Source organism: Hyperolius riggenbachi, chromosome 4 (assembly GCF_040937935.1).
Source record: "Hyperolius riggenbachi isolate aHypRig1 chromosome 4, aHypRig1.pri, whole genome shotgun sequence".
Classification (NCBI taxonomy): Eukaryota; Metazoa; Chordata; class Amphibia; order Anura; family Hyperoliidae; genus Hyperolius; species Hyperolius riggenbachi.
The window spans coordinates 317,207,444-317,279,532 of NC_090649.1; the positions used below are offsets into that span (position 1 = coordinate 317,207,444).

Consider the following 72,089-nt stretch of genomic DNA (forward strand, 5'->3'; position numbering starts at 1 on the left):
TACAAAACCTCATCGCTCCAGTGTGCATAGACACATAGGATAACCTTAGCAGGAGGTTTCAAAAGCTCAAAATGCTCAGAAAAACTCCTCTGGTGTTCACCAGGCCTGAATGCTCAGTCAGGGATTTTATCAGGGCTGATTAGAAGCAGGCTGTGCAGTGTAGAATGAAACAGAAAGCATGTTAGGTGTTTTCTCTAATGTTCCCATTGATATATATGGTAAAATACATGAGGGTGCTTTGTCTCTGGTCCCCTTTAAATATTTTTCTATAAATCTATAAATGTTTTTGGATTGTGGAACAAATCACCTAGGTTTCCATTAATCCTAATGGGGAAATTCACTTTGATATGAGTGCTTTGGATTAATCTTGTTTCCGGAACAAAATTCAGAAGAATCTCATTATATGGATATAGTAAACTCAGTCCCAACAAATGTGTCTGTATAAATATACCATGTATGGCCAATTCTGATATAGTAAACTTCTGAAATAGATGAGTACTCTTCCTGGTCCCTTGGAGTGTACTGTAAAGGGATTCTACTGTATGCTCATAAACCAAGGTTACAAAAAAAAAAATATATATATAACAATCCTACCTTCCTACGGCGAGTCCCACGGCATCTCCTGCAGCGTCTCCACCGGTACTCGCTCGCGTAGTGGGACTCCCGCTCTGCCGTCCTCCAGTGGCATCCCCAGCGGCGGTGAATGAACGTGCGCGCGTGCGCAGTATGTCCAGACGGACGCAGAGCAGCCTTTATAGGCTGAGGAGGTGTGTCTGATGAGGTGTCAGCTGAGATGTCATCAGCTGACACCTTTTTGGTGTCAGCTGATGTGTTCGGGCTCACGATCCGATTCTAGTAACTTTCTGAACCGTTGTCTGTCTTATTTTGAAATTAGGCCTAGATCTTCTGGAACTGAATCACAGAAGAGCACACTGATTAAGACCTTACTACAGGGTGACTCCCAAACTTGGGCCTACGGTTTGAGCCCCGATCATGAAGCTCTCACCTCCGTAGAAAGTCTCTTTGAAGCCATGGCAACTATTTATGCTGATCCTGATATCTCAACCACTGCTGCTCGCAAATTAAGAGACCTCCGTCAGGGTCGACATACTGCCGAGGAGTATGCTGCTGAGTTCAGGTCTGTTTCTGTTAAGTGAGGTGGGGCAGTACTCCTGGATCAGTTTTTGTTTGGGTTAGCTGATTCCGTGAATGATGCCCTAGTCAGTCATCCTGAGCCCAAGAATTTAGAGGATGCTATCTCTTTGGCAATATGGGTAGATAGACGGATTAGGCACCGACGTCAGGTTAAAGCATATTCTGCTTTAGGGAATGCTAATAGACCTAATAGCACTTCCTCCACTTCTTGTGGAGAGCCCATGCAGCTGGGGTTTTCTAAACTCTCCCCCGCTGAGAAACTCAGGAGAAGACAGGAAGGACTTTGCATGTATTGTGGTGTGAAAGGTCATTTTGCACAGTCATGTTCAGCAAAGAAGGCTCCGGAAAACTAAAGCGCCTAGGGGAAGTAGAGGAACTTCCCTTGGGCGAGCAGCCTTTTCCCCGTAAAGTTAAATTTTTTTTATTACCAGTAACTATTCATTGGGACAATAAATCTTTTCATTCCCAGGCTTTTATTGATTCCGGGGCAGCTGGTAACTTCATTGATACTGTCCTTGCCGCTGATTTGGGTATTCCTGCCGTGTCTTTGCAGAACAAACTCTATGTCACCGCCATTGACGACACTCCTCTGCAGACTAAACAACCCATCTCCATTACTCCTGAAGTCTCTCTGCAGGTTGGGGCTATGCATTTTGAAAAGATTCAGTTTTATATACTCAGGATGCCCTCTAGTCCTTTGGTTCTAGGCCTGCCGTAGTTGCAGGTTCACAACCCTTGTGTAGATTGGTGCTCAGAACAACTTACCAGTTGGTCACATCATTGTCAGGGGATATGTTTGAGGAGCGTTCCACTCCTACGTTTAGGGGTAGAATCTGTCAACATACCACAACCTTACCAAGGTTTTTCTCATTCAGCTGATAGACTACCTCCAGATAGACCATACGACTGTCCTATTGACTTACTGCCTGGCACCATGTCCCCGCGAGGTCATCTTTACAACCTTACTGGTCCTGAAAAGCTGGCCATGAAGGAATACATCAGGGAGAATCTCGAGAAAGGGTTTATTCGACCTTCCACATCTCCAGCAGGAGCAGGGTTTTTCTTTGTAGAGAAAAAGATGGGGGATTACGTCCCTGTATTGATTACAGGGGGCTTAATAAAATTACCGGTAAAAATCGGTACCCTTTACCTCTGAGTGATGATCTTTTTTCTCAGGTTTCAGGAGCCAGAATTTTCTCTAAATTAGATTTGCGAGGTGCATATAACCTGATTAAAATATGCCAGGGGGATGAATGGAAGACAGCTTTTAACACCTAGGACGGACATTATGAGTACCTAGTGATGCCTTTTGGCCTTTGCAATGCCCCCACTGTCTTGCAGGACTTCGTTAATGATCTTTTTAGGGATGTGTTGGTTAAATTTGTGGTAATTTACCTAGATTACATTTTAATTTATTCTAACACCTTGTTAGAAAATCACAACCATGTAAAATTTGTTTTACAAAAGTTGTGAGAAAATTCTTTGTTTGCTAAATTGGAAAAATGTCTTTTTGAGGTCACAAAAGTACCCTTTTTAGGGTACATAATTTCTGACACAGGACTCTCAATGGACCAGAAGAAACTTTAAGCAGTTCTAGACTGGCCACAACCCAAGGGTCTCAAGGATATTCAGCAGTTTTTGGGTTTCGCCAATTACTTCCGTGAATCTATCAGAAACTTCTCCACCTTGGTTGACAGGATCTGCATCTTTTTTGTCAAGTCAGTTATAGGAGCTATAACTGACTTGACAAAAAAGATGCAGATTGTAACGATTGTGGAATTCTCTCCGTGATCAGCGCACAAGACATGCACTGACACTGCGGAAATCCTCCACAAGCGTGTAATTTGCGGGAACCCAGCAAAAGGTGCAATGCACCTGTAGAGGGAAATTCCTGTCGGCAGATGGAGCTGTGGAGTGCAGAGGAACAGCTCCTCTGCCCTACCACACACGCCAGACAGGAATTGCGCGAAGGGAAGAAACGCAGGGCAAGATAGTTCTGAATGAGATTGAGCAAAGGGACAGATTGTATGTGTGTGTACCAAACTAGTCGCCAACCCGCGATGGTGCATACACAACAGCAGATAGGAAGCAGGAACGCAATCGCGAGAGAGGCGATTGCCAGAGGTGACACAAGGCTACAGGAAGGCAGAGCACGAGAGTAGCAAAGGCACAGCAAATCATGCAATGAGAAGATAAGGAAAAATAACAAACGCTTACTAAACGCGAACACCGCACTCATTCGCAACAGTGCACGCGTTTATGCGCGGTCTCCGCGTGTTAAGCACAACAGAGACACGCACGCCTAACTAACCACGGACAGACAAACATGAAACAGAGGACGTGAGCGCTTGCTTAACGGTTACCTCACCGAGCCTCCAGCAAGCGTTCGTAGCAGACAAGACAGATACACGAAAACAGGAATAAGCGAGAGATAGGATCCACAGCACTAGCGCAAGAGGCTAGTGCGATCCAGGAAGACAGAGCAGAAGGATCCACAGCACTAGCGCAAGAGGCTAGTGCGATCCAAGTATAGAAAGAGAGATGGAGATCAGACGGATCCACAGCACTAGCGCAAGGCGAGTGCGATCCTGGCAAGACAGAACAGATGAGATAGCTGGTAGCAACCGCTGCTCCAGCTATACTCCAAAAACAAAGATCAGAACGACTTCCTGTCGACCACCGCTGGGACAGGACAATCGCAACAGACAAACAAAACTGATATGCAATACTAACTGCACTAGGGAATCTGCCTAGTGCAGTTCCAGGAATTACTCTAGGCTAATCTTCAAACAAAGAGCAAGGCTGACACTCCAGGCGAGTGTTACACAGGAACTAACCCTTATGACCAGCAAAGGACTCTGGGAAACATAGCTCTTTATACTGCCAGTCATCAAAGGAGGCAGGTAGGAGATTTGCATAACGAGTGTATGCAAATTCCTCAGCAGCAGAACAGACCAGAAACTTGTAATGGAAAGACAGGTCTCTCTTCCAGAGACCTGTAGCAGGTCTCTCTTCCAGAGACCTGTAGCCCACAGATTAGAAGTATGATCAAACAGCTGTCTGCCAGTGCATCCAGCTGAGCGGATCATTACACAGATCCTGTCAACTGGTCCTCACAGGCCTGCAAGGCTTTTCCGATCTTAAGTCAGCGTTTTGTTCCGCTGCAATCCTTACCCATCCAGACGTTGGTTTGCCCTTCTTTGTCGAGGTTGATGCCTCTGAGGTCGGGGTAGGAGCAGTTCTCTCTCAATTCTCTGGCCGTCCCGAGCGCTTACACCCCTGTGCGTTCTTCTCTAAGAAATTTTCTTCAGCAGAACGCAATTATGATACAAACAACAGGGAACTTCTGGCTGTAAAAATAGCCTTAGAGGAGTGAAGGCATTGGTTGGAGGGGGCGGTTCACCCTGTTACAGTTTATACCGACCACAAAAATTTAGAATATATCGAGGGGGCTAAAAGGCTTAATCTTAGGCAGGCATACTGGGCAATGTTTTTCTCCCGTTTCAATTGTGTTATCACATACAAGCCAGTTTCCAAGAATGTGAAGGCTGATGCCTTGTCCAGAAGTTTCGAACCTGAAATCTCTCAACTTGTTACTCCTGAAATGATTCTACCCTTGCATTGTGTTCTTGCAGCTGTCCACACTCAAGAATTTCCTGATTTATACAATTCTCTGCAGTCTTTTCAACAAGAGTCCCCCTGGAAATCCTTCTAATGTAGACTATGTTCCCTTACATCTCTGTCTTCAAATGCTCCAACAGTTTCATGAGTCTAAGCTGGCAGGGCATCCTGGTGAAACCAAGATGTTGGAACTCTTGTCTCGTCATGTGTAGTGGCCCTCACTAAAAAAAGACTGTAAGACTTTTGTGGCAGCCTGCGCCACCTGTGCCAGAAACAAGGTTTTCTGGGTCGTTCCCTGAGGTCACCTTATGCCCCTACCTATTCCATCTAGACCATGGTCTCATTTGTAAATGGATTTTGTGGTTGATTTGCCTTCCTCTGGGGGTAAAAGGGTAATCTGGGTTACTGTTGACCGCTTCAGTAAAATAGCACATTTTGTACCTCTCCCTAGTCTGCCCTCTGCTAAAGAATTGGCCAAATTATTTGTGGTCCATGTATTCCGTTTACATGGAATTCCTGACAACATAGTGTCAGATCGAGGCGTTCAGTTTGTTTCTCGCGCCTTCAGACAACATAGTATCAGATCGAGGGGTTCAGTTTGTTTCTTGCGCCTTCAGTACCCTTTTGGAGATCACCTTGTCCTTCTCTTTTGGTTTCCACCTGGAGACCAATGGACAAATTGAAAGAACCAATCAATCATTGGAACAGTACCTCCGTTGCTTTGTCTCAGATTGTCAGGAATCATGGCTTGACTTTTTGCCCTTTGCCAAATTCGCCTTCAACAATCTCTCCATGTAACATATGCGGCCGCGGGCACGCAGGGTGTCTCCGCAGCCGCTTCGGTTCCCTATTCAGAGTCCTTTTCCGTTCCCTCGGCGTCTATGACGCCGGAATTGTCATTTGCACATGAGGTTTCTGTATCGCGCGGCTGCGCGCGTAGACAGGACCTTTATGCTGGGAGGAGGCGCGTCAGCTGACCCGCTGGGAGGCTGACGTCAGAGCGAACGTTCGCCGCTCAGGATTGGCTGATTGGAGTGGGCGTGGCTTGGAGGTGTCCTCTGCTTCTTAACCACTTCACCACTGAGGGGTTTTACCCCATGAGCACCAGAGCAATTTTCACCTTTCAGCGCTCCTTCCATTCATTCGTCTATAACTTTATTATTACTTATCACAATGAAATGAACTATATTTTGTTTTTTCCGCCACCAATTAGGCTTTCTTTAGGTGGGACATTATGCCAAAAATTATTTTATTGTAAATGTGTTTTAATAGGAAAATTGGAAAAATGTGGGAAAAAATTAATTATTTTTCAGTTTTCGGCCATTATAGTTTTTAAATAATGCATGCTACTGTAATTAAAACCCATGAAATTTATTTGCCCTTTTGTCCCGGTTATAAAACCATTTAAATTATGTCCCTATCACAATGTTTGGCGCCAATATTTTATTTGGAAATAAAGGTGCATTTTTTTCAGTTTTGCATCCATCCTTAATTACAAGCCCATAGTTTATAAAGTAACAGTGTTGTACCCTCCTGACATAAATATTTAAAAAGTTCAGTCCGTAAGGTAACTATTTATGTATTTTTTTTAATTGAAAATTTTTTAATTTTTTTTTCATTACAAAAAAAAAAAAAAAAAAAAATGGGGAGTGTGGGAGGTAATGAGTTAATTTTTTGTGTATAACTAATTCATTTGTGTTTGAAAATTTTTTAGGGTGTAGTTTTACTATTTGGCCACAAGATGGCAACAGTAACTTTTTGTCTAATGCAACCTCCAAGCGTCCTTCCGGACGCTCGGAGGCAGTATAAGGAGGCTGGACACGTGAGTTTTTTTTCACAATGATCGCGCTGCCCATCGGAGAGCAGAGGATCATTGCGGGGCTTAGATCAACGAACGGGAATGGATGTTCCCGTTCATTGATCTCCGGGCGAGCGGGCGGCGGCGTTTTTACTAGCGGCGGGCGGCGTGTTTACGAGCGGGAGCGCGGGCAGCGGCGGGAGTGCGCAAAGTACGGATTTCTCCGTCCCTGGGGGTTAAAGGATGGAAAAAGGGACGGAGAAATTCGTACGGGCGGGGGTAGAGTGGTTAAGCTGTCGCTGCTCACTCGCAACTTGTCTGCGGTTGCGATTATTTATGTGCTAGCGCTCAGACCTTAGACTAGTATCCGGTGTGCTTTGATCTGGGAGGAAACCAGGGATTTCACACAAGACTAGGAGATTGTTTACTGTATATTATTGATATTCTGTGCATGATTCTGGCTAACCTCTGACTCTGCTATTGCTACTCGTCTTTGTACTTCTGCCCATCTGATCTAGTTGCCGAATCCCTGCCTGATTACCTACTACTCTTTTGCCTTCTGACTCTGTACTGTATCCGCCTCTTAGTCGCCGAACCTAGCCTGTCTGACGCTCCGACTCACCAGTGGGCCCTCGCCACTGGTGAGGCATTCTCAATAGTGCCCACCAGCTCCTCTGGTGAGGTTCAGCTAAACTAAACAGTTTCTGTACTCTAATAGTGCCCACCAGCTCCTCAGGTGGGGCTCAGCTAAACTATCAGTTACTGTATTCTATGGATGCCCACCAGCTCCTCTGGTGGGGCTCAGCTAAACTAATCAGTTACTGTATTCTATGGGTGCCCACCAGCTCCTCTGGTGGGGCTCAGCTAAACTAATCAGTTACTGTATTCTATGGGTGCCCACCAGCTCCTCTGGTGGGGCTCAGCTAAACTAATCAGTTACTGTATTCTATTAGTGCCCACCAGCTCATCTGGTGAGGCTCAGCTAAACTAATCAGTTACTGTATTCTATAAGTACCCACCAGCTCCTCTGGTGAGGTCTTGCTAAACTTATTGTTACTGTGTTCTATAAGTACCCACCAGCTCCTCTGGTAAGGTCTTGCTAAACGTATTGTTACGGTGTTCTATAAGTACCCACCAGCTCCTCTGGTGAGGTTTTGCTAAACTTATTGTTACTGTGTTCTATAAGTACCCACAAGCTCCTCTGGTGAGGTTTTGCTAAACTTATCCTTATCGTGTTCTAATAAGTCCCCACCAGCTCATCTGGTGAGGGCTTGCTAACCTCATTGTTGCTGAGTTCTTATAGTGCCTACCAGCTCCTCTGGTAAGGCCCAGTCTATTGTTGCATCAAGCACTACACATACCTTGTATCTTGCCAGCTATACGTTTATTATTGGTGATACTGCAGATCATCACATAATCAGGTATAGCGTCTGTATTATTGGTGATTCTGCAGATCACACATAATCAGACATCTGTGTTGCTTCACCGATCGTTACACCCCAATTCTTCAACAAAGCTGTCTCCTTTCTTGATTGTTACTGGCCAGAATCCCTGATTCACTATTTTCCCATCCTCACCTTCTCTTTTTCCGGCCCTGGATGAATGGAGTTCTCACATACCACGAATCTGGCCTCAAGTTCTGCAGAATTTACAGAATGCTGTCTCTCGTCAAAAATTCTACGCTGATGCTCGGCGTTTACCTGAGTTCAAATTTACTCCTGGAGATCGTTTGGGTTTCTACCCGTAACATTCCTTTGCGCCAACCTTCTGCTAAGTTGGGGCCAAGGTTTATTGGTCCTTTTCCTATTCAGGAAAAAAATAATGACGTTGTATATCGGGTGACCCTGCCCCAGGCCATCAAAGGAGTCGATTCAAAGGAGGTTAATGTCTCTCTCTTGAAACCTGCTGTTAACATTATTTCGTCCTCAGTTACTCCACCTCCTGTCGAGGTGGATGGAGAGCCTGAGTATGAAGTAGAGAGAATTCTTGACTCTCGAAAGATCCGCAATTCCTTACCGTACTTAGTGGATTGGAAAGGATGTGGCCCCAAGGAGAGATGCTGGGTCCCCGTACATCAGGTTCATGCTGACCAGTTGGTGCACAAATTTCATCTTGAATACCCTGATAGACCTGGTGGAGAGTGTTTGGAGACCACTCCTCAGGGTGGTTGGGGGGGGGTAATGTAACAATCATACCTTCCTGTCGCAAGTCCCGCAGCGTCTTCCCCGATACTCGCTCGCGTAGTGGGACTCCCGCTCTGCCGTCCTTCAGTGGCATCCCCAGCACCCCTGCGGCGGTGGATCAACGTGCGCGCGTGTGCATTACGTCCAGACGGACGCGCGCGGTGCACAGCAGCCTTTATAGCTGAGGAGGCATGTCTGATGGGGTGTAAGCTGAGATGTCATCAGCTGACAACTTTTTTGGTAGGAGGTGCTGTCAATTCTGGGGGCAGGCTTTTGCTCTGTCTCTTGGGTATTTAAGGCCAGGGAATTGACTTGCTCATCAGCCTTGATACTAATCAGTTTGCTGGTTCTTGGTCCTTATCTTAGTGAGATAGTTGTTGAGAGCTACATTTCATATATTGCTTACACCGCAATATATATGTACTCTAGTCAGTCTAGTATTGAGTAAAATATATATTGTGATTATTCTGATTGTTTCTGTGTATGACCCTGCGTGCCTTCCACATTGATTAAAGTCTCATCTCTTTGTACTACAGTCATCTGATACCAGTTATAGACCTCGGATAGCTTAACCACTGTCTCATCCTTAATTGTACCTCAGCCATCTGATCTTATGTGTATGACTTCGGCCTGTTTATCGACTTAGCACTTGTCTCAGCCCTTTGTACTTTAGCCATCTGAATACCTGTGTATGATCCAAGCCTGTTTTTAGACCTAGCTCTGCATTAGTCCTTTTGTACCGCATATTTCTGACTTCCTGTGTATGACCTTAGTTCACGATCTGACCTCGATTATTGTATATTCTGTGTGCACCTCAAACCCAGCGTCACAATATATATATTGTCACACATACATATCTAGGGCATTTAATCACAGAGAACAGTAGGAAGCATTAAGTAAAAAGAGGAAAAGAGGGACTGAAATTGCAAAATCTACAGTTAATATTAAAAACCTATTCACCAGACTGTGAATAGCTTATAGCTGATGTGTTGAGCTGTATGGAGTGAAAACTCGGACTCTGTGTGCACAAAGTGTGAACAGACTAGAAGCTTTTAAGATGTAGGAGATATGGAGAAAATTCTAGCCAAAAAAATCTAAATATGCTGCACTGGAGATAGCAGGAGAAGGCAGAGGTTTGATGAAGGAAATTTAAAGGATCAAATCTGCATGTTAAGAACATATTCCTCAATATGAGTGCTCACATTCTTGGTGGGATAATTGAGGGCAACAAAGGAGTTTAACAAGTAAGTATGCTGCAGGATAGGATGTGTTGAACGTGCCCTGGAAGGAGAGGACACATAAAGAGGATGCAATTATTAAAATTTCAGATGTGTATCACTGTAGGATTTTAACAAAAATATATGTTTGCTTATTATTGAACCTAAAACCTGATGGATATCTAATAAGAAATCTATCTGCATTGCAAATAACATTATCTGCTATCCCAAAACTTTGATCCATAATTTTGCTTTTGTGTGCTAGCAGCAAGGATCCAGCACAATTTGGCAACCTTATGGTCATTGCAATCTGGATGTGCTAAGTAGCAGCCAGTATAAATGGGCACCGCAATGTAAAATACATCACTCACAGTTGCTAAGAAACCAGAACATTGTGTCTGAGCCTACAAGTGTGCCATCTCATTTATTTAGAGATGAACCTGAATCAGAAATTGAAGCTGTATAACAACCAAAATATATGCTTAGTATGTTTTATTTTCTATAATAAATGACAGATTTTCTTTGTGTGTGTGGGGGGGGAGGGGGGGGGGAGGACTTTGATATATTTTAAAACACACAATAGAGAAAATAAGTTGTTCATGTCCTCAGGATTCTTTTTCTTAGTGTGACGCTGAACAATAAACAACAGATGGATGTGGATGCAAGGCTGGATTTATACTTTTTCCGCCCCTAGCCCAAGTATGTTGCGACTCCCCTTTCTTGTGCAGTAGCTCCCCTCCCATTCCATGTGCAACATTTCATGTGTATTATCCATGCACAGCAGCCCCTCTCTTCATGAACAGCTCACTTGAGCATCGGTTTCCCTTTTCCATATGTTGCTCCCCATTTTCAGCCTCCTCTTTCATATGTAGCAGCCCCTCTTTCATGCCCAGGTGCCTCCCTGACCTGCAGCCTCCCAAGGCCCAGACCATTATAGCCTTTCCAGAAATCCTGTATGGATGACTTTTCTTCTACATTTAGAGTTGCAGATTGCCCAGCAAACTCATGCGGAACCAGAACTCCTAGGAGTATGTAAGGGGCTATACCCTCTGTTTTAACAAGGCAAATTTCTGTTTTGCATGAGCTTGCTGGGCAATCTGTAACTCTGGGTGTTCCAAGCCCTATCTCATAGAGCCACATTAAAGGGAAGGTCTGAGCACTTAAAAAAAAAATCCACTTACCTGGGGCTTCCTCCAGCCCCTTCATCCGTCTTGTGCCCTTGCCGCAGCTCTGATGGCTCCCGGTCCCCTCCGGTGGAGATGCCAACCTTGCCAGGTCGGCTACTCCGGTGCTCCAGCATGCGGCTCACTGGTCATGCTGACGTCATCCGGACTGTACTGCGTCTGAGCAGTACAGTCCGGATGATGTCAGTGCGACTCTGTGAGCCGCTCGTGCAGGTGCAGTGGACATCCTTGCGCTGGAGGGGACTCCTGGCCACCGGCAGTGAGCGGAGCTGCGGCGAGGGCACATGACGCCTGGCAGGGGCTGGAGGAAGCCCCAGGTAAGTGGATTTTTTTATTATCAATTACCTCGGATGTAACCTTTAAGTACTTCCAAAGACATGAAAGGACTGGAAAGGCTCTATTGGATCCAGAGCCTTCCCTCTTAAGTATTGTTCTAAGTCACCCAAATCAATCATTCAGTTTTCAGGTGACCTTGTTAAGTGAACAGGTGTTCCCAACACCCACCACATCTTATGTAACCTGCTGCTTTAAGTAATACCAGTTGTTTGGCTATTCTGCTGATCATCTAATACTGTTGGCCATAGACCCTGAACAAGCATGCAGCAGATCAGGTGTTTCTGACATTATTGTCAGATCTGACAAGATTAGCTGCATGCTGGTTTCTGGTGTTATTCAGACACTACTGCAGCCAAAAAGATCAGTAGGGCTACTAGGCAGCTGGTATTGTTTAAAGCGGAATATAACCCTGCATTTCAACTTTGCTCTAAAACATTATTTACAGTATATTATATGCAACCAGCATATTTTTTTTTTACTAGACCAGCATTGGAAGGGTTACACAGGGCTTTAAAGTTCCTGGAGATTTCTGCAGACGCATCCGAAGCTGACATAGATACATTTTGTTTACATAAATGTATCTTAGTGTTGAGTGTGACTCACTGTCTCTGACTGAGAAGGAGCTGGAGGACAGCAAAAGAGTGTGTAACATTTCTCAATAGATACATTTAACTAAATAGAATGTAACAATCTGAACTTCTGCATATCTCTCCACGGAACTTTAAACCTATGTGTTTAACCCTTCCAATGCTGGTCTAGTAAAAAAAAAATGCTTTTTGCATATAATATGCTGCAAATAATGTGTTAGAGCAATGTTGAAATGCAGGGTTATATTCCGCTTTAAAAGGAAATAAATATGGCAGCCTCCATGTCCCTCTCACTTCAGATGTCCTTTAAAGTAAGACAAATCAGTTAGCACTTAAAGCAACCTGTTTAACTGCCCTGTCTGAGTTACCTCATCTTAGCTAAGTTTGGGCAGGGCTGTCTCAGCCTGCTAAATTCGAACTGCCTAAAGAAGCCTAATGCAAAGTGGCAGGGAGCACTTCGTATTTACCTGATCCAGATGCAGGATTGTCTCTCCCCTTGCAGGATCAGCTCTCCTCTTCTATCACCGAGCGGTACTGTAATGCCGACATCCTTCTCCAGATCCCGATCACATGATATGACATGTGATCGGGACCTGAAGGAGGATGTCAGCTACAGCACTACTCCATGGTGCAGAGGGAGATTGGCTCTGTAATTCTGACAGCCTCCCTTCGAGTCCTAATCATGTGCGGCATTACAGCAGCGCTCAGTGATAGCAATTATGCAAGGGGAGAGCGAAGCCTGCTTCTGTATCAGGTAAATATGAAGAGCCTCCCTGCCACTCTGCATTACACTCAGGGAGGTTGGAGGAGATGCAAAAGAACTTGGTGCTGCAGTACATGCTATTTTAAAAAAAAATATGGAAGGGAAAAGGTTTATATATAATAAACTGTGTGGCTCTCAAAAGTTTTGCAAAGCACTTGCGGCTGCTTGTTGCTACTGGGGTATTATCATGTTTTTTGCATCTTTTCTATACATGGTTTCCTAGAAGTTCACTGAGGCTGTGAATGAGCCCAACTGGATTGGGCATGCACGTGTCCACGAACTGACCATGCCTAGTTACACGAAATACACTTGCACAGCTTCCTTCCTGCATACATGAGTGCATCTCTTTATTCTGCACGTGTGGTTAGTAAGCTCAAACGTTCATGAAAAATGTACTCATTCACATTTACGGTTCAGAACTTATGCATGCTCAGTGTGCATGTGCTTGTGCACAGCCACAGGAACTTTCAACTGAGGCCACGCCAGTAGAATAAGTTTTCATACAGCACATCTGCCCTTATTAAATTTCCCTTTTCTCGTAAAGGAAACCTAAGATGGGGACATAACAAAATGTATACATACTTGGGGCTTCCTCCAGCTCCCTTCAGGCCAATTTCTCCCTCACCATCTCCCCGGGCCGCTCCAAACATCAGCTGGACAGTTAGTTACATCACTTAAGTCATGTTTAGTTGTACATTTGCTGCCCATCCGCACACATTTGCCCCCGTAGAGCTCCTGTGGCCAGGGAGTGCGATGGGGGAGAGTGCATGGCAGGACTGTGCATGCCCCAACTGCTGGATGTACTGGAATGCCTAGCAGAGGATGGAATGGGCCCACGAGGATGGCAAGGGAGCATTCGGCCTGAAGGGGGATTTTATTGATAACTTGTGAAAATATCATCTAGGAGAAAACCCCTTATTCAATTCACCTGTTCTCTTTTTTTCTCCTAGGAGATTTTTTTTTATCTTCTGCTGCATGCACATGTATTGAGCTACAAGGTAAGCATGGCTCTATGCTTCTCATACACCTTATGCCAAGTTTGGGGACTTTGTGTATAACACTGTAAATACAAGGGGAGTACGTTTAGATTGCGGATGATTAGATGATATATTTTAGCACTGTTTTGCCCTGTCATTAATGCTTAATCTTTGAGCTGTTTAGCAGAATACTTCGCCCTAGTTTGCTGGCACATCTATTTTCTTATTCAGGAAGCTCTGAGCAGTCTAGATTTGGTGATTGACACTGAATGTGTGAAAGCAATTTCCTCCAAAAAGGTCACGCTGCTTAAAGAGAACCTGTACTGAGTAAAAATATTTAAAATAAACACATGAGGTAACTTCAAATGAACATTACATAGTTACCTTGCCGTCAGTTCCTCTCAGAAGCTCACCATTTCCTTCTGACAGTGATCCCTTCCAGTTCTGACAATATTTTGTCAGATCTGAAATATATCAGTTGCTGTCAGTAAAATATCAGTTGCTGTCAGTTATAGCTGAGAGGAAAACTGATGTACCAGGTAATGTCCATGTTTCCCTATGGCTCAAGTGGGCGATGTTACAGTTTAACTGTGTGCTGACCAGAAAGCTAATATGGGTAATGACCATTTTCAAAATGGAGGACGGAAAATTCCCCTGATCACAGTGAACAAACAGGATGTGGGACAGAAGAAAGACACTGAGGAGTAGACTACATGGAAGGTAAGTATAACTTGTGCATGCTTATTTTGACTTTTTATTTTCAGTTCAGGTTTTCTTTAAGAAACACAGCTCAGATACAAAATGAATTCAGACAACTGTGGTGGTCAATCTTCAGTTAGACTTCTTCATTTCTTGAGGAAAGAGAATGATGTATTTAGATCACACCTTTTTCTGTAATTGACAACTAAAGCAGACCTGCGCAGTAGGCCAATGATGTACAGCAATACACCTGCAGTGGAAGAACTCAGAGACCAGTATAACTAAGGTATATGTGCAGTAGGGCAGCATGTTACTGATCCATTTCTTTGGACTAAAGAAGAATTGTGATCTATTAAAATCCAGTTCCACTATTTGTTTTTGCCCCCTCCCCTGTATGTCTATAAAATATAGTCTAGATTATAAATACTCTGAACATAATTAATTATACAGTATTATAAAAAAAATAGAAAATAATTCATTATAATTCACACAGCCTGCAGTCAGTCACATGATAATAGGTCAACAGGCTCTCTCTTGCACTATCTGTTAAGAAAGTTTTTCATAATATAATCCTTAGAATGACAACTTTGCGCAAAACACAATATCAGAATATAAAAAAATTAAAAAGCTGTCCCCAACAGGATCACCAGTACTAAGCACCACTAAATATTAAAATAATAATTATTTGAAATTAACAGGAAATCAAGCTTGAGTAATAACGAGAGTGAGGAGGGGGATCGTAAAGTAAAGAAAAGCAGAAAGATTTTGTTGACATTGTAGTATATATAGGAAGGAGTGAGGAAGGGTGGAAAGATACCAGCTGGCTGCATCCGTGGATGTTCAAAGCGTGCTCAGATCTGGATCAGTTTGATTATGTGACAGTAAAGGAAAAGAGAGGTCGGCACTGCTTAGTAGCATCTGTAGAAGCGCACGAAGCGCAAAATGGCCATAAGGCTCTAGTGCCCTGCACCCACCCAAGTTGTTTGGATTGCTGCCACCGGTATGTGCAATTTTGTTACTCACGTTATACTCACCATCTATAATTAAAGTTCATCTAAGCAGCCTGGTCGGGTCGCGCATTCGTAATGAACTGCGACTTGACTAGGATTACAGGCCATATTGTGGGGGACAGGAGCCACCCGGGGTATACAGCAAGGGACTGAGCGGCCTCAAGGGGGCTTAAGGAAGCCTAAGAAGTATGAAGAAGTATGGTACCTGAGATAGCTTTCATCTCAGGTCCACTTTAACACTATTATTATTATTTAGTATTTATATAGCGCCGACATCTTCTGCCGCGCTGTACTGAGTATATTATCTTGTCAATTAACTTTCCCTCAAAGGGGCTCAAAATGTAATCATTACCATAGTCATACAGTATGTCTATGTATGTATTGTGTAGTGCATGTATAGTATTAGGGCCAATTTAAGGGGAAGCCAATTAACTTATCTGTAAGCTCTTGGGATGTGGAAGGAAACCAGAGTACCCAAAGGAAACCCATGCAGACACAAGGAGAACATACAAACTACTTACAGATGTTGCCCTGGCTGGGATTCGAACCAGGGACCCAGCGCTGCAAGGCAAGAATGCTAACCACTACACCACCATGCTGCCCATACAATAATACTATGTCTGACATCAGAGCTGGAGGGGAAAAAGTAATATTGGACCAAGTCCGACACTACATTAGATTGCAAAGGGTTAATATATCCAGACCATACAGGGCCCAGGACAGAGCAATGAACCTGCCTCCCAGTTTATTATTTAAAAGGGTGCTTAGACAGGGACACAGGAAATTGTCAGTCCAGTGGGAGACAGGTGACAGCAACACAATTATACTGTGGAAGAGGCAGTCTGGCTTTTAACCACAATAGTTAGTAGACAGCTGTGTGGCACCGATATCAGCGAACCTTGCCCAAAAAAAAAAAAAAACCTAGTTAGAGCGAGATCTTCCAGAGGCTTTTTCGCCTCTCCTGTCGCATCCACACTCCTCTTCCTGCACAAGAGTGACAGTGCTGCACCCACGCATTAGCCTTGTGCATGAAGAGGAGCGTGGACATCAGAAATCTGACAAGCTCTCATCGGATTTCTTTTAGGGATCCGCATGCAGCAACAGTGGGGCCAAGAGGATGTGGAAAGCCTCTGCAGAATGCAAAGGTTTCCCTTTTCTTAGGTATCTATTTTTTTCACCTTAGGGTAACCTCAGGTACAATTATAGACCTAGCACCCACTAGAGAGCTTTTAGTAGTGAAGCCTATGGGAATGAGCCCACAGCAGCATAGTGATTGCATGGCGATCACAAAAGCGATGCATGCAGCATTTTGAGATCGCTAATTCATACTAAGGGCAAAATTGCAATCGTTCTGGAATCGCAGTCAAAAATGTGGTATTTCAGCAATTCAGAAATTGCTAGTAATTTCCACATTGCTGACAATCCCAAAATCTGCTGCAAGAGGGCGTAAGCAGCCATGGGCTGTCAGATATGGGAATTAAGTAGCCACTGTGCCCTCCTTTATAAGAATTATGTAGCCATGTGCCTCCAAACTCTCTCAGTCCATCACTGTCTCCCTGTGAAAGTTATGCCCGCAACTTATGGAATGCACTTACAGGAATCCTCGTGAAGAATTTGGAAATACTTATGTCCCTGTCTGAGTACTTCCAAAGACAAGCAAGACAATGCACACTATGGGTCTTTAGAAACACTTGGGGATGCAAGTACTTCTGAAGCCTTCCGAAAGTGCGGATTATCATATGGGAGGGGGATGACAGTGGTGGACAGAGGGCATTTACCATTTTTTCAGGGTGGCTTTACATTTCCTTCAACGTTTTAAAATAGGCAATATACCAGTTTAGAGGATGATTTGGTTCTAGAAGATGGACTGTCCCTTTGGAGCTAGCAGCCTCAGTCTCATTTCTCTGCATAATAAGAGCAGCACACTGTAAGCTCAGCACTGCTGCACGCCGGTGTGACAACATTTGACCATATTTCCCAAGGGTACACGGTACATACATAGCACAAATGAATGGGACGTTAGCAGCCCGTGTCTCTTCCTTCCTTCTTTGTAAAGCCACAGTCATGTGACAATCCAGGAAGAAGCCGCTCGGCAGTCGGCAGCGCTGGACATGGAGCGGGCAATGCTGCGGATCTGTGCTCTGCTCCTGGTGTGCGCACAGCTCGGGCTCACTAGAGTCACCTATGCGCCCACCTGGGAGTCGCTGGATTCCAGACCGATCCCCAGCTGGTTCGATGACGTCAAATTTGGCATTTTCATCCACTGGGGTGTCTTCTCTGTGCCCAGTTTCGGCAGCGAGTGGTTCTGGTGAGAGTGCTGAGATATCGTATCGCTAATCGCTACCACTGGTGACGTCACCTGTGCGTCTGTGTGATGACAGTGTGGCCGCTATTAAAGCTAGCCATACACTTACTCCACGTGACCAAAAATAGATCCCTCTGAGATCATAATCTGATCAGAGAGAGGGATCTATAAAATAAAATATTTGCACATGCTGTACATAGATTTTTTTTTATAGAATTTATTTAAAAAAAATCTATCTAATCTCAGTGCAGCGATATCTGCTGCCAGTCCAAATCCAGGCCGATTGACCAATTTGATTGATTTTGAGTATAAATAGATCTAGAGATCGATCCAGCTAGAAGCTGAATTACTTTGATTTTTTACTTGTGGTGTGGTGGCATATACTGTAATTGCGAAACCGCGCGTTGTGTGAGAAAAAGCGGAAACTGTATGATTTTAAAAACGCACGGAAAATCACAAACCCAAAATGCGAATGAATGGTTAGGAGGAGCGTTTCCTGAGAGAGGTTATTGGAAATAACCTGTGGAATCATGCATGTTTTGCCATCCGTGGCAAAATGCTCAGCATCTGCTCACAATCGCAGCTAGTGTGTTCCCTGCCTTAAAGTGGGATAAAACCGTAAGGGCCCGTTTCCACTAGCGCGGAAAGCGTGCTGAATTCGTCGAGTTTCCCCGCAGGCAAACCGGGTGGGGAAACTCTGCCATAGGAAACAATGGCGCGTTGGCCGAATAGCTTACCTTAGCGATTCGGCCGACATTGCCATCAGTTTCCGTGCGGGAAGCTGCGAATCCCATAGCCGTGCATGGCACGGCTTATGGGATTCGTCAGCGTTTCCGCAGACCAGGAAGTGCCGCCGCGCATCTCGCAGCCGCATGCGGCACTAGTGGAAACGGGCCCTAATGCCTAGTACACACCATACAATTTTCTGTTAGATTTTTCTTTTAGATTTTCTGCAATTAGATTATTTTCTGTAGAGACTTGTCATTATCTCTAGTGCATGGTCTTCTGGTTATCTCCTGCTGAGTAGAACAATGCCTAATTGCTAGGGAGATAGATGTTTAGATAGATAATGTCCAACATGTTGGAAATTATCTATCTGGCAGGTAAATCTAATGCTGGGAATACACGTTCCGATAGATGCCTTCAATGATAAAATTCCGACATGTCCGATTCTCCACTCGACTCTGTTCCACTCAATTTTACATAGAAGTGAATGGAATCAATCAATCGCAGCTAGTGTGTTCCCTGCCTTAAAGTGGGATAAAACCGTAAGGGCCCGTTTCCACTAGCGCGGAAAGCGTGCTGAATTCGTCGAGTTTCCCCGCAGGCAAACCGGGTGGGGAAACTCTGCCATAGGAAACAATGGCGCGTTGGCCGAATAGCTTACCTTAGCGATTCGGCCGACATTGCCATCAGTTTCCGTGCGGGAAGCTGCGAATCCCATAGCCGTGCATGGCACGGCTTATGGGATTCGTCAGCGTTTCCGCAGACCAGGAAGTGCCGCCGCGCATCTCGCAGCCGCATGCGGCACTAGTGGAAACGGGCCCTAATGCCTAGTACACACCATACAATTTTCTGTTAGATTTTTCTTTTAGATTTTCTGCAATTAGATTATTTTCTGTAGAGACTTGTCATTATCTCTAGTGCATGGTCTTCTGGTTATCTCCTGCTGAGTAGAACAATGCCTAATTGCTAGGGAGATAGATGTTTAGATAGATAATGTCCAACATGTTGGAAATTATCTATCTGGCAGGTAAATCTAATGCTGGGAATACACGTTCCGATAGATGCCTTCAATGATAAAATTCCGACATGTCCGATTCTCCACTCGACTCTGTTCCACTCAATTTTACATAGAAGTGAATGGAAAAAAAATAAGAAAAACCGAGCAGAAAATAAACGAATCGAGCAGAGAATCAAATGGATAATAGATCGCGTGGAGAATCGAGTGCGAAAAATGTAACGTGTATTCCCAGCATTACAGAAAATTGTATGGTATATACAGTGGGCTGCAAAAGTATTCGGCCCCCTTGAAGTTTTCCACATTTTGTCATATTACTGCCACAAACATGAATCTTATTTTATGAATTTTATTGGAATGCCATATGAAAGACCAATACCAAGTGGTGTAAACGTCAGAAGTGGAACGAAAATCATACATGATTCCAAACATTAAAAAAAAAAAATAATAACTGCAAAGTGGTGTGTGCGTAATTATTCTGCCCCCTTTGGTCTGAGTGCAGTCAGTTGCCCATAGACATTGCCTGATGAGTGCTAATGACTAAATAGAGTGCACCTGTGTGTAATATAATGTCAGTACAAATACAGCTGCTCTTTGACGGCCTCAGAGGTTGTCTAAAAGAATATTGGGAGCAACAACACCATGAAGTCCAAAGAACACACCAGACAGGTCAGTGATAAAGTTATTGAGAAATTTAAAGCAGGCGTAGGCTACAAAAAGAATTCCAAAGCCTTGAACATCCCACAGAGCACTGTTCAAGCGATCATTCAGAAATGGAAGGAGTATGGCACAACTGCAAACCTACCAAGAAAAGGCCGTCCACCTAAACTCACAGGCCGAACAAGGAGAGCACTGATCAGAAATGCAGTCAAGAGGCCCATGGTGACTCTGGACGAGCTGCAGAGAGCTACAGCTCAGGTGGGGGAATCTGTCCATAGGACAACTATTAGTCGTGCACTGCAAAAAGTTGGCCTTTGTAGAAGAGTGGCAAGAAGAAAGCCATTGTTAACAGAAAAGCATAAGAAGTCCCGTTTGCAGTTTGCCACAAGCCATGTGGGGGACACAGCAAACACGCGGAAGAAGGTACTCTGGTCATATGAGACCAAAACTGAACTTTTTGGCCAAAATGCAAAACGCTATGTGTGGCGGAAAAATAACACTGCACATCACTCTGAACACACCATCCCCACTGTCAAATATGGGGGTGGCAGCATCATGCTCTGGGGTGCTTCTCTTCAGCAGGGACAGGGAAGCTGGTCAGAGTTGATGGGAAGATGGATGGAGCCAAATACAGGGCAATCTTGGAAGAAAACCTCTTGGAGTCTGCAAAAGACTTGAGACTGGGGCGGAGGTTCACCTTCCAGCAGGACAACGACCCTAAACATAAAGCCAGGGCAACAATGGAATGGTTTAAAACAAAACATACCCATGTGTTAGAATGGCCCAGTCAAAGTCCAGATCTAAATCCAATCAAGAATCTGTGCCAAGATCTGAAAACTGTTGTTCACAAACGCTGTCCATCTAATCAGACTGAGCTGGAGCTGTTTTGCAAAGAAGAATGGGCAAGGATTTCAGTCTCTAGATGTGCAAAGCTGGTAGAGACATACCCTAAAAAATTGGCAGCTGTAATTGCAGCAAAAGGTGGTTCTATAAAGTATTGACTCAGGGGGCTGAATAATTACGCACACCCCACTTTGCAGTTGTTTTTTTAATGTTTGGAATCATGTATAATTTTCGTTCCACTTCTCACGTGTACACCATTTTGTATTGGTCTTTCACGTGTAATTCCAATAAAATTGATTCATGTTTGTGGCAGTAATATGACAAAATGTGGAAAACTTCAAGGGGGCCGAATACTTTTGCAAACCACTGTACCTAACATAACATTCAATCACTTCTCAGCTCTTTCTGCTTCTCAGCTCAGTACAGCTCAGTTTTAGCAATTTGCTAATGTTTACTAAATGTATCTGACAAAGGAATGTAAACAAAAGATAATGTTATCACTTTTTCGGATGTGCCCAAAGATAATATTATTGCATCTTTGGATGTGGCCAGAAGCTTTCCACTGAAGAACAAAGTCCTGTGTTCAACTGTTTGACTGCTGTTCTGCTACATTTTTTGTGGGTAGTAGATTTTATGCTTTAAAGAGAACCCGAGGTGGGATTTAAGAATGTTAGTAAGGCACAGAGGCTGGCTGTGCATACTATCACCAGCCTCTGTTACTGTACAGCGCTCCCCCAGCCCCCCCTGCGCTCTGCTGTCCCCCATAATAAGAACCGCCGTGCTAGCGACATGCAGGTTGTCGCTAGCACGCTGTTTACCTATGTGCTGCCATTCAGCGCCGCCCCCCCCCCCCCACCTCCTCTATATTGCCGCTCCCCACCTGAGCCCCTTCCCGCCCGCTGATTGGAGGGAAGGGACGCAGGCGGGGAGCGGCAATATAGAGGAGGCGGGGAGCTGCACTGAATGGCAGCACATAGGTACACAGCATGCTAGCGACAACCTGCATGTCGCTAGCATGGCGTTTTTCATTATTTTTCATTTCAAGTAGGCTGGATAGTGTAGTGGTTAAGAGCTCTGCCTCTGATACAGGAGACCTGGGTTCGAATCTCGGCTCTGCTTGTTCAGTAAGCCAGCACCTATTCAGTAGGAGACCTTGGGCAAGTCTCCCTAACACTGCTACTGCCTATAGAGCGTGTCCTAGTGGCTGCAGCTCTGGCGCTTTGAGTCCGCCAGGAGAAAAGAGCGATATAAATGTTCTGTGTTTGTTGTTTGTTCATTATGGGGGACAGCAGAAAGCAGGGAGGCCTGGGGGAGCGCTGTACAGTAACAGAGACTGGGGATAGTATGCACAACCAGCCTCTGTGCCCTTCTAACATTCTTAAATCCCACCTCAGGTTCTCTTTAAATTATATTTTAGAACAAAGAGCAAATGCTGACTTTCATACCACATTAAGGAATTCTCCCGAACTGACTGCTGGAGAACAGAACGACCCGGGAGGACGACGAGGACAACTAATTTGGGTGAAGGAAATAGCCACTAGTAGAATATCATTTAAATGACAGATTCTACTATTGGGTAGTGGTGATTCTGATAGTAAAATATTGGTACATTTTCACATATTTTTGTAATGCTAAACCTAACCTAACTATTCTCACACAAGCTCTCCCGCTGCCCTATTGATGCCTAACCATAACCAGCGTCCGCAATAATGCCTAATCCTAATCCCATCAACGCCTATCCCTAACTGACCCCGCACCCATTCCTAACCCTAACCACTCCCCACCTCCACTGCGCAGATATCCATACCCATAAAATAGCGGATGCCAGGGTCACCAGCTACAGAAACTGCGGCTACGAATCGTGAGCACCAGGGGGGAATTTCATCGGCCCACTACTCAGTGAACCAATGAGAGTCTTCCTTGGGCAGGGACCGATTCCTTTTGGGCTATTGCAAATTGTAATCTGATGGGATGGAGCTCTGGGATCAGTATACTGGCATTTTTAGCGTGCAGGGACCCAAATGGATGGTGGAAGCAGTAACAGGTGAGTATTTTGCGAAACCTACGCTGCGAGCAGCCTAGTGAGAATGGACACCCTCCATTCCCATAAGCTAACATTGATTTTGTCAGCCTCCATCACTATGCGCTTTGTCCAGCTGATCCGGAAAAGTCATACGGGACCTAAAGTTGAGTTCCGCTGACCAGAACGGACCATTCAGACCCATTCCAAATGAACTAATGTAAATGGATTCTATTGCTGTGCATTCAGATCTATTCCGTTTTGTTCTGCTAAATAGAAAGATTTTATTGCCAATGTGAGGAGAAGAGGGGAATCCTTGTCCCTGTCTGCAGCTCTTCTGATAGATGAGGCATTGTCAGATTTTGAAAAGAGACATTTTGTTTTAGGATTCATTTGTCAGAACGAATATGAAGGGTTTTATTTTGCAGTTACATAATTTACTGTCAGGGCATTGGAGTGTTAGGCTGGGAACACACTAAGCAGAAATGCTAGCGTTGCGTAAAACATAGCATTAACGCGTATAATGTTAAGTCAATGGGACACATGAAAATACGCATGTGTATGCGTTTTTTAATATGCGATTTTAAAACACTGGTTTTGTTGCTTATTTTCAAAAAAATGCACGTAATTGCGTTTTGTATGCGTTTTTATATGCGTTTTTGTAAAAAAAACTGTGTTTTATGATGTATTTCCGCTTCCTGTTGACTTCCCAGTGATTTGCATAAAACGCATATAGAAAAACGTACACAAGATGCACGAAAAATGCATGTGCAGGAAAGAAAACAAAAACGCACGTAAAACGCAATAAAAATGCACAAACGCACATGACAGAAAATGCAACCTTTCACGCACTGCCAAGTTTGCACCCAGCCTCAGTGTTTTTTCTACTGTGATCATCATTTTGTTTATAAAAGTACAACATATTTGCCAGGATGCTAAGTAATATTATTGTCTATTGTCCTCTTTTTAGGTGGTATTGGCAAGGAAGGAGACTGCAGCCATATGTTGATTTCATGACCAGGAATTACCCACCTGGCTTCAGTTATGAAGATTTTGGACCCCAGTTCACAGCAGAATTTTTTGATCCACAGCAGTGGGCAGAAACATTAATGGCATCAGGAGCCAAATATGTTGTACTTACTTCAAAACATCACGAAGGTAAACCCTGTGGCTATTTATTCTCCGATAGTTAGGAAAACAGGAAGAACAATATTGTGTAGCTAAATGGAAGGCTGTGTAAGGGTGTGTTCACTCTGCTGTAGTTTATGGATTGTTAAACCCGTTCAGAATACTGCATCATATGACCTTTTTCAGTAGTGGGGTGTGTGTGTGTGTGTGTGTGTGTGTGTGTGCGTGTGTGTGTGCGTGTGTCCATGTATCAGCTTTGTAAGGACACTTGGTTGAAGGTCTCGTTCACACTACACGTATTGCCGTGCACATTTTGTGAAGGAATATGGTGGGCGACATGCAGGAACATCAGATCAGTACATAGACTGCACTGTTTGATGTCCAGACTAGATGTGCTGCGCAGTAGTGTGATGCGCTATGGCACTGCTGCACACATTTTTCGTCAACGCTCAGCGCTGACCCATTCACTGTAGTGAATGGAATCTGCAGCGCAGATGGTGTGCAATTGCGATTGTTCCGTTCCGATCTCACGGCCATCTGCACTGAGAAGTGAATGAGGCCTTACTGAGATTTGAAAGCCGCTGAGAGCCTGTGTGATCTTGCACAACTAAACAGGATTATTTTTAAAATTGCCTCTTAGGAGGCAGTAATTTGTTGCCCTTACCTGTCTGATATCAGAGCATAGTGAGGAATGTTAAAAGGTTGGTGAAATAGCATCTGTGTCATTGTAGTCATTGTAGTCATGTGTAGCACCAGCATTGAGGAATTTCATAAAATATCCAGGTAGTGAATTTTAGGCCCCTTTTACACTTCAAGCAGACAGTCGCATTGCCTAAAACCACGGCATGCCGTCGCAGAAGTAGTGATCGCCCTATGGGCTACACACGGCGTGTCACAGCACCGCAGGAATTGGAGTGCATCATGCACAGTGATCCCAGAAGTGAAGCATGCTTTCAATGGAAAGTATGCCTCACTGATTTGATTGCATCGCAGTGGGAACATGCGGTGCAACCTGTCGGGGCTGTTGAGGTGTGGTCGTTTAACAATCATACTGCAATAGTGTAAATACAGCCTTAAGCTAGGTTCAAAGTGGGACGTTGCATTGCATTCTCTGTATGACAGGAATGCAATGGAAAAGTAGTTGTACATGTTATGGCCACGTTGCTTTCACATACAGTAAGGCATACAGTCAATGAAAACTATGTTTCTCTGTACATGTTAATGCACACGTTTAGCCGTAATGCACTGCATGCAGTGCTTTACCATACCGCAACCGGTTATAATGCAACGCACCCGTAGCACTGTAATTGCCGCAGAGGTGGTGCACTGCACTGCAGTAAGCCGCGTTACATAGTGCCAATTACACTATATCGCAACACACCAGTGTGAAAAAGGTCTTAGGCCTGGTGCACACCAAAACCCGCTAGCAGATCCGCAAAATGCTAGCAGATTTTAAAACGCTTTTTCTTATTTTTCTGTAGCGTTTCACCTAGCATTTTGCGGTTTCGGGAAGCGTTTTTGGTGTAGTAGATTTCATATATTGTTACAGTAAAGCTGTTACTGAACAGCGTCTGTAACAAAAACGCCTGCAAAACCGCTCTGAACTGCCGTTTTTCAGAGCGGTTTGCGTTTTTTCTATACTTTACATTGGAGGCAGAAACGCCTCCGCAATCCAAAAAATGTCTCACCCTGGGAGACATTTCAGCAAAACGCTTCCCGCTCTGGTGGGAACCACCCCATTGAGATACATTGACCAAGCGTATCTGCAGCCGCAAGCGGCTGCAAAAACGCCAAAAAACCCGCTCGGTGTGCACCAGCCCTCAGAGTTGTATAATATTGCTACCTAATAATAGATAATGCTAAAATAATCAGTTGAGGTTTTCTGGATCACCCAGGCTGATTCTCCAGTCTTTGTAATTCAGGTCTTTGTTACCCCAGGACTACTACACTAATGCTAAGTACACACGATGCAATTTTCTGACAGATTTACTGTCAGATCGACTATTTCCAACATGTCCGATCTGATTTCCGATTGATTTTCCATACACTTCTATGGAAAATTGATCGAAAATCAAATTGGACATGTTTGAAATAGTCGATAGGTACACACAATGCAATTTTCTGGCATATTTACTGTCTGATAGCCAACATGTCCGATTTTTCATAGAAGTGTATGGAAAATCAATCGGAAGTCAGATCGGACATGTTATAAAAAGTCACCTACAGATACAGCTGTGCGACTTTAAATGGGCTGTAATACAAACAATGCATAATTCAAGTCCAATTGTAATTCTACAGATTTTTAGTCAGAGAAACTAAAATTAGCCCCTTGATCAATTATGTAAAGATATAGCATTATTGATTTAGCTGTGCATCGTCATTTCCCAGAGATTTCAGAGTTTGTGCGCTTGCAGCCTGCCTGCAGTGACTCCTGTGTGCAATTTATGTCTGTTGCCTTAGCTGCTGTCTGCTCTATCATAGACTGCTTTCCTGTTGGTTTCCTTAAAATACCCAATTAGATACATGAAAGGTCTATTTTTCAAATTGGGCTGTTTGAAGAGAAAGCAGACAAGGAAAGGTTTCTCTTCATTATACCAGCGGTTAAATCAAAAGCAATAAAGCTACGTACATTGCTAGATTTTCATCACCCAAAATGATGGTTTCTTTCGGGTAACAATCTGTTAAAGGGACTCCGAGCAGTCCAGAAACTATGGAAAGATGCATACCATTTTGAAGCTCTCTTTCTCCTCTTTCCAACGACACATAGACCTTCGCCCTACGCCTTTTAGTTTTCACGATCGACATCGCTGCAAACGCAATTTTGATTGCAAAAATAACCAAATTTAAAAGGCGTAGGGCGGCGGTTTATGTGTCGTTGGAAAGAGGAGAAAGAGAGCTTCAAAATGGTATGCATTTTTCCATAGTTACTTGTATTACACAGGACGACACTTTCCCCAGTGTCAGCAGCTCCATTCAACTGCCGACTTTGGGGAAAAGTCGTCCTGTGTAATACAAGCAACTATGGAAAGATGCATACCATTTTGAAGCTCTCTTTCTCCTCTTTCCAACGACACATAAACCGCCGCCCTACGCCTTTTAGTTTTCTATATTTTCGTGATCGAAATCGCGGCGGCCGTGATTTCGATCGCGAAAATAGCAAAAACTAAAAGGCGTAGGGCGGTGGTTTATATATCGTTGGAAAAAGGAGAAAGAGAGCTTCAAAATGGTATGCATCTTTCCATAGTTTCTGCACTGCTCAGAGTCCCTTTGAGGCTGAATCAGAGTCGGAAGAAGTTTTTAGGTTAGCTCCATGGACCAACGTCGACTCCTGATACATTTAAATTATAATGCAAATATACAATATAAAATGTCTTAGGCCTTGTTCACACTATACACATTACTGTCCGCTTTTCAGTAACGTGTGTGGTCTACGTAATGGACCGTTGCATGCATTTCTATGTGTTGAGCTCAGAAACGCATTGCGATAGAAGTCAATGACTGTGCTTAAAAACCCCATTGCAGTGTCTTTGAGACTTGTGTTCCCAGAATGTTTTGAGAGTTTCCTGTCTATCAAAAAACACATTGAAAAACACACTTCAAAATGCAATTGTATGCAAGAGAAAACTGACAGCTTGCTGGATTTTTTTGCATTCTGTATACAATTATTTGCATTATATGCAAAGAAGTGGCATACATAATGCAAAAAAATGCAGGAAGCTGTCAGTTTTTTTTTCTTGCATACAATAGCAAATGACAATCCACATGAAATGGAAACGAGACCATTGTATGCAAATTTTCACATCTGTTACCTTACCGGATAAAGAAACTTATGTTGTTACTAGGCAGAATATGTAAAGTAGGACAATTGCTAAAAATCGCTTTCGATGTGAAAACACAAAGCTACAGTGGAAACATAGCCTAAAATGGTCTTATTTTTTCTGTAAAAATTATACCTTTTTATACAACCTTAATAAATAGAAACGTTTTTAGTACTGACACTTGTGTGAATCTCTATAAGGGCCCATTCACACTTGAGCGTTTTGCCGCGATTTCGGCAAAACACTCAAACGCTGGCGCTTTTTAAAAGCGCTAGTGCAATGAAACCCTATGGGCCCTTCTTACTTGGGCGATTTGTGTTAATCGCTGCAAATTGCCCAGAAACACTAAACGCAAACGTGCAGCCTGCGCCATTTTCAGGCGATTTTCCGGCGATCGCCTTTCAGTGCTATAGAAGCGGTAAAAAATGGCGATTTTTTTTTTTTTTTTGCATTTAACGCAAAAAATCATAAAACAAAACGCTAGCAGAAGCGCTAGCGTTTTACGATTTGCAAGTGTGAATGGGCCCTAAATGAGCATTGATGCTGTTTAAATTGGTAATTTCCTGAGGTTTGTACTTTCCAGTGATGGGAGAGAATGGAAATATAAGACTTTAAAGGGAAGGTTCAAGAAAAATAAAAAAATGAGTTTCACTTACCTGGGGCTTCTCCCAGCCCCATGCAGCCATCCTGTGCCCTCGTAGTCACTCACTGCTGCTCCAGTCCCCCGCTAGCAGTTTGCCAACCTCGGAGGTCGGCGGGCCGCATTGCGTACATTTTTACGCAGTCCCGCTAGTGCAGGAACATTAACACATACATTTTTACGCATTACTGGTTCAATGCGTACATTTTTACGCATTGAACCAGTAATGCATAAAAATGTATGTGTTAATGTTCCAGCACTAGCGGGAATGCGTAAAAATGTACGCAATGCGGCCCGCCGACCTCCGAGGTCAGCAAGCTGTCAGCGGGGGACTGGAGCAGCAGTGAGTGACTACGAGGGCACAGGATGGCTGCATGGGGCTGGGAGAAGCCCCAGGTAAGTGAAACTCATTTTTTTATTTTGCTTGAACCTTCCCTTTAAAGATTAATATTTTCAATCATTGTTTTCTTTTAAGGTTTCACTCTGTGGGGTTCCAAATTCTCCTGGAACTGGAATTCTGTGGATGTTGGACCAAAGCGGGACCTTGTTGGGGAGCTAGCTGAGGCCATCAGGAATAACACAGATTTGCACTTTGGACTGTACCATTCTCTGTTCGAGTGGTTCAACCCTCTCTTTCTTATTGACAAAAATAATTCTTTCCGCACCCAATACTTTCCAAATACTAAATCCTTACCTGAACTATATGAGATTGTCATGAAGTACAAGCCGGAAATTCTTTGGTCAGATGGAGATGGTGAAGCTTCAGATGCATACTGGAACAGTACTGGTTTCTTGGCATGGCTTTACAATGAAAGGTATGGTAACTATTACTAGAGCCTATAGCATTAGCAATTACTTTTTTGTAGTTTATTCAAAAGTGGCATGAATTAAAATCTATTGTACATTTTTTTATATGAGAAGGGATATTACAAACTGCTCTGATCCTTATAGACAGCTAGTGGTATGGAAAGGTACCGTATTTGCTCCGCTGGATCATTCACACTACAAAACTTTAAAAGTAGCACATAAAAATGCATCTGTGTTTTTATATGTTGCTGTGTACTGTATATGTATAAATGCATTTTTGCTTTGCACTTCCAGATGTAAGAGATGCTTTTGTTATGCGCTATTAGATGTGTTCTCAGACTGTTTTCAAAATTCTTCAAATCGTGCGCTAAAGGGCAAAGGAACATACGCTGCATGTTATTCATGGACTTCAATTGGTGTGTGGTGCACACAAAGATGCATACTGATGGGTTTTAATGCATCACATAACAGTGCAGTGCTCAAGTGTGACCCACAATATGGAAGTCTTTGGAATTAGTCAAATCCTTGACGATCTCACACTATGTGCATTGTGCTGTCATGCACTGCACCGCACATACTGCAAACAGATTAACACAAAAACTGCCAACATTCCCAGGTCTGACCGTCCAAGCAAATTCTTCCCAAAAGCAGCCAGCAATATGTTGAAAATTTAAAAATACCTAAAATGTCACAGGTCTTATAGCAGGCTTTAACTTGCATGAGAGGTTGCAAGGCAAAGACCAGGACTTCTGGAATAATGTTCTTTTCACAGATAACTCTAAAATCTATGTTTTGGACCCCAGAACAGAAGACTTGTTTGGCATAAACCAAATACTGATCAGCATTCCAGGCAAATAACCTCATACCAACTGTAAAACATAGTGGTAGAAGTGTCATAGTTTAGGAATGCTTATCTGCAGCAGGACCTAGCAAGCTCACCATCATAGAATCCACCATGAATTCTACCGTGTATCAGTGGGTGTTTGAGGAACATGTGAGACCATCTGTAAGAAAATTAAAAAATAAAGAAGAATGGATCCTGCAACATGACAATGACCCCAAAGCATAAAATTAAATCCACCAAGTACTGACTGAAAACTAGGACAAGCTTATAGTTCAGCAATGACACTGCGTATTGATCATTCCTAAATTATCCCCTAAAATGAACATGACCTGCCATTTTGATTTGGCGTTACAAAAAAAAAAAAAGAAGATACATTCACAGTGAGTGACACAACAACATGTGATTTTTGTCCTAAAATGCACCTTTTATTTATAAAGAGCCTGCATATTACACAGCGCTGAACAATAGGGCTTGGGGGAGGTGACAAACCTGCATATAGAGGTGGGAAGACGAATCAGATGAATCACAAGAGAGACCTAGCTGCCAGAGTGTATGCTTGCTGAAGCGATAGACCCGCTGCTGCTTGACCCTCACAAGGTGCCTGCAAGCTGCCAGAGACAGAGCCATAGACGCAGCCAGAGACAAAATGACACCAAACTGCCTGCTGCTGTGCTGCTGCCGGAGACAGAGCCATAGACTCATCCAGAGACCAAGCTGACGCCAAAGCTGCCTGCTGCTGTGCTGCTGCCAGAGACATAGACCAAGCTGATGCCAAAGCTGTTTGTTGTTGTGCTGCTGCCAGAGACATAGACCAAGCTGATGCCAACGCTGCCTGCTGCCAGAGACAGTGATCCAGCTGATGCCAAAGCTGCTTGCTGCTGTCAGAGAGACCACCACCGCGACCACCTGCCTTGTCTTCTTACAGTAAGTAGCCAGTGCCACTATTTAATGTGGCTGGCCAAGGGCATTACCTAGTTCTTTACAAAAGGGGCAATTTCAGATTGAGCTCTGATTCTCTACTAAAGGGGCACTATGTACTGAAGGGGTATTCATTTACTATTGAGGAGGCCTTACCTAGTTCTCTCCAAATGGGCATTATGGCCTGGTGCACACCAAAACCCGCTAGCAGATCCGCAAAATGCTAGCAGATTTTGAAACGCTTTTTCTTCTTTTTCTGTAGTGTTTCAGCTAGCGTTTTGCGGTTTTGTCTAGCGGTTTTCGTGTAGTAGATTTCCTGTATTGTTACAGTAAAGCTGTTACTGAACAGCTACTGTAACAAAAACGCCTGGCAAACCGCTCTGAAGTGCCGTTTTTCAGAGCGGTTTGCGTTTTTCCTATACTTAACATTGAGGCAGAAACGCATCCGCAATCCAAAATCTGCAGCAGCCCAGGAGTATGCGTTTCTGCAAAACGCCTCCCGCTCTGGTGTGCACCAGCCCATTGAAATACATTACCCTAGCGGATCCGCACCCGCAAGCGGATCGCAAACTGCAGCCGAACCGTTCTGGTGTGCACTAGGCCTATCAGATTGAGCTCTGATTCTCTACTATAGGGGCACTATTGAGGAGCACTATGTACTCAGGGGGTATTACTACTAAGGGGGCACTATACTGAATGGGCCTTAATAGTAGTATACTAAGGGGGCATATTACCCATATCAGATTTAGGGGGACACTACCGAGGGGGCATAGTCTACTAAGGGTGCACTATGTACTTAAGGGGTATTACCTCTCTAGAGTGTCTACTAAAGGGGCTCTATACTGAGGGACAGTATTTGGTGTACTAAGGGGGCACTATATACTGAGGGGTCAGGCATGAGAAGAGAGTAGTGACGGAGCTATACAAATGTAGGGGTATTAAACAAATAGGACATATATTTATTTAACTTTCAGGCAGAGTGCAACAATATCACCTCATACGATGGCAGCATCTCCACCAGCATCCAATCTCTGAAACCATTTTAAATTGCACAAAATGAAAATTATGTTAATTGCAACCTGTGCTCAGCAAAGATATGCAGAGGAAAGGAGACACACACCACCTCAGCAATGTGGAAACACTTGAAAACTAAACATTTGTCCAAATTTCAGGAACTGAAAAGTAAACGTTCACCATCGCCAGTATTGCCTCCAGCTTCATCCTCAAGCCCTCTGCCTGTCAGTGTGGATTTACCATCCAAAGACAAAGGCTGCCCAGCACCAGATGAACTAGCTTCTGTTGGGAGTCCTGCATCAATGTGGAGTCCAGCTCCTAGTCCAGGATCAGCTGATTCATCTTTTACAGAAGTTTTAGAGAAACCTTGGATTGGTAGAGGGAAATAAGTTATAAGTGGTTCAGAATAATGTTTGTCTATTAGCTGTTCTTTTCATTTGTCTAGCAGAATTTTTATCATAATTAAAGTACCGGTATATACCTTATTAATTTTAATTAAATAATAATTTCAAAGTGTAATCAGTTATTCTAGCAACTATAATTATTTTTAACCATGTTGAATCAAAATCTTTAAACGCCTTATAGGGTTTTTTGATCTCGGATGAGGCTGACCTATCTTAAAACATCTAGCTTTAATTACCATTTAGACAACATTGATTTTAGTACATTTAATAGCTGTTCCTGCCCACACACACACGTTCTGAACAAAACCTAAAATTGCTAGTTAAAATTATCTCAAAGCAATCTGAAAAATTGTAATGAGAAAAGCCTTGTATGTTTTTGTGGTGACCTTACTGCCTACTTGTAGGTATTTAAAATGTAATCCGCATTGGGGGGGCCATAAGTACACTGACTCAGCATCACCTTTCTTGATGTTTCTACCTCAACTTCCCTCCCCTCCCCTTCCACAGGGTAAATAGAACCTGTTCATAATTTTTTTAAAAACAGGCATAGATACCTTTTCTGTAACCTGTAATTGCAATTAGAAAACCTCAGTAGGACATGATAAGATTAATAAGATTTGGAATAGCTAAATGAAACGCTACAAATATGTGCCACCCGCTATGTGAACTACAGCCACTAATATATATTAGTAGCCACAGATTAGCGGGCGCTCATATTTATTGCGGGAGTTAAGGTTAGACACCACTAGGGGGTAAGTTAAGGTTAGGCATCACCGGGGAGGGGTCGGGTTCTGTGTGAGAATAGTGAGAATTACTGATATTCCACTACCTCTATTTCCTGCAACCTTAAAGAGACACTGAAGCGGAAAAAATATATGATATAATGAATTGGTTGTGTACTATGAATAATTACTAGAAGTTTAGCAACAAAGAAAATATTCTCATATTTTTATTTTCAGGTATATAGTGTTTTTTCTAACATTGCATCATTCTATAATATGTGCAGATTACACAACACTCAGCATTCAAAATGATTCTTTCAGAGCAGTCTGTGAACTAATGACCTCTCCTCTGGCAGAGAAAAAGTAAATAGTTCAATAACACTTGAGATAATAAAAGTCAGATAACAGCCCTCTCCACGACTTTGAAAGTCGCAGAGCTTAATTGCTTTTTTGCATAGAGATAACAACTGGAGTTTCTTAACTCTTCCTGTACTGGAAACAATTAGACTGATGTATCTGATCTTAATGTTTTATTTCTTAGCTGTACTACACATACAAATCATAATATCATAATTTTTTTTTCGCTTCAGTGTCTCTTTAAAGGACACATTCGAGCACTATAAATATAATAAATCCACTTACCTGGGGTTTCCTCCAGCCATTGCCAGCCGTTCTGTGACCTCCCCGCAACTCGGATCACCGATGGTGGCCCGAGGTCCCCTCCGGTGCAAGATCCCCACTGCACCTGTGTGAGTGGCTCTCAGAGTCGCACTGACATCATCTGGACTGTACTGTGCAGGCGCAGTAGTTCTGTGCCTGCGCAGTACAGTGCGGATGAGGTCAGCGCGACCAGTGAGCCGCATGCTAGAGCGCAGAAGAAGTCGACCCGGAAGCTGGTGAGGTTGGCATCCGCACCGGAGGGGACAGGGAACCACCGGAGCTGCGGCGAGGGCACAGGACAGATGCAGGGGGCTGGAGGAGGCCCCAGGTAAGTGGATTTTTAATTTTTATAGTGCTCGGATGTTCCCTTCAACCAATTTTTTTTCACTTTAAGCCGAACCCAAAATATTGTGCAGCACTTTCAAAAGTACGCATAAGATTTGTGTGTGAGGCTGTCACATCTTCTCCAGAGTTTCATAATCTCCCGTCCCCTTGATTGCTGCCTTTTTATTTTCAGATCTATTCACAATTTAAATAGATAAACAAAGTAAGATGATTCATCACAGGAACAAGAGAAAGCAGAAGCAGAGACAGTTGTTTTGACAAGTGATAACACAGAGGAGAGCCTAGCAATACATTAGCTTCATTCAGAAAGGAGGCATTAGAATCATGCAGATGGAGGTTGGGCATTCATGCAGTAGTGTAAGATCAAAGTAATCTGGATATAAAGAAAACAATTTCTATTAATAATACATTTCAGTATTGCATTTTTTCCTGGTCTCCTCTAAAGCTACACTTGCCCACCTTGAAAACAGGGTTAAGTAGGTTGACAAAAAACACTAGCCCAAAACTGCATTCAAACAAAAGCTATAAAAGACATTTCCACACATGCTATGCTTTGACATCTTATGCTGCCTTCTGCTCTGGGAACAGGTCCACCAGCAGACCTGGGGTGATTAGGCCCTAGTGGTAAATGTGTTGGAGCAAGGGGAAGTTTACAATTCCACTTTAGCTTAGGCCCCCCCCCCCCACACACACACAAAATGTATTACTTATAGATGTGGTCTGCTGCTTATTTAAAGATTGGTGGCCCGCATATAGAATAGCAGTTCTGGCACCAACCTTCCATATGGAAGCCAGAAAGCAGTCATTTGATGCCTTCTGGGTTGTGCTGCAGCAGAGCCGGGACAAGGTCCTCCAGCACTCAAGGCTGAGAAACCAAAGCGCGCCCCTCCATCCCTCCCACACTGATTGCTATTAGACTAAGAGGCTCCCCAGGGCCCCCAACCTCCCCAACATTTTAATCTCTAGTTATCTGGCTTGCAGTCACTGTCATGTATCCCCTTTTCTTATTTCTTTCTGCTTCAAACACAATTGGGAATGACAGCTGAATGAATTTTGCACCCCCTCCTACACTGCGCCCTGAGGCTGGAGCCTCTCCAGCCTCTGCCTCGGCCGGGCCCTGTGCTGCAGGCTTTTGCAGGCCATTGGGTGATATTATGGCTCACATATGACTTGCTATGTTAGGGTCACGATATGTGCACTGTATTGGTGGTATAACAGCTGCACATGCTATGTTGGAGGGCATACTACCTGCACATGCTGTGGTGGAGTGCATACTATCTGCACATGCAGTGTTGGAGGGCATTCTATCTGCACATGCTGTGTTGATGGCATAATACCTGTACTTGCTGAGTTGAGGGCATAAAATGGGAGACATGAGGGCTTCCCATGTTAATAGGTGCTGTCTACAATACCTACGCTCAATGTTATGTTTTTCTACATAATTTCATGTATACTCTGGCCCCCCAGCAGTCTGAAGTATGTTGACCCAGCCCTTTGACCTAAAAAGTATGTGGACCCCTGATTTAGGCTGTCATGTTTTCTCAGGGCAGATTTTCAGTAGAGCCACAGTGTAATCTGCTCTTTAGATGAGATGTGTATGGGGCCTGAGGCCTGCCTGTTTTATGTTTCTGCAATACTGGGAACATTTTGTTTGCTGCCAGTGTCTACACTTCCTAATGGCTGCTAAAATGACAAAAAAGTCTGAGCCGGTTTGTTGGATCCCTTTTTTCCACCAATTATCTTTCTGGAGAATGTTATGGAATCGGGTTCAATCTCTGCTTATCACATACTGGCCACATTCACTGTAGATTGATGGTTGTTATGTTTTGGCATTATTGCAGGAAGTTTCTAAACTATACTTCTTGTATCCAAATAATTCAGCCCAGTTCGAGACACCATTGTAACCAACGATCGCTGGGGATCTAGCTGTATTTGTAAGCATGGTGGCTTTTACACATGTAGTGACCGCTACAATCCTGGACACTTACTGCCTCACAAATGGGAGAATTGCATGACCATTGACAAGCGCTCCTGGGGATACCGGAGGAATGCTTTAATCTCTGAAATGCTGACCATAGAAGAGCTGATACAGGTGAGTCTTCATATGTGCTCCATGTGTGCATTGCAAAGAACAAGAACAAGTTTACCGATGATGTGCTCCAACTCTGATGGCTGCATGTTTGTTTCAGTTACTACTAAAACAAGTAGATCAGTATGGCTTACAGCCTTCTCGTTATTCCTAAAAACACAATGGCATTCTCTCACTTCAAGCTATCTTTAGAGTCTTTTCACTACGTCTGGTATGCTCTGTTAAAGTCAATGCGAATCGATTATAAAAAAAATCAGCCAGATACTTACTTAGATACTTCCTGTAGATGGGCTGATCCATACTGCGCAAGCGCCCTCTCTCGTGCTCTTGCGCATGCGCAGTATGGAGCCACCTGTCTTCAGGAGGACTCCGCTCCCAAAGACTTCTGAATTCCCTGCAGCGGAAATTCAAACAGGGGAGACAGTGCTTAATGGAAGGGACCCAGAGAAGAACTGAAAGGCTTTATAAGACCTTTTCCCTCTCCTTAGGTAAGTATCTGGCTGTTTTTTCTTTATCGATTCCCATTCACTTTAAAATGCCGCAGAGAACTGATGTGCAATGGATATGCAGAATGTGTCTATGCTTTTGTATTGGCTATTTCACTCATGCCTTCTGTCCTCTGTATTACAACAGAGCAGTGCACATTTTTACAGAGTGGAAATGCACAAGGTGTACAGTGAAAGTCTATGGGAACGCACAGTTTCTGGATGACTTGTATATAGTAGCATAGCGACAGAACAAAAGTGCTGCTATCCACATACAAACTCTCTGTTAGAAGAATGCATTGCACCTGTCATGAACTCACCTGTGGCATATTCTGTTGGCCAGTTCTGACTTTCCTGCAAGTGTGCTTACTATGCATCTGTATAGTGTTGCTAGCATTTGCAGTGTCATTTTCATCTTCAATCAGTCTACCATTCTCAATCAGAGTAGCACTGGAGAGATTCATTACTCACCTTAAAGGATACCCAAAGTGACATGTGACATGATGAGATAGACATGTGTATGTACAGTACCTAGCACACAAATAACTATGTTGTGTTCATTTTTTTTTTCTCTGCCTGAAAGAGTTAAATATCAGGTATGTAAGTGGCTGACTCAGGCTCAACACACACCATACAATCTGGGCTGTTCAATCTTACCACTTTCATGTAGTATAAGAGCTTATCCAATCAATCATTCAAGGTATTTTCAATCTGTTGGCCCTTATACTACATAGATTTGGTAAATCTGTACAACCAAGATTGTATGGTGTGTGTTGAGCTTTTGTCCTGACTCAGACAGGAAGTGACTACAGTGTGACCCTCACTGATAAGAAATTCCCCTTTTTACCTCTTTCTTGCTCTCAGAAGCCATTTTTTGCTAGAAAAGTGTTTTATAGTTGGAATTTCTTATCAGTGAGGGTCACACTGTAGTCACTTCCTGTCTGAGTCAGGACTGATTAAGCCACTTACATACCTGATATTTAACTCTTTCAGGCAGAGAATGAAAAAAAAGGAACACAGCATAGTTATTTGTGTGCTAGGCACTGTACATACACATGTCTATCTCATCATGTCACATGTCACTTCGGGTATCCTTTAAGTGGCTGCAGCGCTGGTGCTTTGAGTCTGCCAGGAGAAAAGGGCAATATCCATGTTCAATGTCCCGTTTTGTTCTCTTGGGATAGTGAACTGATGGAAATTCTTGTAGATGGGGAACCAAAAGAAAATCAAAACAATGGAGGTTGTAATCCCCCCTTTAACACTAACTACAGTTCAGCTTTCATATTAAAGTTTTTACATTTTACAGTAAAATATATCCTTTTTTTTGCCAACAGAAACATATTTGACGGTTCAAATGCTATGTCCATTGACCTTACGATGAATCTCTACTAGCCTCGAACTAGTGTGTAATAAGCGTTCTCTCACTTCTCAGGAGTTAGCTGAAACTGTGTCTTGTGGTGGAAACCTGCTGATCGAAGCAGGAAAATCTGGCGCATAGCTCCGCAGCTACTTTCTGGCGCGCCATTCAAATGTACTGAAAACGTAATATACCGTTTTCAGGTGGCATCGTTGCTGGATGGCTGCCTGTGGAGTGGGAGAGTGCATTGCCCGGCTGCCTGCGGTGGGGCGGGAGGAGGCAATAGCTGCCCGGGGAAAAGTGTAGCAGATGTGCGCAGGGAGTGGGGGCCAAGTCCCTCTCCCACCCTCTGTTCCTCACCTCGGGAGCCCCCTCCTTTTAATGATAGTCAGCGCAGCGGGAGATACAGCTGATCATCAATCACCTCCCCAGGCTCCGGTCTTCAGCAAACGTTAGAGCTGCACGTCTACGCTGTTTCTTCTCTCTGCAATGCTGATTACACTACTTCCTGATCCAGTGTAATCGCCATTGCAGAGAGAAGAAACAGCGTAGACGTGCAGCTCTAACGTTTGCTGAAGACCGGAGCCTGGGGAGGTGATTGATGATCAGCTGTATCTCCCGCTGCGCTGACTATCATTAAAAGGAGGGGGCTCCCGAGGTGAGGAACAGAGGGTGGGAGAGGGACTTGGCCCCCACTCCCTGCGCACATCTGCTACACTTTTCCCCGGGCAGCTATTGCCTCCTCCCGCCCCACCGCAGGCAGCCGGGCAATGCACTCTCCCACTCCACCACACCGGGAGCGGGAAATTACGTTTTAAACGCTAAAACGCTAAATAGCGTTTTAAGGGCATGCGCCATTTTTTCCATGCGCCGCTTTTGACTGTATGCCTGCTGATGAATATCGGGCCTACTCACGATGGTCGGATCCCTATGGTATTTCAGGAGCGTTTGAGGCAAATGGGCAAATGGCTGGGTGTAAACGGCGAAGCTATTTACAGCACAACACCTTGGAGAGCACAAAATGATTCTGTGACTCCAGGAGTCTGGTGAGAATTATACTATATTTCATAAATGAATAGAATAAGACTGTTATATATTCACACAGTTAAAGGAGTTCTTCACATCCACATACATTTATTGCTTTCTTCCGTTTCCCAAATAGATTTGATAGATGTTTTTTTTTACCCGTTGCTTAGAGACTGGCTGTGCTCTGTGCACTGGAAAAAGCTATCCATGGAATTATTACGTGTTTCACCCGAGAACAGTGAGCTATCTTTATATAGATGAGCAATAAAACAGAGCTGTCACAGTGTTGTTAAACTTAGGATATTGCATTTTTACTGGTTGGGTTTTGACAGGTACTCTGCCCTTTATCATAGCACGTCAAATACTCATTTACAGCATCTTGCAAATGATTTCTCTCTTTCTGATTAAAGATAAAAGATTAATTACAGCATTAAACAAATTAGGAAAACAAATTGAGAGCAGAACGGCATTTAAACAGTTAAACATAGATAGCACTTTCTACTTCAGTTCTACTTCAGTGGTAATCTTAAGCCCCATCTACACGATACGATTCTTTGTGCGATTCGATTAGGATTCTATTTACGATCCGATGAAATTGAACATGTCCCATCGGGATTCAATTCGATTTGCCATTGTTTTGCAATGGCAAATCGAATCGAATCTCGATTGGACATGTCGGATTTAATCGGATCGTACATAGAATTGTAATCGGATCGCACAAAGAATCTTAATCGGATCGCACGAAGAATCGTATCGTGTAGATAGGGCTTAAGGCTGTGTTCCATCTTGTGCTGGAGAATGGACATGTTTTGTCTCATTGCTAAACGGACAGTGAACAGCTCCTATTTTATAAATAGGGGCCATTCACACTTTGTCACTCTGCAACGGATCCCTGGGAGCTATTGGACTAAGCGGACTGCACTTCTGAGCAGTCCGCTATAATCTGTTCAACATGAAATCTCTTGGGAATTGACCTTGTGATGCCGCATCCGCCCGCCTCACCCCCCCACCCCCCCCCCTCCCATGCAGTATACTTTACCTTTGACCGCTGCTGGCACCGGGCTCCATCCGCAGTAGCATACACACACCCCATGTGGTTGCCGGCATATACGTGGGCCGGGTGTGTGATGTCACATGCACTCACGTTACGCCGGCAACCACATGGGGCACGTGTATGCGGGTTGAGGACGCAGTCTTTGGCGGACACGAACAGGTAAAGTATATTGCACCACGTGGGCATATTTTACAGTAGGAGGGGCAGCACCAGATGTACCATTGTGTTGGTTGTTCGTCCCAAAATTGCACGCAGTTACCACCGGGCACTCGATCAAGCATGTCAGCCCTATATCTTGCAGCATTTCCAATCGATACATGCAACTAACTTCGACCCCAAATTGGTCACATGTATCATTGTCGGCCCAAGATTTAGGGCCAACATGCTCGACCGATTTTCAACTGATCCGATTATAATAATCAAATTGGATGGTCGATCTCCTGATGTATGGCCACCTTTAGTAACATATGCCAAGGAAGTGATTACAATAACTTTTGTTTATGTTTCCTTATTAGCTACAATTACTAAACATTCCTGGCAGTGCTTTATCTCAGTTGCATGCTTCACAGAAACTAGAAAAGAGAGAGAGAGAGAGAGAGAGAGAGAATGAGAGAGAGAGAGAGGACTGAATAATCACTAGATACTAAATGCTAAGTTAATACATAAGTATAACACTTATGCAATACATGCAATGGGAGCTTTCAGAACAGATAAACTGTACTTTGGTAACTTGTAATTTGTAAACAGAGGAAAATCCTTCTGCATAAAAGGAAATATGATATAACTCATATGAATATGAGTAATAAAAAGAAGGAAAACACATTTTATTGAATGTTATGTCAGAGTTTCATCCTGCTTTTTAAAGAGAACCCGAGGTGGGTTTGAAGAATATGATCTGCATACAGAGGCTGGATCTGCCTATACAGCCCAGCCTCTGTTGCTATCCCAAACCCCCCTAAGGTCCCCCTGCACTCTGCAATCCCTCATAAATCACAGCCATGCTGCTTACAAACAGCTTGTAAGAGCTGGCTGTGTTTATCTCTATAGTGTCAGTCTGCTGCTCTCCCCGCCTCCTGCAGAACTCCAGTCCCCGCCTGCATCCCTGCATTCCCTCCCTGCTGATTGGAGGGAAGGGACGGGGCAGGGATCGGAGCTATGCTGGAGGCGGGGGAGCAGCTGAGACTGACACTACGGATGTAAACACAGCCTCACAGCATGGCTGTGATTTATGAGGGATTGCAGAGTGCAGGGGGACCTTAGTGGGGTTTGGGATAGCAACAGAGGCTGGGCTGTATAGGCAGATCCAGCCTCTGTATGCAGATAACATTCTTTAAACACACCTCGGGTTCTCTTTAAGGGATTAGTACTGTTGATTATGAATAATAATACACATTTTGTGTCCTGGTTTGGAATCCCACCAAGGGATGGTGATGCAATCACTGTACTTTCCTCTCATCACAAAACACATATTGGTAGGTTAACTAGCATCTGACCTAGTGTGTACCGGTATGTAGTTGGAGATTGGATTGGAAGTCCCTGTTTGGACAAAATCAGATGTGAATGGCTGTATGAAACATAGACACTTAAGTAATATTGTACAAGCAATTACCATGTGATGTAACCAACAGGTATACAAGCAGACCTCAAGAGCGAGTTTTGTATGCTATATTGCTGAGGTGGCCCAACAACTGGACAGTACATCTGGGAGAACCCATAGCTGATGTTGGACAGACAAAGGTACATTAATTGCTTGTTTTACAGAAACTATTAGCTGTGTGTTCAAGGGGTTTCCTCATTTCTACCTTACATTCCCTGTGCTTGTAATGTAGTAGGTAGAGGGTCAGAAACAAAATTAAAGTGTACCTGAACTTTGATTTGTTTAAATAAAAAGCATGTGTATGTTCTCAGACCATAAATCGCTAGCTGAATTCACAAACATTGCTGTTGATATTTGAAGTTAAGTAGATTACCCGTTGCCAAACACCAATCTCCACATGAGACAGACAGACAAAAAAGGCAGGCACGCACACACACCTTGAATGCACAGTGCATTCGGTTTAGTTATAATGTTGTTGTTTACTGAAATTGGTCGATAAAATAAAGCAAAAGGCATTATTTATCCCACCAGTGTGTTACTTTTTATGAATCAGATGGATTGTGGGGATTTAGGCAGGTGGCATCGTTATAGAATGAAACGTAAACATGCTTTGGTACCAAATGTTGTGTGGAAAAGTTGAAAGCCACATCCACGCGGTATTCGATAAAAATCCCAGGGAGATATCACTACTGACCTTCTTCTCTACCTGTTTTGCCTTTGACTGACCCAATGGTGCTCCAGGTGAAGACCTGGGGTTTCTTTGGTTAAGGGGCCTTGCTATTTACACTTTAGAGAAGATACAAATACCTTTTACATTAAAGAGAATCTGTATTGTTAAAATCGCACAAAAGTAAACATACCAGTGCGTTAGGGGACATCTCCTATTACCCTCTGTCACAATTTCGCCGCTCCTCGCCGCATTAAAAGTGGTTAAAAACAGTTTTAAAAAGTTTGTTTATAAACAAACAAAATGGCCACCAAAACAGGAAGTAGATTGATGTACAGTATGTCCACACATAGAAAATACATCCATACACAAGCAGGCTGTATACAGCCATCCTTTTGAATCTCAAGAGATCATTTGTGTGTTTCTTTCCCCCTGCAGCTATCTTCCACTGAAGTGTCAGGCTATTTCTTCCTGCAGAGTGCAGACAGCTGTGCCTGTATGTAATTCCTCAGAATGTGAAAGCTCAGCCAGGTCAGAGGACGATTTATCCAGCTTGTAAAAGATAATAGAACAGAGAGAAGCTGCACTAATCTAAATATCACACAGGCAGTGTGCAGAGAGGGGCCTGGATGGGGGAGTTCATAGCAGAACCACAACACTGAAGAACTTGGCAGCCTTCCAGACACAGGCCTGACAAGTCTGACAAGAGAGAGATAAGTTGATTTATTACAGAGACTGTGATAGTAGAAAGTGCTGCAGTAAGCCAGAACACATTAGAATAGTTTTTTGAACTTGTAGGATGATAAAAAACAGGATGCAATTTTTGTTACGGAGTCTCTTTAAGGCTAGGTTTCCATTTGTACGAAAACGGTCCGATTCCCTGGCCACACATTCGGATGGAATTTGGCAGCCTATAGAAGTGAATGCAGAGCATCCGAATTTGCGGTCTGCAGCATAAACTCGTCTGAATCCCATAGCCGTGCATAGCACGGGTAGAGGGATTCGGCTGCGAGACACAGCTGTGCCGGCATCGCGTCTCGCAAGAAGCATGCCGAGCACAGTGGAAACAAGCCCTTAAAGAGGAGCTGTTAGCCATACCATCTCAGAACCCCCCCCCCCCTCCACACACACACACACACATATATATATATATATATATATATATATATATATATATATATATATATATATATATATATATATATATATATATATATATATATATATATATATATATATATATATATTTATATATTAGTAGATAAATACTTGCTCTACTTACATAACATATGTATTGCACTGTCCACATCGATTTCAGTGAGTTTTATATAGTAAATAAAGAGAATGCAATTTCTGTGAGTTTCCATTTTAGAATTCCTGTGTCTGAAGCCAGGGCCGTTTCTTGGGCAGTGCGGGGAGAGCGACCGCCCTGGGTGCAGACCGGCAAGTAGAAGGGGGCGCAGGCAGAAGGACATAACCGCTAGGGAGCTGGTGACGCACGGTGCAGCTAAATGGAAGAAGAAAGAAGATTACCAGAGTGATCATTTTCCTTGACTCCTCCTGGGCTGCCTGCGTCAGACATCATCATCATGTCACCACCGCGTGATGACACCTGATGTACTGTAGCGTACTGCAGGCTGTCAGTGCGCGACACCAATAGAGGAGTCGGCTTTCAAGGCTCTCTTTGCCTGTGTTTTCCTGGTCCCTGCTTCCTCCTGGATGAGCGGCTGGTCACTAGTAAGTAGGCAGATCTACTTGTGACCTGTGGCTGTGTGACTGTCCCTAAAGAATAAGGGTTCGCGAGTCCACGGGGGTGGGGGGAGGGGGCGCAATTTTTACACCCTCGCCCTGGGTGCAATTTAGCCTAAAAACTGCCCTGTCTGAAGCCAATCCTGATGTCATTTCCTCCCTTAGGGCTCAGCCACACTATAAGCGCTTTGCTGAGCACTTGTGTTTGATTAGCTTTCTGAGCACTTTTTAAGAATCGCTCCCATTCACTTTCATTAAAATCGTGGTTAAAAAACGCAGCAATTATTCGTGTACACGATCGTGGCGATTTTTACCCCAATTTTAATGAAAGTGAATGGGAGCGATATTTAAAAAGTGCTCAGAAAGCTCTAATCAGAGCCGACCTTTGGGGGGGGGCGATCGCCCCAGGCCCCGCACCTGAAGGGGGCCCCGGACCCTCTGAGGGGCCTGTGGCAGCCAGCCAGACCCGAACTCAGTGGTGGAGCTACGATGGGGCTTAGCCAGGCTTTAGCCCCAGCCAGTATGCTAACAGCCCCCCCCCCCCCCCCCCGCAGGCCCAATGATCCACGCGGCGCGCATACCTAAGTTCAGGCTGAACGTTCAGCCTGAACACTGAAGGAGAAGACGGATCCCCGTGCACGCCCCGGAGCCGCAAGGACACGTCAAACGTGACGTCCGTCCGCACTGCTCTCGCCGTGGCCCGCTGCCCACTTCAGCTAGCCAGGCCCAGTAAGACAGGTTAGTGCATTCACTGCTGCGCACGTAATATGTCGCACTGACAGACAGTGAGAGACGCGTATTACCGCAGCACCGGTGAGTGGCGGCAACCGAGGAGGAGATGACAGAGCAAGTGACTGGAGGGACAGCCCCGGAGTCCAGGCAGGAGGAGGAGGCACTGGCAGGACCCCAAGACGAGATTTCAGATCAGGATTCGAGGTGGGTGGGGTGGCCTGACTGACTCTAGACAGGAATCTCAGGTCAGGTGCAGTTACAGAGACGGTCCGTGGGTGCCTGGGTGGGTTGACAGTGAGTGAGTGACACATCAGGTCAGGTGTGACACACACATGCGCAGTTGGGCACAATCATGTTGAAGATCTGCACTTCCCCCGCCCAGATCTTGTAATAATTGGTGCAGTGCAGGCAGGCAGGCAGCCAGCCCTCCAGCCAGTTCCATCCGGCCAGGTACTAATACTAACTTGTACGTAGTATGTCTGTGAGCACCCTTACCTCCCTTACTCATTCTCTTCCCCCAGGCCCCCACAACCACTGCTGAGGCCCTTGCCCCCCAGCCGACCACCAGCCAGGCAGGCCTGAGGCCTCCAGACCATCACCAGCGAGGCCTGAGCCTGCCCTGGGGCCTCCAGCCCACCACCACCAGCCAGGCCTGAGCCTAGGGCCCTCAGCCCACCTCCAGCCAGGCCTGTGGCCTCCAGACCACCACCTCCAGCTAGGCCTGAGCCTTTAGCATACAAATAGGAACAGGTATCCAGTAGCAACACGTTTGAAGAAAAACACTTCTCAATCTTTAATCGAATACATCCATAGAAAGTAGTAGGTAGCATCACTGTCCTCAGAGGAGTTCACAATCTAATCCTATCATTCATAACCAGAGTGTCTGGAGGAAACCCACGCAAACACAGGGAGAACATACAAACTCCTTGCTGATGTTTACCTGGCTGGGATTCGAACTGGGGACCCAGCGCTGCAAGGCGAGAGCGCTAACCACTAGGCGTGTGTGGTGTGTGTGTGTGTGTGTGTGTGTGTATATATATATTTCATATCTGTGTGTGTATCTGCAACATATCCGTGTCTCTAGGCCCCGCATATGACACTCGCCCCAGGCCCCGCATACTTTAAGGCCGCCTCTGGCTCTAATCAATCACAAAGTGCTCAGAAAAGCACTTATAGTGTGGCTGAGCCCTTACTCTGTTTCCTCTCCTCTGCCTGATTGTGTATGTTTGTATGCCCCCTCTCAGTGTTCAGGCACTACCACACAGCTCTGCAGCTACGTACATTCTCACAAATCATTGTGTGACTTTGCAGACTTGGTTTAACTGTATGGATCGGAATTACTTTCTCAGCGCAAGAAATATTGGCCAATCAGAGAGGGAAAGAGGTGCGGGAGGGGAAACCGGGCTTCAGCCAATCAGGCTGCATTAGTTATGTATGAGGAGAAAAGGGGAGAAAAAAAAACAACCAGCATGCACTGCAACTTCTCTTTTGCGGCAGATGTACCAAAAAGGAGCCAGGGAGCCTGGTAAATGATCTTCTATTGAGAAGAAAATTTAGAGATTTTTAACTTTTGGATTGCCTGGTTGGCATCCTTACTATTTGTTTACCATACAAAAAGAGAATTGATTTTATGTCTAACAGTTAATCTTTAAGAAAGACATCAAGTGTTACAGTACACTTTAAAGCTTAGCTGTGGACAAATACAAAGTCATCACAATTCAGTCCAGTGGTATGTTCAGTAACAGTTTAAAAATGTATTCTTATATACATAGCCCCCCCCCCCCCCCCCACCATTTTCAATTAATAACAGTTTGTGTTATTTGTGCATGGTAGCACAGGCTAGTAGGAGAAGGGCAGCAATGACAGCTAACCAGTTTCAGCTTCATATCACAGTGTTGTCAGTCCAAAAGGCCATAGATGGATCAACTGTTAACAGTTGTTCAAACTACTGTATACATTGGAAGTAATCGCTTGAATTACTTAGAGACTTGATTTCCAAGCCAACCTAAATCACATTTTCCACTCTACATCCTCTTGTACTGCTCAGTACAGTACACTGCAATTTGATTTGGAGCAACCGCAGTTGGAATTTTTCAACTTGTTTGATTCTAGATTTAATTGATCGTATTCTCAAAATTAATTGGAAGTTTTGGATGGGTTCAAAGTGGAGCAGGAGAACTAGCAGATTTGGTCAAAATTATCAAGTTTAGCTATGTATCTTAACAGTTAGAGTAGGTTCACACTTGTTTTAAAAACGTATCCATGGATCCGTTTTTTGGCCCAGATCAAAAATGGAGTCATGGATACCAACGTTAAAAATAGCATCCTTCTTCACTTCTTCACAAAAAAAAAACAAACAGATCCATCTGCATTCAGGGGGATCCGTTTCAAAAACCTGAACGGATGGTTCGGATTTGCAGCATTTTCCCGGACCGTGATCGCTCCTGCATACACGGAGGGGTAGTGAAGGGCAATGTAAAAACGGATCCCCCTCTACACAGGCAGTTTTGGACACAGAAATGGATCCGTTTACGTCACAGCCTGTGGGTAGGGAGGGAGCCACCATGCTGGAGGAGGTAGCAGCCAGGACAGGGGTAACAGCGGTTGGCAGGGAGGGGGACCTCCCCCACTCACCTGGGTCCCCGCTGTCCCTCCAGCTATTTGTACAAAATGTGTTAAAATGTAAAGTATGCGGCGAGCGGGGAGCTTACCTTCTCTCCACTTCCTCCACTCGCCGCGTCACTTCCTGCGATGCCGCCCTCCGAAGTGTAGAGGGAGACAAGTCAAGCAGGTCGAACGTAAGGAGAGAAGGTATGCTTCCCCACTTGCCGCATACTTTACATTTGAACAAGTTTTGCATAAATAGCTGGAGGGGAGAGGGGATGAAGGATCCAGGTGAGGGGGGGGCGACCCCCATCCCCGACTGCTCTAACCCCCGTCCTGGCTGCTTCCCCTCCAGTTTATTTATTAGATCACCGGTCGATCTGATGAAAAATTGTACTGTGTGTATGAGGCTTTACTCGGTTTCAGGTCCAGACTTTATTGCCCAAAATAGACTAAATCTGAAAGTGAAATCTAAACTGATGAGACACCATACTTTAATGTTAAGGTCATGTAGTTTTCTACTTTTGCTTGTATGGATAAAATAGGATTTTCTTATACTAAACTCCCTTTAAATCCTGTTTTTCCAGGTCTACTTGCTTGGCTATATACAAGAACTTCCTTGGACACCAGTGGAACACAAAGGAATGCTTGTCGCTTTACCCCAAATCGCACCAGCCACTCTCCAGTGGGGTTGGGTTCTAAAGATCACCCACCTAAGTGAAGTTGTAAAAACTGTGTAGCTTTGTACACAGGCAGAAGATACATAGGATAAATTAATTTCACTCCAGCAGCTACAACTCAGGAAGAAAAATGTAACTGTTTATGATAATGCAATAATGGCGCATTGCACATTGCTTATACTAGTGCTACAAGATCAGGCAAACTGGCTTCTAATTTCATTTGTTACATTAAATGGAAACTGTGTCCTCAGAGTTTGTAATCTCAAGCTGCTGCTTAAAGCAGACCTAAACTTCCTCTTTGGTCTAAAAAAAAGCCACAACATACTAAACTTTAAAGAGTCACTGAAGTCTCATTTTTTACCTTATTTTCTTATTCAGCCTTCAATTCTAAGATGAATCGCCGCATCTCCGCAGCAGAACTAGTTACTTATAGCCCTGAAATTGCCCCGCAAAGTTCCACAACTTTGCAGGTCCTAGATTTTGCTGCCTGGTAGAGGCAGAGCTTTGTGCAGTAGCTCTGCCTCTACTCCAGTCATTCTCTGCCATCAGTGTTGCCAACCGCCCGTAAATTTACGGGCAGCCCGTAAATTTTGATACAAATTAAGCTTCCCGTGAATTCCGTAAGGAATTCAGCAGCGTCCGTAAGGGCAACCAATCGGCCGCCCGCCCTGTTGCAGGAGGACAGCAGCGCAGTGGAGGGAGAGCTGTGGCATCAGCGGTGGAGGAGGGGGGCAATCTCCCCCCCTTCCCTCACCTTAGTGCTCTCGCTCCCTCGCTCTCCCCTCCTGAGCTAAGTGATGAGTGGCGTTTGGCAGCGGGCGGGACTTACCTTCCGTCTCGCTCAAAGCGCCGGAAGTTCTGCTGCTCTGGTCTGGACCAGCCCAGAGTAGCGGCAAATCATCCTGCGACGAGACACAGGTAAGTTCCACTCGCTGCCACCTGCCAGCCACTCAGCACTTAGTTCCGGAGGGGAGAGCGAGGGAGGGAGAGCACTAAGGTGAGGGAAGGGGGGGGGGGGGGGAGATTGCCCCCCTTCTCCACCGCTGATGCCACAGCTCTCCCTCCACTGCGCTGCTGTCCTCCTGCTGGGGGCCGGGGGGGGGGGGCGGGGGTCACCTGGATACCTATTGTGGGCACATATACCTCTGGCTACATATACTGGGCACATATAACCCTGACTACATATACTGGGACATATACCTCTGGCTACATATACTGGGCACATATACCCCTAGCTACATATACTGGGACATATGCCTCTGGCTACATATACTGGGCACATATAACCCTGAGTACATATACTGGGCACATATACCCCCTGACTACATATACTGGGCACATATACCTGTGGCTACATACATATACTGGGCACATATACCCTGCCTACATATACTGGGGACATATACCCGACTACATATACTGGGGACATATAACCCTGACTACATATACTGGGCACATATAGCTGTGGCTATATACTGGACACATATACCCCTGCCTACATATACTGGGCACATATACCCCTGCCTACATATACTGGGGACATATACCTCTGGCTACATATACTGGGGACATATACCTCTGGCTACATATACTGGGCACATATATCTGCTGGCTACATATACTGAGGACACTGGCTGTTTGCCATTATGTGCATTTACTGGTTAAAAGCTGTCTCTTATTATGTGCATTTACTGGTGAAAAGCTGTCTCTTATTATGTGCATTTACTGGTGAAAAGCTGTCTTTTATGTGCATTTACTGGTGAAAAGCTGTCTCTTATTATGTGCATTTACTGGTGAAAAGCTGTCTCTCATTACATGCATTTACTGGTGAAAAGCTGTCTGTCATTACGTGCATTTACTGGTGAAAGGCTGTCTCTTATGTGCATTTACTGGTGAAACGCTGTCTCTTATGTGCATTTAGTGGGGAAACTCTGTCTCTCATTATGTGCATTTACTTGCCATACCCACTTTCGCCGCCGCGGCGCGCAGATTTCCTCGAACATGTTTCCCCCTACCCATTTGACTGCCCCCTCATATGTGCCAGTCTAGAACCTGCCCTGTACTCCTGCCTACATATACTGGGCACATATACCCCTGGCTACCTGTTCTGGGGACATCTATACCCCTGGCCTCTATTCTGGGGACACCTATAGACCTGGGGCTACCTATTTTTGGGGAACCACTGCTGTCAGATTAAATGTATTTTGGGGAACTGCTGCCAGATTATGTGTATGTTGGGGGAATCGCTGCTGCCAGATTACATCTATTTTTTGGGAACCACTGCCATATTATCTGTATTTTGGAAGAACCTCTGCCAGATTACGTGGATTTTTGGTGAAATGCTGTAAGATTACATGTATTTTGGGGGTAGGGGAAACACTATGGCAGAGCTCAAACTTCCCTGGCAGACCTTTTACAGCAATACTAAAATCATGTATATTTGGCCCCACTCGTGACCACGCCCACATTCTGTTGCGTGACCACGCCCATTTTTTCAGCAGATTTTGTCAGTAAAAAAAATCTTTTGTCAGTAAATTTTTAGGTATTTGTCAGTGAAAAATAACATGAAAGGTTGGCAACACTGTCTCTCACTCCACGCCTCTCTCAGTGACAGAAGACTGAGAGGGACGGGTAGAGGCGGAGATTGACTGGAGTAGAGGCAGAGTTACTGCGCAAAGCTATATTTTCATATATTTTATACCAAAACCAAGACGTAAAATGAAAACAAAGTGACAGAATATAAAAGAAAATACAGTGGGATGCAAAAGTTTGGGCAACCTTGTTAATCGTCATGATTTTCCTGTATAAATTGTTGGTTGTTACTAGTGTTGGGCGAACACCTCGATGTTCGGGTTTGCGAATGTTCGCCGAACATGGCCGCGATGTTCGGGTGTTCGCGCCGAACTCCGAACATAATGGAAGTTAATGGTGACCCGAACTTTCGTGCTTTGTAAAGCTTCCTTACATGCTACATACCCCAAATTTGCAGGGTATGTGCACCTTGGGAGTGGGTACAAGAGGAAAAAAAATATTTGGAAAAGAGCTTATAGTTTTTGAGAAAATTGATTGTAAAGTTTCAAAGGAAAAACTGTCTTTTAAATGCGGAAAATGTCATTTTTCTTTGCACAGGTAACATGCTTTTTGTCACCATGCAGTCATAAATGTAATACAGATAAGAGGTTCCAGGAAAAGGGACCGGTAACGCTAACCCAGCAGCAGCACACGTGATGGAACAGGAGGAGGGCGGCGCAGGAGGAGAAGGCCACGCTTTGAGACACAACAACCCAGGCCTTGCATGAGGACAAGAAGTGTGCGGATAGCAATGCATTTTGCCGCCATGCAGTCATAAATGTAATACAGATAAGAGGTTCCGTAAAAAGGGACCGGCAACGCTAACCCAGCAGCAGCACACGTGATGGAACAGGAGGAGGGCGGCGCAGGAGGAGAAGGCCACGCTTTGAGACACAACAACCCAGGCCTTGCATGAGGACAAGAAGCGTGCGGATAGCAATGCATTTTGCCGCCATGCAGTCATAAATGTAATACAGATAAAAGGTTCCATAAAAAGGGACCGGCAACGCTAACCCAGCACCAGCACACGTGATGGAACAGGAGGAGGGCGGCGCAGGAGGAGAAGGCCACGCTTTGAGACACAACAACCCAGGCCTTGCATGAGGACAAGAAGCGTGCGGATAGCAATGCATTTTGCCGCCATGCAGTCATAAATGTAATACAGATAAGAGGTTCCGTAAAAAGGGACCGGCAACGCTAACCCAGCAGCAGCACACGTGATGGAACAGGAGGAGGCGCAGGAGGAGAAGGCCACGCTTTGAGACACAACAACCCAGGCCTTGCATGAGGACAAGAAGCGTGCGGATAGCAATGCATTTTGCCGCCATGCAGTCATAAATGTAATACAGATAAGAGGTTCCGTAAAAAGGGACCGGCAACGCTAACCCAGCGGCAGCAAACGTGATGGAACAGGAGGAGGCGCAGGCGGAGAAGACCACGCTTTGAGACACAACAACCCAGGCCTTGCATGAGGACAAGAAGCGTGCGGATAGCAATGCATTTTGCCGCCATGCAGTCATAAATGTAATACAGATGAGAGGTTCAATAAACAGGGACCGGAAACGCTAACCCATCACAGATGTTCACTGTTCATGTTACTTGGTTGGGGTCCGGGAGTGTTGCGTAGTCATTTCCAATCCAGGATTGATTCGTTTTAATTTGAGTCAGACGGTCTGCATTTGCTGTGGAGAGGCGGATACGCCGATGTGACGATGCCTCCGGCAGCACTGAAACAGCATTCCGACATAACGCTGGCTGCCGGGCAGCCAGCACCTCTATTGCGTACATTGCCAGTTCGTGCCAGGTGTGTAGCTTAGAGACCCAATAGTTGAAGGGTGCAGATGGATTGTTCAACACGGCTACGCCATCTGACATGTAGTCCTTGACCATCTTCTGCAGGCGAGCGGTGTTGTAGGCGGAACTGGGGCGATTGCTGTTCTGTGGGCTGCTGCATGGGTGTCAGAAAATTTTGCCACTCCAAGGACACTGCCGATACCATTCCCTTGTGGGCACTAGCTGCAGCTTGCGTTCTTTGTTCCCCTCCTCGTCCTGGGTTTGCGGAAGTCAGTCTGTCGGCGTGGAACTGGCTAGAGGAGGAGGATGTCAATCTCCTCTCTAATGTCTCCACAAGGGCCTGCTGGTATTCTTCCATTTTGACCTGTCTGACAGTTTCTCCAATGAGTTTGGGAACATTGTCTTTGTACCGTGCATCCAGAAGGGTATAAACCCAGTAATCCACATCGTCCAGAATTCGAACAATGCGCGGGTCGCGTTCGATGCAGTCTAGCATGAATTGAGCCATGTCTGCCACAGTCCTAACAGAATCCTCATCATGTTCTTCTGAGCTTGACGCACCCTCATCATCATCACCAGCATCACGCCGTCGCCCACCTTCTTCCTCGTCTTCTTCTGCTGTCCATTCCCGCTGAATCATGGAAGTCCAACGTGCACCGCTCTGTCCCTCGGCAGTGGGGGCGTCCAAGTCCTACTCCAACTCCAGCTGTTCCTCGTCCTCTTCTTCAGCATAGCTGCCGGGAGGACCAGCGTTTCCTGAGGCAGATTGCCTGATGTTGGTATCATCACCACGCTGATCGTTGTCCTCTTGAGATTCCCCCACTTGCATCCTGACTGCGGCTTCCTTGATCTGCAGCATTGATTTTTTCAGCAAACACAGCAGTGGTATTGTAATGCTGAGTGAAGAGTTGTCACCGCTCACAACTTCACAAGCAACGTGGATTGCTCAAAATTTTGGAGGACTTGGCAGAGGTCCAACATGGTGGCCCAATCAGATCCACAGAAGCTTGGTAGCTGTCCGGATGCGCCTCAGTACTGCGCCGTCATGTACTGGACCACTGCACTTTTCTGCTCGCAAAAGCGTGTTAGCATGTGCAGCGTCGAATTCCAGCGTGTGGGTACGTCACACACCAAGCGATGGTTTGGTAGATTGAACCGCTCCTGCATCTTGGTGAGTCCCTCCGAATCGGTACTGGACTTTCGGAAATATTTGGCCACTCGTCGCACCTTCAGCAGAAGATCTGCCACGCCTGGGTATGTCCTCAGGAACCGCTGAACAACTAGGTTCATAACGTGTGCCAGGCAAGGGATGTGTCTCAGCTTAGCCAACTTTAAAGCGCGAATGAGATTGCTCCCATTGTCACACACAACCATGCCTGGTTTCAGGTCCAGCGGTGCCAGCCACAAATCGGTCTGTTCCTTGATTCCCTTCCAAATTTCTTCACCTGTGTGCTGCTTATCTCCAAGGCAGATCAGCTTCAGTAAGGCTTGCTGACGCATGGCAACAGCTGTGCTGCACTGCTTCCACGACCCTATTGCTGGGTTACCGATGCCGGATGAGGTACCGCTTTGAGAGGCGTTGGAGGAGAAGGAGTCAGAGTCGAGGTAGGTGCTGCTGTTATCTCTGAGGGACGCCGGTCCAGCAGTTTGCGGCGTGGGCAACACCCACGCCGTAGCCGGTGAGGAGTCGCTACCAGGCTCCACAAGGTTCACCCAGTGCGCCGTCAGGGAGATGTATCGACCCTGGCCAAAGGCACTCGTCCAGGTGTCTGTGGTGAGGTGAACCTTGCAGGCAACGTCATTTTTTAAGCTTCTGGTTATTTTGCTAACCACGTGCTCATGTAACGCTGGCACTGCAGACCGCGCAAAATAGTATCGGCTGGGAACCACGTAACGTGGGATGGCCAGCGCCATAATGCGCTTGAAGCGGTTTGTCTCCACCACGCGATATGGCAGCATTTCGCAGGCCACAAACTTGGCTATGCTGGCTGTTAGTGCCACGGCCCGGGGGTCATTTGCTGGCAATTTTCTCTTGCGCTCTAACATCTCCAGGACAGACAACTGAACCGTAGGATCGCACACCGAAGGACAGTTGGTTGTTGTTGTCGTGGTCGTTGAAGACTGGGAAACGTCAAGCGGACTGTTGCAGAAACTGACATCGTCGTCTACTACGGATGTTTGTGTACCACGTAATGGCTGGGCTGCTGCTGAGGAGGGTCTGGTGACAACGGAGGCAGTGTTGCTGGGGGCTGGAAGCGAGCCGCTACCCTGGCCTTGCGTGTTTGACCACAGAGTGCTATGTTTGGCTACCATGTGGCGGTGCATGCTGGTGGTGGAGAGGTTGTTGATATTTTTCCCCCTGCTCAGTCGGGTCCTGCACACCTTGCAAATCACCATGGTAACATCCTCCCTGCAGTCGTCGAAGAAAGCCCATACTTTTGAGCTCCTGCTTTGCTGGCGATTTTCTTTCGTGCCTCTTTGGCGTCTCACTTCTACGGCTATGCCTGTTGTGTCCGAAATACCCCGCCCCCGCCTACTTTGTGGCACACGCCGAACTCTTGCAGCAGTGGGTTCTGCAGCAGACTCATCTGTACTGCTGCTATCCCGACAGCGAGGTTGTACTCGATAATCCGGGTCTGTGTCCACATCGTCCAAAATCTCCTCTTCCATCTCCTCATCTGTGACTGTGTGTGTGTGTGTGTGTGTGCAGTGGACTACAGCTCCCCAGAACACCCTCTGCGCACCTCACTCCCATGTCTTCAAGATGTTTTTGGTGGACCTCCTGCAATTCAAATTCCTGCGCACATTGCTCAGGGATTTGGGTGTCTTCGTCCTCGCCTTGCATTTCAGTGCGTGGTGCATTTACCTCGCACAATGGTTGTGAATCCGGGCACAACATTTCTGGCTGTTCCATTGTTTGTGGGGGTAGGAGTGGGAATAGCTCCTCCGAGGAGGCCATTGTGTCCGGAAATAATTGTTCGGACTGGTTATTAGGCCATTGTGTGCATGGTGTAGCTGCTGAATGTGTCACCGTTGTGCCCACTGGCTCCTTGTAACTGGCAGAGGACCTCGTGCGTGACAACAAGGATGTGCTGGTGCTGCTGCTGCTTAACCCGCTGCTGGACGCTTGAGAGGTCATCCAATTCATTATCCGTTCCTGCTCTTGTGAATCAGTGAGGGTTGTTTGTCTGGCACACATGGGTGGTATTGAGTGGGTTTTCTTAGGTGCTCCACTGCGGCCTCTACGTGAACCGTCAGGGGAAACACCTCTTCCCTTGCCCCTCCCTCTTTCACTGGATTTCTTCATTATGGTTGTACTGATCCCAGCAGTACACGCACACTGACTGGCAGTACAGTGGCAATAGACAATGCTATATAGTATGTTATAAACTGGTGATGGACGGAAGTACTACTGATCCCAGCAGTACAAGCTGACTGGCAGTACAGTGGCAATAGAAGACAATGCTATATACTAGGTTATACACTGGTGATGGACGGAAGTACTACTGATCCCAGCAGTACAAGCTGACTGGCAGTACAGTAGCAATAGAAGACAATGCTATATACTATGTTATACACTGGTGATGGACGGAAGTACTACTGATCCCAGCAGTACAGTGGCAATAGAAGACAGTGCTATATACTATGTTATACACTGGTGATGGACGGAAGTACTACTGATCCCAGCAGTACAGTGGCAATAGAAGACAATGCTATATACTATGTTATACACTGGTGATGAACGGAAGTACTACTGATCCCAGCAGTACAAGCTGACTGGCAGTACAGTGGCAATAGAAGACAATGCTATATACTATGTTATACACTGGTGATGGACGGAAGTACTACTAATCCCAGCAGTACACGCTGACCGGCAGTACAGTGGCAATAGAAGACAGTGCTATATACTATATTATACACTGGTGATGGACGGATGTACTACTGATCCCAGCAGTACACGCTGACCGGCAGTACAGTGGCAATAGAAGACAATGCTATATACTATGCTATATACTGGTGATGGACGGAAGTATTACTGATCCCAGCAGTAAACGCACGCTGAGCTGACTGGCACTACAGTGCAGTGGCAAATATAGTATAGGAGGCTGGGGGGCCCTGGCTAGCCTAGCTGGTGAGAGAGAGTCTAACCTGCCTGCCTACCCAAAGCTAAACCCAAACGCAAGTGGCGGAGAAATGACGCGGTTCGGGTATTTATTTACCCGAACCACGTGACCCGCTCGGCCAATCGCAGCGCGAGCCGCGTGTTCGTGCCCGAACCACGTGACCCGCTCGGCAAATCACAGCGCGAACCAAACGTTCGGGGAACGTTCGGCCATGCGCTGTCAGGCCGAACATACGTTCGACCGCATGGTCGAACACATGGCCGAACACCATGAGGTGTCCGGCGAAGCCCGAATCGAACAGCCAGAAATCCGGGCGAACCCGAACAGTGGCGAACACTGTTCACCCAACACTAGTTGTTACAATAAAAAAGTCAATTAAATATATCATATAGGAGACACACACAGTGATATTTGAGAAGTGAAATTAAGTTTATTGGATTTACAGAAAGTCCGCAATAATTGTTTAAATAAAATTAGGCTGGTGCATAAATTTGGGCACTGTTGTCATTTTATTGATTCCAAAACCTTTAGAACTAATTATTGGAACTCAAATTGGCTTGGTATGCTCAGTGACCACTGACCTACGTACACAGGTGAATCCAATTATGAGAGCGTATTTAAGGGGGTCAATTGTAAGTTTCCCTCCTCTTTTAATTTTCTCTGAAGAGTAGCAACATGGGGGTCTCAAAACAACTCTTAAATGACCTGAAGACAAAGATTGTTCACCATCATGGTTTAGGGAAAGGATACAGAAAGCTGTCTCAGAGATTTCAGCTGTCCGTTTCCACAGTTAGGAACATATTGAGGAAATGGAAGACCACAGGCTCAGTTCAAGTTAAGGCTTGAAGTGGCAGACCAAGAAAAATCTCGGATAAACAGAAGTGACGAATGCTGAGAACAGTCAGAGTCAACCCACAAACCAGCACCAAAGACCTACAAGATCATCTTGCTGCAGATGGAGTCACTGTGCATCGTTTAACCATTCGGTGCACTTTACAGAAGGAGATGCTGTATGCGAGTGATACAGAGGAAGCCTTTTCTCTGCCCACAGCACAAACAGAGCCGCTTGAGGTATGCTAAAGCACATTAGGACAAGCCAGCTTCATTTTGGAATAAGGTGCAGTGGACTGATGAAACTAAAATTGAGTTAATTGGGCATAACAAGGGGTGTTATGCATGGAGGAAAAACCAACACAGCGTTCCAAGAAAAACACCTGCTACCTACAGTAAACTATAGTGGTGGTTCCCTCGTGCTGTGGGGCCAGTGCAGGGAATGGGAATCTTGTCAAAGTTGAGGGACGCATGGATTCCACTCAGTATCAGCAGATTCTGGAGACCAATGTCCAGGAATCAGTGACAAAGATGAAGCTGCACCGGGGATGGATCTATTAAACAAGACAACAACCCTAAACACTGCTCAAAATCCACTAAGGCTTTCATGCAGAGGAACAAATACAATGTTCTGGAATGGCCATCAGTCCTCCGACCTGAATATAATTGAAAATCTGTGGTGTAAGTTAAAGAGAGCTGTCCATGCGCGGAATCCATCAAACCTGAATGAACTAGAGAGGTTTTGTAAAAAGGAATGGTCCAAAATACCTTCAACCAGAATCTATACTCTCATTGGAACCTACAGTAAGCGTTTAGAGGCTGTAATTTCTGCAAAAGGAGGATCTACTAAATATTGAGTTCATTTCTTTCTTGTAGTGCCCAAATTTATCCACCTGCCTAATTTTGTTTAAACAATTATTGCACACTTTCTGTAAATCTAATAAACTGAATTTCACTTCTCAAATATCACTGTTTGTGTCTCCTATATGATATATTTAACTGACATTTTTTATCGTAACAAGCAACAATTTATACAGGAAAATAATAATAATAATTAACAAAGTTGCCCAAAGTTTCACATCCCACTGTAACTATATTGTTACCTTAGGAACTTGGCTTTTTAAATATGTATGCCATGAGGGTACATTACTGTTATTTTTGCAAATAAGGTCTTGTAATCATCGACAATGTACAATGAGAAAGCAAAAAGCACATAATCTAATTCCTGTAATAACCAGGCAAAAAAAAAAATGTGCGTTTAACTTATCCTTAGCACTGTTTATTGTAAAGCTATAATGGATGGAAATGGATAAAATAGTGTGTTTTTTCTAATTTTTCCCTTATTTTCCCTTTAAAATTCATAGAAAATAAGGTACCTGTAACGATCGGTGTAACACAGAGAGGGTCTGATTACCGGTGATCTGCAGTATCACCGAGAATGCAGAATATACCCGATTATTGATGATCTGCAGTATCACCGATAATCAGATATATCTACTAACCTCTGGACACCTGAGAGAGAAGTGAGTGTTTGGGTGTAACAGTAACACTAGAGGACTGTACCTAAGGAGTAGGTACAGAGGCAGTAAGGAATACTGCACAGAAGTATGCTCCTTCTGTAAGCCTAGACTCTCCCGGGGGAGGAGCTAAGCAGAATGTGGGAAGGACAGAGCGTGAGTGACACCAATGAGCGGGTGTCACTAACAGATCTGGGAACTGCCTCTAACAGTAAGGCTAGTTCTCGAGGTCGGCCAAGCCAGGTCGTCAACACACAGACAGATAAAGTACAGAATCAGAAGGCAGATACGGAATCCAATAACAGGCAGGGTCAGGCAACGGAGAATCAGAATAACGAGGTACAGAATCAGGAGGCAGGTACAGAGTCCAGGAACGAGCAGAGATTGGCAACAGGATATCAGAAATAGCAAGGTACAGGATCAGAGTTCAGAGGAATAGTCAGGCAGGCAGAAGGTCATAACAAATAATACAAGTCAATATTCCTAAAGCTAAGGTGTGAGCTCCTTGATGTCAACACCTTTGGAAACTATGCTAGAACACAGAAACAGACAAGGCCTGAGTGCTACCACGTAGTGATCGCAACGACAGACACCAGAGAAATGACCAGCACCCAGTATATATACTATAACGCTCTCCAGCGCCACCCTTAAGTGCTGGACCAATGAAAAGTGGTGGAAATGGCAGCTGACCAGCTTGGTCAGCTGACCTTCTTCTGGCTGTCATATAAACTCTGTCTCTCAGCGCGCGCGCGTCATTCTGAACCTGTGTGGACTATCAGTCCCAGCCACACCAGTCACGCTTTGCAATGTCTCTGCTGGCTATCTGCACATGCGGTGGCCTCCCCGCGCCTGGTCAGACTGTCAGTAGCAGGCCTGTGCGCGCAAACCGCCGCGTCAGACGCGGCGGTTTCTCCGCGTTCTGCTATGCCAGCCGCGGAAACAGCCGCCTCATCCTGCGTCCATGCGGCGGCTTTTCCGCGTTTCTTCACAGTACCGTATATACTCGCATAGAAGCCGAATTTTTCAGCACAAAAAATGTGCTGAAAAGTCCACCCCTCGGCTTCTATGCGAGTCAGCTGCCTGTGCCCCCACTATGTCGGTCCTTCCCATGCCCGTAGCAGCGTTAGCACAACAATAAACAGACTGATGTTCCCCAGAGCGTGCATTGCAGAGAGCAGGAATCCTTTTGATGTAACTTTTACTCTGTTTTTACTCCGCTCCCTCCCTCCGACATGCTGAAGCTGCGAAATGTACAGTTGCTTCTTGTATTCTCAATGCTGCATCCTCCGTTATGTGCTGATACATGTGTTTATGTGACAGGCAGCCACACGCTGTTGTTATGCATGGATCTGTATACTGCCGTGGCTGCAGCTCGATATCATGAAGCTCTGATAGTGATCTGCAGCCACGGCAGCATACAGGTCCAGGCATAATCACAGCGTGTGGCCGCTTGTCACATAAACACATCAGCACATAATGGCACAGCATTGCTACGGAGGATGCAGCATTGAGAATACAAGAAGCAACTGTACATTTCCCGGCTTCAACGTGTGGGGAGGAAGCAGAGTAAAGACACTGTAAGTTACAAGCAAATGCCGGGCTTCAAAAAACTACATCTCCCTGCATGCTTTGCTGTCTTCAGCACATGCCCAGTAGATGGCAGCAGTGAGGAAGTAAGCTCTGAAGTGCACATGGAGATCAGACATGCAGAGGAGATGGAAGCAAAATCTTCATTTCAGACAGGGGCGCAGCAATAGGGGTTGCAGCGGTTGCGACCGCATCGGGGCCCTTGGGCCAGAGCGGCCCCGAAGGGCCCTCCCTCAACTGCAGTATTAGCTCTCTATTGGTCCTGTGTTCATAATAATCACTTCTATAGATACTTTGAATATTAGTAATCATTAACAAACTGTTCCCCATCCCCTTCTTGCATCTCTGACAGTCTAGTTGTCATTGGCAGGTTTTGGTGCACTGTATCAATTGTTATGTATAGAGTGCTTGAGGGGCCCCATTGTAAAACTTGCATCGGGGCCCACAGCTCCTTAGCTACGCCACTGATTTCAGACTTGGGCTGTGTCACAAGGAACAGTTATATTCCCTGCCTACAGCTTTGCAGATCCTGTAGGAAGTACTTTAGTGCCCTGGTTAGTCCAGCTTCACCTTACTGATGTGTCCTTTGTTTGTCTAGTGAGAATCATAATCTGCCATCATGGGGAAATGCACCCCAGTTAGCAACATTTGAGATTCTAGACACCAGGATGTGGAAGATTTGTCTTGGGCAATGTCCCTGGTTGTCAGCAGGATTTGTGTCAAGAGGCTGGGAGCTAAGCAGATGTGAGCGGCAAATAGCAGAGACATGGATGCACATCTGGCTATGGGGAGGTCGGCTGCTTCATACTGGGGGCCTATTTGGCTTTGGGGAGGTGGGGATGTCTCATACTGGGAGCACATCTGACTTTTTTTTTTACTGGGTATTGGGATGCCTCATATTGGGGGCACATCTGGTTATTAATCCTAAGGCTATACTGTAGGGGGGGCTTATATGCGAGTCAATCACTTTTTCCTTGTTTATTGGTGAATTAATGGGAGCAGTGCTGATATGTGAAAATTGCTCTTGTCCTTAAAGGGACTCCGAGCAGTGCAGAAACTATGGAAAGATGCATATCATTTTAAAGCTCTCTTTCTCCTCTTTCCAATGATATATAAACCGCCACCCTACGCCTTTTAGTTTTCGCTATTTTCGCGATTGAAATTGCCGCGGTCGCGATTTCAATCGCGAATATAGAGAAAACTAAAAGGCGTAGGGTAACGATTTAGGTGTCGTCAGAAAGAGGAGAAAGAGAGCTTTAAAATGATATCCATCAAGCCATAGTTATATTGCATTACACAGGGCGACTTTTTGTCAAAGTCAGCAGCTGCATTCAGCAGAATGGAGCTGCTGACACTGGGGAAAGTGTCGTCCTGTGTAATACAATATAACTATGGCTTGATGGATATCATTTTAAAGCTCTCTTTCTCCTCTTTCTGACGACACCTAAATCGTTGCCCTACACCTTTTAGTTTTCTCTATTTTCGCAATCGAAATCCCGGCCGCGGCAATTTCAATCGCGAAAATAGCGAAAACTAAAATACGTAGGGTGGTGGTTTATATATCATTGGAAAGAGGAGAAAGAGAGCTTTAAAATGATATGCATCTTTCCATAGTTTCTGCACTGCTCGGAGTCCCTTTAAAGGATTCATCAGGGGAATAAGTCTAAAATAAGTGGTACTTACCGGGGGCTTCCTCTAGCTCCAAGCTCCCAGGACGTCCCTCGTCGCAGCTCTGCCTGCAGCCGTTCACCGCAGGTCCGTCCCGGGCTACTAGGAAGCTCCCGGTAAGTACCACTTATTTTAGACTTTTTCCCTTGATGACTCCTTTAAAGAGACTCTGTAACAACATTTTCAGCCTCATTTCTTCTATAAGTTCCTATACCTGTTCTAATGTGGTCTGTCTTACTGCAGCCTTTCCTAGTTGTACAGTGGCTGTATTATCTCTGTTATATAATCTAATCTTCTTTCCTCTGACGGCTTTGTCGGGCTCAGGCTGGAATCTGCTGCACTGCTTGTGATAGAAAAGAAGCTATACACACCCTCTCCATGCCCCCTGCAGGCTCTGTGTGAGTCACAGACTGAGGTCCTCTCTGCCTATCACATCCTGTTAGCAGCCATGGTTTTTGTTTGTAAACACTAACTAAAACTGGCAATTACAAGCCAGTATCACAGCAGAGAGTGGCAGAAACAGCACAGAGGGGCCCAGGAGAACATAATAAATAGAACGGTATGCTTTTTATTGTAAGAATTTTAGAGTACAGATTCTCTTTAAGTGGTTAAAGTGACCTGGCTTCATGTTAGATACTTACCTATGTAGAGTGAATGCTCTGGTCCCATAGAGCCTTTCTGTTCCTTTCTCCATCCTGCCATTCCACCGCTGTCCACTGAAATTATGTCCAGCTGTGTCATCGGTACTACTAGGCTTTGGAAGTACTTGTATCCCTGAGTGCTTCCAAAGACAGGCGCAATTGTACTGATTTGGGCGTACGCAGTGCAGATTCGCTCGTCTTGGGAAGTGCTTGGTGATGTGAGTACTTCTGTAGCCTTCACAAGGTATCCTGAAGATGTATAGCTGTTCAAATAACTTTAATTGGGCTTGCCGCTGAAACAAGAGAATGGAGAGATCCAGAGCCTTCACCCTACATAGGCAAGTTCCCTTTAACTTCAGCTATCTCAAGGTGTTGTTTGTTATGCTTCAAAAAATTTTCTTGTGTATCCAGATAAATTCTACAAATCTAAGGCTAAAATTTAAATTACACCCTTTCAATCGCTGTCACCTGAATAGACTGTTAGTGATCATTTCAGGTGATAGTTTGGGAAGGCTTGCTGTTCAGATGTGTATGTCACGCAACCTGTTCTGATGTATGGAGAAGGGACAGGTAAGGACAAGCAGGAGGTGACAGGCTGCGGGGACTAAAATAGCCCAACAGGACGGATCACTAATAACGCTGTAAAATGGTATAAGGGGACACCTGTGCTCACACTAGATTTTCACACAAGACTATCTTGAATACTTGTGTTTTATCAGGCAATGTAGATATCGTATGTAAAAATATAACTTTTTGTCCTTGGAGTAATTACTTGTATATACTCGCGTAGAAGCCTAATTTTTCAGCATAGAACATGTGCGGAAAATTTACCCCCTCGGCTTATATGCGAGTCAGTGAAGCAAAACAGATGGTGGAGCAGGTTTTGTTAATGGCAAAGGAGAAAAAGGATTGTGCACTAGTGATCCTGCTCTTACCAGCTTGTGCCCTGTTGTGTCCATGCCCTCTATGCCCTGCAATATGGTGTGCAGGGTGCGCTGCTCAAGACTACCTGTGTCTCCTGGCTTGTGGAGCACAGCATGCAAGCAGCATGTCAATGGTGCAATGATCTGTGTGGCAATTGCTGTGTCTCATATCTATGACGACATCTAGTGGCTTCTTGAGACACAGCTATATGATTCTGGGGCACATCTGGCTATGGGGAGGGGGGCTGACTTGTACTGGGGGAGCATCTGGCTACTGTGGAGGGGGCTTATATGCGATTCACTTTTTCATGGTTTCTGATCAAAAAGTGGGTACCTTGGCTTATACACAGGTCGGCTTATATACAAGTATATACACAGTAAATCTAATTACACACTGTGAAATAAACAAGCTATCAGGTTTTTAGTTTGAAAAAAGTCACTTTTTATTGAAATACAGGCATTTTGCTTGCTACACTGTCATTTCTCAATAAAAAGATATGTACAGTATGATGTCTGCAGCCACTGTGTACTAAAGAGAACCCGAGGTGGGATTTAATTATGTTAGTGGGGCACAGAGGCTGGTTGTGCACACTAACACCAGCCTCTGTTGCCCCATGGTGTGCCTCCAGGACCCCCCTGCGCGCTGCTATACCCTCCGCAGTGCTAGCGACACACAGCGTGTCGCCAGCACAATGTTTACCTATGCTGTGTCTGTTAGCGCCGCTCCCCCGCCTCCTTCAATCAGCGGGAGGGAAGGGACGCGGGCGGGTAGCACCGATACAGAGGAGGTGGGGGAGCGGCGCTGACTGACACGGCATAGGTAAACATTGTGCTGGCAACACGCTGTGTGTCGCTAGCTCTGCGGAGGGTATAGCAATGCACAGGGGGGTCCTGGAGGCACATCATGGGGCAACAGAGGCTGGGGTTAGTGTGCACAACCAGCCTCTGTGCCCCACTAACATAATTAAATCCCACCTCGGGTTCTCTTTAAGAGGGTAATGCTCTGACAAAAAACTAAATACACACCATGGCAAGAGAATAGCAAAAGCACAATGAAATAAAAGTACTTTATTTTTAAACATTTAAAAGCATCTGTAAACATTTTAAGATAGCCAAAGACCAAAGTCAATTCTCTAACTTGAAGTAGAACTCTACAAAAAAAAAATCCTCCATCTGCCACATCAGCCGCATATTCTACTGGTGGTGCTTATAAATACAAAGCATGTTAATTTAATTTCTACCTTCAGTAGGTAATCACATGACCACAATCTGGGCTTTCCCTCCTCCCCCTTTTTGGAGGTACCCAGGTAAATGATAAAGCACCGCATTGATTTTCACAGTGGGCAGAGACATGGCCCAGACTGCCACCTACCTTCCTAGCTAACAGAGAGGGCGTGACTCAGACAGGCAAGCTCCCCAACAGTACAAGAGAAAGACGAGTGCATAGGCAGAGGCGCAGAACCTGATCACATGACTTTGTGGTGAATAGAAAGGTCAAGTTAAGAATTACTTTCATTCCTAAACACTGTTACTATGGGAATGTTCCTAAAACAGCGGAACAAATTTTATTTTTTTTCCTATTATCTCACCTTACAACAATCTGTTTAACCACCAGTATCCAAAAAACCCACTGATGAGTAACAACTGAAAACAGCAAGAACAATATGACAGCAATATTGAGAATTATACGGTTTGATTTAAAGAGCAAAGCTGTAAATGAATCAGGTGCGTATCTACAGTAGTGCAAATCTGGATGCTATTTAGCCAGACTCTTGGTGGATTTTCTGTGCCTACAAAAGTAAACAGTTGACCATGACAGTTATTCAAACATCTCAGATAAAAAATCAGGCTGCTTCTGGAAGTGGACACAGTAATTTTTCTTTTTTTAATCAACTGCCCTTTCCGGTTAGGGAGGAGGAAATTTGTAGGTCAAGTTGCGTCACGCTGCTCCCTTTTTGCACATCTCTGCAGTGGAATAACCTTCTCCATTCTTAGGGCCATCAGTGGAAAAAAACTGGACTGTCTGGACTGTAGCACTATAAAAGGGGGATGTAGAGAAAGAACACTGTGATAGCGTGGCACTGGAGGATGCCATTATAGTAGGTGATAATAAAGAACTCAATGTGGGGTATAATATAGCCCTGAATCACATGCTCATACTAGTCTCCCTAAAACATATTATTGTGGTTTACTTCCTGGGTGTCATCAAACCTGCTTATATTAGTGGCCATACACTGGCAGGTGGCCACCAGATTACACCAACAGATACATACCACTCTGATCAAATCTAATTACAGTAAAACATATTACTGTCACACACTTCAAATAGATTTTTAAAAGATTTTATCTAGAAATCTATGTATAAAAAATAAAATCTATTGGAACGTCGACTGAGGCTCTGCAGGGCCGACTGCCAGGACCCCCAGGTCTATCCTGGTCCTGTGCAGGGTGTTTGCCAGCAAAGTGCACCCACCTCTGTGCCAGCGTGCGCCTCCTGTGTCCTCTTTCTGTCCCCCATCAGCCTGTACCACATAACCAGCGGCATGTGTTTTACGTGATATTGTCTTGTCACTAACTGTCCCCTCAGAGGGGCTCACAATCTAGTCCCTAGACCTTAAGACTTAGCTTTTGCTTCATCATCCTTGTTTGTTTTTTTAACTTTTCAGATCTTTGTCATTCCAGACCATGCCTCAATGCAAATGCAACTTAAGGTGGGCATACATCCAGCAATTCTGATTCAATCGACAAAGCGATCAACTTTATTAAGGAACCCACTTCAGTATGGTTGATCAAAAGTTGTTCAACTAGTGACCTACACACTACAAACGATATCCTAAGTGTTTCACCTTCACTAATTGATCTGACAGATGTTGTGTCTCCATGCTCTGAATGCAAAAATCGATTCAGAGTCGACCGAATGACATGTGAAGAGTAGCCGATTCCCGCGCAATTAACCGATATCTTGCATCCTGCTCGATTCTACACAAAATCAGCCACTTTTCATCAATTGGGATTTCTGGAACACACCCAATTCCCTCTCGATTTTATAAAATGATTGAATCGGATGGTCAATCGTACAGCCAAATCACTAGATGTATGGCCACCTTAACTCTCTTGTGTACATTTACTATCAGGACAAAGCATCTACATAACACATCTACATAACTCCCTGCAAGGAAGCAATGAAATTGAATTCTAGCAGTAGTGTAAGTGAGGTATGGTCTGGTGTTATTATCCTGACACCAAACCAACAAACGCTGGTTCAGGTAATTCCTTTAATGACTAACGGTACATAGTTTTCTTGCAAGCTTTTGAAGCTTTAAGTTTCTTCTTCAGGCATGAAACAGAACTTTGGTTAGACGTGTCTGCCATGGATACAATTAGTGCAAGGTAATAAGTTAATCTACAACACTAATGTCTACTCATATCTCAGCAGTAGTGAGGAAAGTAAGTAGATAGGAAAACATCTGCTTGAACAAAATTGAAAAAAAAAAAAAAAGAGGTTAAAGGGACACTTAAGCCAGGAATAAAAAATCAGTTTTACTTTCCTGGGGCTTCTACCAGCCCCCTGCAGCCATCCCGTGCCCTCGCAGTCACTCACGGAACCTCCGGTCCTCCGCCGGCAGTTTTTTTGTTTTCACCAACACGCCCGACAGGCCTGGCCACACGTATTTTTCTTCGCGTTTCCGTACTGTGCAGGACGCTATTGAGGATGGGAACGTGAAGCCGACTCCCTGTCAGGGCCTGTCAGCGAAAACAAAACTAGCTGTCGGTGTGGGACCAGAGGCTCTGTGAGTGACTGCGAGGGCAGAGGATGGCTGCAGGGGGCTGGTAGAAGCCCCAGGAAAGTAAAACTTTTTTTTTTATTCCTGGCTTAAGTGTCCCTTTAAAGACAAAAAGAAGGACCCCTTTGCAGAGAACAATGGTCTGTACAAAACCAGAAGTACCATGAATGGGATAAAAGTCCATGTTAATAAACTGTTAACATATACAGTACTCTTCATCCATGAACAGCACCATACATTACACTGCAGATACAGTATCTAATCTGCTTCTACGTTGATTGTTAGGGTTTTAAAGGCAAACCTACAGTTAAAAAACACCTGAAGCGAGAGGTATATGGAGGCTGCCATATTTATTTCCTTTCAAACAATACCAGTTGCCTGGCAGTCCTGCTGTTCTTTTATGCAGCAGTAGTATCCAAATCACACACCTGAAACAAGCAAATCGAGACAAACATCTGATCTGCATGCTTGTCCAGGGGTCTATTAGCGTCAGGAGAATTAGCAGTAAACATTAGGGTTAGGGTTACAGTAACATTACAGTAAAGATTTCTGCTGACAGTGATACCACAGCTGTAGCCATAGCAGGGAGGGGGTTGCACTAGGGGGGAGGGATCATACTATTTCCTGTACAGTACTTAAAGAGGAGCTGTTAGGTATAAGGTCTCAGAGAAAATAAACACATATATCAGTAGCTAAAGATTGGCTGTACTTACATTACATATGCATTTCACTGTCCACGTTTGGATTTCACAGAATTTGTATATAGTATATGCAGAGATAGATGCTCCTGACAGCTCATGGCAGGCTCCATGTTTTTCTGTCAAATGTGTCGTCATGTCCTGCCTGCTTCCTGATCACAGAAAAGCTCCTACTGAATAACACAGTGTGCAGTGAATATTAATGAGCCATGTGGCTAGGAACAATAGCTGACTCCTGCAGTGTACTCTGCCCCGAGATTTATCAGTGCTACGCGCTGGACTGATTAGAAGCTGCTGTAACGTCTCATTAGCAGCCGAGGGGAGGGCCCCAGAATGCTTTGCAGTTTAGTATGCGGCTTGCGTCCTTATGGGTCTATAACAGCCTTTAAGATAAGCACACATCAAAGGTAACTGAGATTTTTATCTTCACTAATGGCTTTTGGGCTTCCTTCTAAACTGTTTAAAGAGAATCTCTATCTTTAAAATCGCACAAAAGTAAACATACCAGTGCGTTAGGGGACATCTCCTATTACCCTACGTCACAATTTTGCCGCTCCTCGCCGCATTAAAAGTGGTTAAAAACAGTTTTTAAAATTTTGTTTATAAACAAACAAAATGGCCACCAAAACAGGAAGTAGGTTGATGTACAGTATGTCCACACATAGAAAATACATTCATACACAAGCAGGCTGTATACACCCTTCCTTTTGAATCTCAAGAGATCATTTGTGTGTTTCTTTCCCCCTGCAGCTATCTTCCACTGAAGTGTCAGGCTGTTTCTTCCTGCAGAGTGCAGACAGCTATGCCTGTATGTAATTCCTCAGTATGTGAAAGCCCAGCCAGCTCAGAGGAGGATTTATCCAGCTTGTAAAAGATAAGAGAGAAGCTGTCCTAATCTAAATAATACACAGGCAGTGTGCAGAGAGGGGCCTGAAGGGGGGAGATGCATCACAGAACCACAACACTGAAGAACTTGGCAGCCTTCCAGACACAGGCTGACAAGTCTGACAAGAGAGAGATAAGTTGATTTATTACAGAGATGGTGATAGTAGAACGTGCTGCAGTAAGCCAGAACACATTAGAATAGCTTTTGGAACTTGTAGGATGATAAAAAACAGGATGAAATTTTTGTTACGGAGTCTCTTTAACACAGGAGAATAGAGGTTTAAATTAGCTTCTGCAGCCTGACAGTTACTCTTTAAAGAGGAACTTTACTACAAAATAGTAGTGGGGTAAAAAATAAATCAATTCATTACAAAGTGAGAAAACTAAAAATAGAAAGAAATGATAGGTACGGTATTCGCCATCTAATTTGTTCATGTTGTTTGAGCCACAATGAGCCAGCATATTACCATCTACTGTACCAACTGCCATTATATATAACCACACCGCTAACAACGTGATGTGATAGGCTAAAAGGTTTTATTTATAGATATACATATGCACAGAGGGAGATACTAGTTGCTTGGCAACTGGAAACAGCAGTTATTTCCCACAATGCAACAAGGTTCACAGAAAAGGAAACTTTGGTCATGACATAACACTGTGGGAGGGGTTTCACCACTATATCCGCCACACATACCCCCCTGATGATCTATTCGAGAAAAGGTAAAAATCTCTCCTGGGAAAGGGGGTATCAGCTACTTTTTGGGATGAAGTTCAATCCTTGGTTAACCACTTTACCCCCGCCCGTACGGATTTCTCCGTCCCTTTTTCCATCCTTTAACCCCCAGGGACGGAGAAATCCGTACTTTGCGCACTCCCGCCGCTGCCCGCGCTCCCGCTCGTAAACATGCCGCCCGCCGCTAGTAAACACGCCGCCGCCCGCTCGCCCGGAGATCAATGAACGGGAAAATCCATTCCCGTTCGTTGATCTAAGCCCCGCAATGATCCGCTGCTCTCCGATGGGCAGCGCGATCATTGTGAAAAGATACAAACTTACCCAGCCTCCAAGTACTTCCTCCAAGCTTCCAGAAGGACCTTCGGAGGTCGCATTAAAACAAAAAGTTACTGTGGCCATCTTGTGGCCAAATAGTAAAACTACACCCTACACATTTTTCACATACAAATAAATTACTTTTACACAAAAAATTAACTCATTACCTCCCACACTCCCAATTTTTTTTTTGTAATAAAATTTTTTTTAAAAAAATGTACAATAAAAAAAATACATAAATAGTTACCTTAGGGACTGAACTTTTTAAATATTTATGTCAGGAGGGTACAACACTGTTACTTTATAAACTATGGGCTTGTAATTAGTGGTGGACGCAAAACTGAAAAAAATGCACCTTTATTTCCAAATAAAATATTGGCGCCAAACGTGATAGGGACATAATTTAAATGGTTTTATAACCGGGACAAAAGGGTAAATACATTGCATGGGTTTTAATTACAATAGCATGCATTATTTAAAGACTATAATGGCCGAAAACTGAAAAATAATTAATTTTTTTCCCACATTTTTCCTATTTTCCCATTAAAACACATTTAGAATAAAATAATTCTTGGCATAATGTCCCACCTAAAGAAAGCCTAATTGGTGGTGGAAAAAACAAGATATAGATCGTTTAATTGTGATAAGCAATGATAAAGTTATAGACGAATGAATGGAAGGAGCGCTGAAAGGTGAAAATTGCTCTGGTGGTCAGGGGGTAAACCCCCTCCATGCCCGTTTCTAGCCCCGTGCGGGGCGTGCCACCGCCCGGGGCGCTGTTGGGAGGGGGGCGCTGTAATGGAGGGGGGAAGCACCGTAGCCGCGGGGAGGGCAACCCGACCTCCCCTCCCTCTCCCGGGCTGCCCTCCGTGCTCCCCCCTCAGATGTATAGTGAGCAGCAGCAGCCAGGGAGGGAGCGCTGTATACAACTTACCTCCCTAGCTCCAAGCGCTGCTCTCTCGCCGCCGGTCTTCTTTCTGCATACACGCTTATACACACGCTGCTTCCTGTTTAGCCGGAAGCAGCGTATGTATACGCGTGTAGGCAGATGGGAGAAGACTGGCGGCGAGAGAGCAGCGCTTGGAGCCAGGGAGGTATGTTGTATACAGCGCTCCCTCCCTGGCTGCTGCTGCTCACTATACATCTGAGGGGGGAGCACGGAGGGCGGCCCGGGAGAGGTCGGGTTGCCCTCCCCGCGGCTACGGTGCTTCCCCCCTCCATTATGGGGGACAGCTACCTATCTAACCTATCCTGGGGGGCACCTACCTAATCTAACCTACGCTGGGGGGCAGCTGCCTATCTAACCTATCCTGGGGGGCACCTACCTAATCTAATCTACGCTGGGGGGCAGCTACCTATCTAACCAACACTGGGGGGCAGCTACCTATCCTGGGGGGCACCTACCTAATCTAACTTACGCTGGGGGGCAGCTACCTATCTAACCTATCCTGGGGGGCACCTACCTAATCTAACCTACACTGGGGGGCAGCTACCTATCTAACCAACACTGGGGGCAGCTACCTATCCTGGGGGACACCTACCTAATCTAACCTACGCTGAGGGGCAGCTACCTTA

General features: G+C 44.9%; 1 protein-coding gene across 2 annotated transcripts; it reads left to right on the forward strand.

Annotated features, from left to right (window-relative positions):
• The first annotated feature begins 17,615 nt into the window (after positions 1-17,615).
• FUCA2 (alpha-L-fucosidase 2) lies at positions 17,616-48,781 on the forward strand. 2 transcript variants are annotated; one of them, XR_011031185.1, is made up of 9 exons: positions 17,616-17,838; positions 24,070-24,257; positions 29,161-29,500; positions 36,281-36,491; positions 38,406-38,438; positions 39,219-39,376; positions 42,039-42,147; positions 44,047-44,411; positions 48,347-48,436. XR_011031185.1 is itself a non-coding variant. In XM_068279508.1 (8 exons), the coding sequence occupies exons 1-8, from the start codon at positions 17,642-17,644 to the stop codon at positions 48,497-48,499; spliced, it is 1,389 nt and encodes a 462-aa protein (XP_068135609.1). In that variant the 5' UTR covers positions 17,616-17,641; the 3' UTR covers positions 48,500-48,781. The 2 variants fall into 2 exon arrangements, 1 of the variants encoding a protein (XP_068135609.1); XM_068279508.1 differs by lacking the exon at positions 44,047-44,411 and having other exon boundaries at positions 48,347-48,781.
• Positions 48,782-72,089: the final 23,308 nt, after the last annotated feature.

Bases quoted from the DNA above. Each gene is read 5' to 3' on its own strand.
- FUCA2 (XM_068279508.1), top strand. From the start codon at position 17,642: ATGGAGCGGGCAATGCTGCGGATCTGTGCTCTGCTCCTGGTGTGCGCA. The intron at 29,501-36,280 runs GTATGGTAACTA...CAAATAATTCAG, and splicing joins GCATGGCTTTACAATGAAAG to CCCAGTTCGAGACACCATTG. The intron at 39,377-42,038 runs GTGAGAATTATA...TGTAACCAACAG, and splicing joins TCTGTGACTCCAGGAGTCTG to GTATACAAGCAGACCTCAAG.